Below are 72,089 nucleotides of genomic sequence, written 5' to 3' on the forward strand. Positions count from 1 at the left end.
AATAACAGTAGTAGTTAAATTTTACATTTCTATTTGTTTAGTCACGAAGTCCTATCTGACTCTTTGAGACCCGGTGTGCTATAACCCACCAGGCTCCTCTGTCCTTGGAATTTTCCAGGCAAGAATCCTGGAATGGGTTGCCATTTCCTTCTCTTACATTTCTACGGTGCTTTACAATTTTTAATCACTTTCACACATATAATCTTAGTTTTTCTTCTCAGTAAACACTGTAGTAGGGTTTCTAACAGGAATTTTACAGTTAGTTGTCCTACAGATGGAAAGACTTGACTTTCAGCCTTTTTACCCCTAACTTAATGTCTAGTTAGAAACTGAATAATTTTTCAGATCCAGATTTTCAGCATAAATTTGAAAATCACCATGTTCTCTTTTCAAGTAATTAAATTGGGATAGGTCTCACATATTCAACTTATGTTTGCGATACAACTTTAAGAAGGCTCATAATTGTTGAAGCCTGTTAACATCAATCGGGTCCTTTGATTATAGGCGTAAGGAGTCAAGCTAAAGGCACATAGTCTGTTAGTTTTAAATAAAGATTACAATCAAATATGATCAACAAAATTATTTTTAGGCCTCTGGGGCTAAAACTCAAGAATTGCCTATGGCATTGACAATGAGAAATAATTTTTGAGAAAAGTCAGCATATCTTTGGGAAATTTTCTACATGTCTGATCTAATTTAATAAATATCTCTATGTCATTGTGCATCCAAAAGAAGCTACTGGGTTGACCAAAGTTCTGCTTGGATTTTTCCATAAAATGTTATGCAAAAACCTGAGTGAACTTTTTGGCCAACCCAATATTTAACACATTGTGAATGTAGGCAGAAAAACATATTACTGACATTTCGATCTGAAATAGATATCAAGAAAAATGTCTAAAAATTATACCTTTAGCTTGATCTCTCATGTTTTATTTTTTTTTTTCTATCATCAGGCAACCCTGCCCAGCCCACTTCTCTCCACTACATGAATCCTTATCAACTGAATGCCTATGGTATGGCACTGAAAGCAGTGGGAGAAATCGTTCAAGATTATGACAGTGATCAAATGTTCCCAGCTTTAGGTTTTGGTGCAAAACTGCCTCCGGATGGAAGGATATCTCATGAGTTTGCTTTGGTAAGAATACATGGAAATAATTGATATTTTGAAAAAAAAAATAGTATTTTGGATCTTTTCATAGGTTCACTGCTTATGCTTTAATTGCTCATGTAGCAACTTCTTATGACGATAAAATCAGCTCAGTTTTAGTAAATGATTGATTTAGAAGTGTGATATTAATGGAAAAAAGATGAATAGATTAGCAACAAATCTACCTAAAGTGCGTATGATTTAAAACCTATTCTGGTTTTCAGTTGCTACATAACACCTTCCATTATATTCATGATTTGTGGATCAAGAATTTGAGCATGATACAAGGAGAATGGTACGTTTGTTCAAGATACCTGGGCCACACCTGGGATGCTTTGATTGGCTAGAGATGGCTGGAATTGTTCTACTGGAGCCATATATCTGTTCCTTTCTGACTGTCGGTTGGATTCCTCAGTTTTCTTCATGTCATGTCTCCTGGAGCTAGTACCTCCACTAAGATGTCTCATTTGCTCGTGACTAATACCTGCAGCTAGGATGGCTGAAATACCTGGATTCTCTAGGCATCTTTCCTTCTTTCTACATACAGTTTGTCCATGTGGTTTTGTGGGCTTCATCACAGTGTAGTGGTCTCAAGGTAGTCGTATTTCTTACACAGCAATCAGCTTTCTCAGAGTGGATATTCTAAAAGGCTGGGGAAGAATCTTCAAGGACTTAGAAGTCTCAGAAAGTTATTTCTCCTACATTCCTTTTTGTCAAGCAAGTCACTAAGTTCACCCCAGTTTTGAGGTAGTAGAAGTAACCTTCACCTCTCAAGGGGAAGGGTATCAAAGAATGAGTAGCTATCCTTATTCTTCCATCTTCCAAAATGTCATTTCTTTTCAAATATAAAGGATCAGTTATTGGTAGAATTATTATTTTTCAAATGTAAAGCAATAATTATAGGTATAATTAATTATAATTTCAATATAATGCAGTAAATGTGACTCAAATATTTATCTAATTAATGTTTAATTTACATAAATCCACTCCTGTTGTATGATTACAAATAAGCAATGTACTGTATTCTACCTTTAAAATAAACTTCACACAGATAGTGCTTATAGGCCCAATCAGCCTTATTCTCACTTACATTTTTTGATAAAAATAATGGGAAAAACTATGTGGGAATGGTTAGATATCATTTTGGAAAATTTTTAAATTTTCCTAATAGAAATGCCTCCCTGCTATACTCTATATATTGTGAAATTAAAGTCTTCTGTGCCCAACAATTTTTGTAGGTATCTTCTGTTGTTTTTATTCTTGTTACAAAAACAATGTGTGGGATTTTTTTTTTTTAGTTCTGCAAGAAAAATAGACAAATAAACAATTCAATTATTTACTAATTACTGAGTATCAAGCCAGGTACTTTATGCTCATTTCTTGTACAATCTTCATAAAATTCTTGTCTGATAGGTCATGAGATGAGTGACACATCACACTACTATCAAGAGCCACTCATATTAAATACAGTGAAAAGAGTACCCCCAGGAGTTGTATAATTTAGCCCAGAGTCACAGAATTTAATCAGGTTTCCAGAAGACAGGACTTGAACCCAGGTCAGTCGTATTATAGAATCTTTGTTCTTAACCACTACTAAACCACATTTTATAAAAGCATCTATAATAATACCACCTCTTAGATATGTCCTTTATGAGCCTCATTATGTATGCACACACACACATGCACACACACACACACACACACACACACATACACTTACAGAACCTTCTATATGATGAGACTTTATCTTCTTTAATATATTTTAAGAGTTGTATTTTAATTTTTTCCCCATATGTATTCTTGATTTTTCTGTTCCATCACCCCCATTTCGGGAAAGGTTGCTGGAGGTTTTAATTTTCTCCTGTGAAATAGCCCATATGCTACCACCCCCAATGTCATATAAAAAATGAATATCTGTTGTGATTTTGTTGTGTGCTGGAGAATTCAAATTTCCCAGAAATTTATAAGACCACGAAAATCACTCATGTGATCCTATATCTTGTGTGCCTCAGGAAAAAGGTCCTGACTATTTTAAAGCTTAAGAAAGGAATAATAAAAAATAATAACTATGCTAAACTAAATGATATTAATTTTCCTTCCACAAGTTTTTCCTCACCTTTGTGTATGATTTTTCTTCCATTTGTTCTCTAATTCTCTCCTTTTCTGCTTTTCCTGCCTCTATATTCATTCTTTACAACCAAACCTATGCAAAGGAGAAACTTTTTATTATTTGCATCTTAAATGATTCTTTGAACCAAACTCAGATATTTATAGAAGGTCACACTCTAAATTTATGAAAAATAGTTTCTAAAATTGGTGAAAGTGATGATGAAAATGCTTCATCTTTAATTTTACTTAATAATTATATGACTTTAACTTTTTTCAAAGCACTTTTTTCTTGAATAAGACAGACAAAGGTTAAGTAGATCTTCAGAGAGATAGTACTCCATTTAATTTTTGTGTTAACTTCATCCTAAATAACTACAATATATAACTGTAGATGCTGAAAACGGCAAATAGAAAAACTTCAGTCTATGTCAATCTGGCAATTAGTGTACTACCTAGTGTTACCAAACCCTCATATTTCCATGGTAAGAATTTGTGATATATATATATATATATATATATATATATATATATATATATATATATATATTAACAATCATTAATGTTTATCAAACTGAATTCAAATAATCTTTCAGATAGCAAGGGAGGTGTCTCACTATTCACACTGCTCACTGAACCTGGGATAGGTAAGGTGCAAACAAGGAAGCTGGAAGAAGATTCAAGGAGCCATAGGAACTGTAGACATGTTTATTCTCTAATGGCTGGTGCGGCAGCCATGATGCAGCCGTGCTGTATTCTCTGATGACTGACTCAGCAGACACAGCCATAACACAGCTGCAAGGGCTTTTCAGGTGGAGCTTATACAGTTTTACAGAAAAAAAGGGGCCCATGACCAAATGAGAACATCATGACATGCAGGCACAGTGCTATAAATGATCTCAGATGTTACATAACCATGGAAAGTCATTATTTATGGAACATGAGGCAAAAGCAAGAGGTCCTGGGGCAAGAGAACCTGACTACTGCCATCATGGCCAATTGCTCTTTCCCTGCAAGAGCTCTTTAACAAAAATTTTAAATCCCTAATTGGTGAGTTTGAGGCTGGCACCAATGTTGAAGTTGAGCTTTAATCAATCAAAAGGGTCTAAGGTAAACCCCAGCTTTTTATTTGAAATATGTGTAGGAATAGATATTGTGGAAAAAGAAAGGGCAAATATCCCCATATTATCACTTTAGCACTTTTGATTGTGGAATGCCATGGCTCACAATGATACTTGATGATTCATTACACTGTACCTGAAGATATAATTACTCATTACACTGTACCTGAAGATACTGAAGTTTTCAACAGTATGTGAACCAGGAACTTCCAGATGTTCAAGCTAGATTTAGAAAAGGCAGAGGAAACTGGAGATCAAATTGCCAACATCCTTTGGATCATCGAAAAAGCAAGAGAGTTCCAGAAAAAAACATCTACTTCTGCTTTATTGACTACGTCAAAGCCTTTGGCTGTGTGGGTCACCACAAACTGTGGAAAATTCTTAAAGAGATGGGAGTATCAGACCACCTGACCTGCCTCCTGAGAAACCTGTATGCAGGTCAAGAAGCAACAGTTAGAACTGGACATGGAACAACAGACTGTTTCCAAATCAGGAAAGGAGTATGTGAATGCTGTATATTGTCACCCTGCTTATTTAACTTATGTGCAGAGTACATCATGAGAAATGCTGGGCTGGATGAAGCACAAGCTGGAATCAAGATTGCTGGGAGAAATATCAATAACCTCAGATATGCAGATGACACCACCCTTAAGGCAGAAAGCGAAGAACTAAAGAGCCTCTTGATGAAAGTGAAAGAGGAGAGTAAAAAAAATTGGCTTAAAGCTCAACATTCAGGAAACTAAGATCATGGCATCTGATCCCATCACTTAATGGCAAATAGATGGGGAAACAATGGAAACAGTGATCATTGAGACTTTATTTTTGGGGGCTCCAAAATCACTGCAGATGGTGACTGCAACCACAAAATTAAAAGATACTTGCTCCTTGGAAGAAAAGCTATGAGCAACCTAGACAGCATAGTAAAAAGCAGGGACATTACTTTGCTAGCAAAGGTCCATCTAGTCAAATCTATGGTTTTTCCAGTAGTCATGTATGGATGTATGAGTTGGACTATAAAGAAAGCTGAGTGCTGAAGAAATGATGCTTTTGGACTGTGGTGCTGGAGAAGACTCCTGAGTCCCTTGGACTGCAAGATCCAAGCAGTCAATTCTCAAGGAAATCAGGCCTGAATATTCATTGGAAGGTCTGATGCCGAAGCTGAAACTCCAATTCTTTGGCCACCTGATGGGAAGAACTGACTCATTGCAAAAGACCCTGATGCTGGGAAAGGCTGAAGGTGAGAGGAGAAGGGGACGACAGAGGATGAGATGGTTGGATGGCATCACCAACTCAATGGACATGAGTTTGAGTAAGTTCCTGGTTTGGTGATGGACAGGGAAGCCTGCCGTGCTGCAGTCTGTGGGGTCGCAAAGAGACGGACACAACTGAGTGACTGAACTGAACTGAACTGAAGATACAGTAGTGTAAAGGAAATATTAGGAGGAAATATTTCTAATAATCACATGGCCAGAGACCTTAAAAGAAAATCTTCTGCCCTCTTCCTTAATAAACAACAAAATTAAATGTATTTATTTTCAAAAACATTCTGCATTTTACTTTTGTGTTAGAGCCTCACATAAGCTTATTTTTATTTGTCTTAACAAGCAAAAAACAATTCCCCTTGTTATTGTTTTAAGAAATAAATTTTTTAAAGACTTAGAAAATCATTCTATCAACATACATAAAAAGGGGGGGTGGAGAATGGTACCTTGTTATTTCCAGAGGAATAAAGGAAATACATAGTTTTATAGGAATATAAATCCCGTCCCAGGCAAAATGTTCAAATGCTGATCAAAAAGTAACTCAGAACTATCCTGGTTTGTAATTGTTCCCTTAAGGCAGATATATAATATATTTTATGCCCAAAATCAGTAATGAGTTTTTATTTTAACTAGCTTTATACCTTATCAAGCAAAAGAACAACCTAAACTTATATTTAAAGGAAGGTTAATTAAAGGTCAGCTCAGATTAGCATCAAAAAAATCAAAACATCAAAAAAATTAACGTCAAAAAAAATTAAAAATTTGCTATTTTGTGCTAAATATTATACTTTCATGTTTTAATTTGAATTTGTATAGTCAATTCTATAATATAAATAGTTATTTTATTACTTTTATGATTTAGAAGTTACATGAGGGTTAATTAATAAATTTTGAAGGAGAAGACAAAATTTAAAGAACAAGGTGGATATAAATTATTCTTTCACAGGTGACAAAATTGAAGTCATTGGTAACATTTGCCTTAGTTCACTAAGATCCTCAGTCTTTCAAATGCTTAGGATTTTGTAATATTGTTACATAGTGGTGGTTTCCTGGTGGCTCAGATGGTAAAAAACGTGCTTGCAATGCCAGAAACCTGTGTTCAGCCCCACAGGTTTGGAAAGATGCTCTTGAGAAGGAAATGGCACCAGCATTCTTGCCTGGAGAATTCCATGGACAGAAGCTACAGTCCATGGGGTTGCAAAGCGTCAGACATGACTGAGCAGCTAACACTTTCACACTTTGATTGTTCAGATAAAACATATACATGCTCATTATGTTTAAGCATAGTGACTATGTTTAGTTGGGCTTCCCTGATAGCTCAGTTGGTAAAGAATCCGCCTGCAATGTGGGAGACCTGGGTTCAATACCTGGGTTGAAAAGATCCCCTAGAGAAGGGAAAGGTTACCCACTCCAGTATTCTGGCCTAGAGAATGCCATGGGCTGTATATTTCATAGGGTACCAAAGAGTCAGACATGAAAGCAGCGACTTTCACTTACATGCTTAAGCATGGTTACTGTGTCTAGTGTTTTAAAAACATAACTACAATTTTATATATATATACATATTACCCACTTCCAGAGGTGGAGCCTAATTCCTCCTCCCTTGAATGTAGGCTACACTTAGTGACTCATTTCTAAAAAGTAGATGAAAGTAAAAGCAATGCTCTGCAACGTATAAGATTAGTTTCTGAGCTTATTGGAGCTTCCTCCTTGCTCTCATTTTGGAGAAGTTAGCCACTTTTGTTGCATAATGTTGGAATACACAAGCAGCCCTGTGCAAAGTTCCTTTAGCTTATCACCAGCAAACCATACAGGTGAGCCTTCTTAGAAGCAGATTGTCCAACTCTGGTCTTGCTTTCAGATGACTGCAGCCCAGGTCAGCTTCTTGACCGTAAGCTCTTGAGAGATCCAGAGCAAAAATCACCTGGCTAAAATATGGGATAATAAATACCTACTGTTTTAAGCCACTACCTTTTGGAATGGTTTGCTAAATAGCAATAGATAACAATGCCTTATTGTGTTATTTGTGGAATCTGGACTCAGAATTAAACCTAATAACAGAGCATTCAGAGAATGAGAAAGCTGAACCAAGTCTCCAGTCTTATCTGCCGAATAAGAACTCCAGTGCTGTGCTAAGTCACTTCAGTCATGTCCGACTCTTTGCAACCCCATGGACTGTAGCCTGCTAGTCTCCTATGTCTATGGGATTCTTCAGGCAAGAATACTGTAGTGGGTTTCCATGCCCTCCTCCAGGGGATCTTCCGAACCCAGAGATCAGCCCACGTCTCTTACATCTCCTGCATTGCAGAAGGATTCTTTACCACTGACCACCTAGGAAGCCCAAGAACTCCTGTGGCAAGCTCCAATTCCATTGAACAATATGAACACGTCTCTCTGATTTTTTTCACTTTATCTTGTCGTGATGTTATTCACACCAAATTATATTCCCTTTGATCCCTTCTTTTTGGGGGGTTATCAATTTTGGCCTGAAAATGTGCAAGTGGCAGATATTTTACGTTTTTACTTCCATTAAAAAAGAAACTATTTGAATTGATAGTATTTTTCCTGATTTTTGTACACATCACTGCAGAAAGCTTGGAAAATACAGAATAATCTAAACAATCAAATAAAAATTGACAATTATATAACCACTCAGAGGTAGCCACTATTAATATTTGTTTCCTTCTTTTCAGATTTTTATATGTTCATCTCTGCATGTTCCGAGATCTGTGTATAAGTATTAATCATAAAATGTGATATTCAACTTCTCAAGATTATTTAGAATTTTCTTCTGCCTGTTAGCTGAAAAGTATCCATTTTTAATGATTGCACATTACTGCATATCACAATCTATTTAATATTGATATGTTATAATCTAGTGTTGATTACTCAATTTATTATTATTATTTGCTATTATAAATATATAACTGAGTTTTCTTTGCAAAAAGCTTTCTGGATATCAACATGTGTTGTTCTCTTTTTTAGTTTATTTTTATAGACATTATTCATTCTTTTCCTGTTTTTGCTATAACTTTCTACAGAATGGGAACCCCCAAAACCCCTACTGTAATGGCATTGATGGTGTCATGGAAGCTTATTATAGGAGTCTGAAATCTGTGCAACTGTATGGGCCAACAAATTTTGCTCCTGTAATTAATCATGTAGCAAGGTAAGTAAATAATTTGTTTATTTTAGTGTGCTAGACCAGAATGAAATCATAATTTTATTGTTGGCATGGCTCCACAAATGAAAGTTGTTTTCTAATAATTTACCTCCGAGAAAGTGAAGGAAAAGATATACAGTAAAAAGAATCTCCATTGAGCTATCATGATACTTCAATAAGAACTTTATATCAAAATATCAAATGAAAACTATACACTGGTTTATGTTAGGACCTATATTTGTTCAACCAAGGAAAAAAAATTGTATTATTTGAATAAGCATCCATGAGAGCAATATCGATCACAATCTCAGTTGTGAAATCACTCATATCTAAGATTATATTCCATAGCAACATAGAAGTAATAAGAGATTGAATTCTATGAAGACAACTAAAGCCTTTCAGTGATATATAGGACACATTATCTTAACCTCCCTGATATTAACATATAGTATATGATATTGAGATTAGAATATAATTACTTATTCTAAATACATGTTCTAGAAAAATTGTTAATGTAAAATTTTGTATACATTTGCTTAGCATAACCTGGGTCTCCCACATTGTAGGCAGACGCTTTACCATCTGAGACACAAGGGAAGTTGCCCTAGTAAATTAGACACTACTTTTAAATCCCTAAAATATTTTTACTGACACAGTTTTAAATCCTATGAAACCCTGCCTAATTTTTAGGTAATTGAAAAGGAACAACTCTCATAGCTTTCCCAATATGTAACCAAAACTAAAAAAGTACTGCATTTGAATTACTGAAGTTCTGTATTTGAAGGTTCTGGTACTTTACCATCTCCCTGTTAGATATGGTCAGGCTTCCCTGGTGGTTCAGTGGTAAAAGAATCTGCCTTCCAGTACAGGAGATGCAGTTTCAACCCCTGCATCAGCATAATCCCCTAGAGGAGGAAATGGCAACCCACTCCAGTATTCTTGCCTGAGAATCCCTTGGGCAGAGGAATCTTGGTGAGGTACAGTCTATAGGATTGCAGAGTCAGACATGACTGAGCATACACAAGTGCATTAGACATGATCAGCAACTTAAATATGTTCTACTTTTCATTACCTGGGACATAGACATGATAATAAAATATCCCTGCACCCAGGACAGTGGACTCTCCTGTGGAATTCCATCTCAGGTTTACACTGATACATTGACAATGTTTTTTCTGAGTGTGACCCTTTAGATCAGGTTTTTCAAGCATTTTCAGCTACAATTTGTATTCTTATCAATTTTATGGGTTTTCTTGGTCGCTCAGTGGTAAAGAATCTGCCTGCCAATGTAGGAGATGTGGGCTTGATCCCTTGGTCAGGAAGATCCCCTGGAGAAGGAAATAGCAACCCACTACAGTATTCTTGCCTGGGAAATCCCATGGACAGAGCAGCAAGGCAGGCTTACAGTCCATGGAGTCACAAAAAGTCAGACATGACTTAGCAACTGAACAACAACAATGAACCTTACATCTCAACCCTGGACACACATAATTAAAATAAAATAATATGAAATAATATTTATTCTTAACTCATATTTTCTTTTTTTATTACTATGGTTTCCTTTTCTTTTCTGTTACTTTTTTAATGCAAATCTTGACCCGTGAAATTGATTTCAAAATTCACTGAGTCATTACTTGTAATTTGAAAAATACTTCCTAGCTTATTGTGTTACATAGATGAGTAATATTATCTATACTTTCTTTTCCTAAGTCTTTGATAGCCATCAAATAAAGCAGAATGAAAAATTATATTAATGCAAGATAAATTATACTTGATTCTTACTCTCTTACACACTGTCATACCCATCACTGTTTTATGAAAAGATAAAAATGATAGAACCTGTTTTGTGTGAATTCATTATTATAAATAAATAACTTATTACCAGTGTTTACCAATTAATTTCATAGATTTTGTGCTGGTATATCTTTGCTGTAAAAGTTAAACTTTTAGCTATAAAGTTTGCCCTGATATATTAGGCCATTGGTTTGTCCACAATGTATTCAAACTTTATTATTATAGAGTCCATCAGGTACTGATTTTCATTGATAATCAATAGATATTTCATTGAAATAATTTTTCTGTGATTTACTTGATGATTTTTTATAAACTGTCCTCTATGAGCACCATAATTCTTCCTCATTACTAGATATGACCAATATACTAGTTATGTACTAAAAGTCATAAAACATATTCTATTGAGAATATCATCAAGATACTCAGAATGGTAGAACAAAATGGAAAAAGAGAGGAAATATAGTAATAAAATTCTCCCATATATTTCTAGTATTATTTGGTGAGAATTATGCAGTAGAGTACAGAAAATAAGTACTAGAATATGTTCTCATTACATGCCTAATTTTTGTCTTTGATTTTTATATTTTCCTTCTCATCTTTCACCAATTTAACATGTATTAAAGACCTAAAACTATAGCTTTGTCAAAAAAGTATTTCTTCAGTTGCATTTTGATAAGTAAGATAAAACTCACATGACATAAAACCAACCATTTTAAAGTTTACAGTTCAATGACATTCAGCATTTTCACAGTGTTATGCAATCATCACTGCTATCTAGTTCCAAAACAAGAATAACAATCATTTATATAATTTAACATGTGTAAAAATCTACCAGTGTATAACAATATAAATATTTACTACCATACATGAAATTTCCTTATTAACAATAGAAAGTTGCATTATCTTGATTTTAAAGATAAGAAAGTAAAGTTCAGATAGCTTATGTAATTTATGCAGAAGGCCATACACATTATGTGTTGCTTAGACAAGATATCTATTTCCAAAAGCCATAGCCATTCCTCTGTGGTAACATGCCTTCCAGCTCACCTTTTATTTGTGAATGAATTTCTAAGGCTGCCCAACATTTCTGTGTGCCAGCATCCAGTATGCTGTTATTCTAGTGTGCTATTTCAGAGAAAAAAAAAAATTGTATATTTGAGAATTTGCCTAATATAGGCTCATAACAAATGTTGAAATATTTTCTTGAGATTAACAGATGTGTTGACTATTCCTAATTATATTTAGCAGCTATCATGTGAGAGAAACTGTTTTATTTTGGGTATTGTTTACCTTTTATTTGCCTTTCAGATATGCTGCTTCCGTAAAGGATGGCTCCCAGTATCTTGTGCTCCTAATTGTGACAGATGGTGTTATCTCAGATATGGCTCAAACTAAGGAGTCCATAGTTAACGTAAGTAGGAATCATTCTGTCTTGGGCTGGCTAAACGAAAGCATTGTGCTACTTAGGTTAATTAACTGAAGTCTTAGTTGACTTAACAGTGAAACAAAATGTCCATGCCTTTGCAGCCAGTGCATTATCTAGACAACTCTTTTATAAATGAAAATAAATCATATCATCAACTTCATGTGCATGAGTGTGTTTATTAGTTTCATGTGTATAGTCTTACAATTTGTACAGAATATTTCTAAATATTTGCATTTCAGTTACAGGAGAACTGTGATAATTTCTATGTTTATAGAACTGGATGGGGACTAGTTTCTAATTATGTGCTACATTTATGATTAATTGATTATCTTCTTTAGTAGACTATAATCTATAAAATCTATATTTACTAGATTGCAATCTATAAAATTATATCTGGTTTTACTTACCTTTCTATATTCAAGTTGAGCAGTATTTGACACAAAGTAGACATTAGTAAAAATGGTTGTATGAAAGATTATCATATTTCATAATTATTAATGGCTTATTAATGACATAATTATTAATAGCATACAATTAGCTGTTTGTGTGAGAAAAATTAGTTACATGTGGGAAAAAATAAAATTTTTATAGACATATACTTAGCAAAACCAAACACAAAATGAAAGAGAGGTAAAAGCTTGCACATTATGTGGCACACTGTCTTGCATAATATGTGGAGCCTGGATGGAAAGAAAGTTTGGGAAAGAATGGATATATGTATATGTATGACTGAGTCCCTTCACTGTTCACCTGAAACCATTGTTGATTGGCTATATTGGGCTTCCCTGGTGGCTCAGATGGTAAAGAATCTACCCGTAATGCAAGAGATCTTGGTTTGATCCCTGGGTCAAGAAGATCCTCTGGAGAAGAGAATGGCAATCTACTCCAGGATTCTTGCTTGGAGAATTCCATGGACAGAAGAGCCTGGCGGTCTACAGTCCATGGGGTCGCAAAGAGTCAGACATGACTGAGCAACTAACACTTTCACTTTCACTCCTATACAAAATAAAAAGTTAAAAAAAAAAAAAACTTGAAAGGTGTTTCTCCAAAGAAGATACACAAATAATCAACAAGCTATAAGAGCCTCAACATCACTAATATTTGGAAAATGCAAACCTAAACCACAGTTAGATATCACTTCACACCTGTTATGGTGGCCAACATTAAAATTTTTTAAAAAACTTAAAAAATAAACTAATAGGACATGTACTGAAGAACAGTTATTCATATTTCAATGACCTGGTGATGTGGTTGCTATATTGCTCCACCTTTCTGTTGGTGAATCTCATAGTCTTAGCATAAAATTATTTAATCATACTAATAATAACTTTCTATAATTATCATTTGTAGTCACACATTTACTATAAAAATTGCTTTTCCTAGCCATAACTATTAATGAGATAGAGTACTGCTTTTTCTTTGCAGGTGACCCTATTGGTAAAGAACCTGCGTGCCAATGCAAGAGTGGCATGGGTTCGATCCCTAAGTTGGGAAGATCTCCTAGAAGAGGGCACTGGCAACCCACTCCAGTAGTCTTGCCTGGAGAATCCCTTGGACAGAGGAGGCCGGCAGGCTACTGTCCATAGGGTTGCACAGAGTCAAACACAACTGAAGTGACTTAGCATGCATGCATGCACTACTTTTTCACAAATATGGTATCTTTTTTCACCTTTCAGTAACAAAAAGATCTTCAAATAGAGAAAGAACAAGAAAAAAGAGACTAAAGATACCCAGAGTCAGCTTAGGAAAATGTTGTCTGAGAATACCAAGTATAAGCAAATGCTCAGTTTAAAAAATATATATATATATTATCCAAGACTGGTTATTCCTGAAGAAAATCCACATGAATTAGCATATGTACAGAGTTCAGAAAGGATGAAAGTGGAGTCAAGTATATTATTCTGTGTTAATATTAAATACATCCAAAAGTATTTGAATGAAATTATGTGAAAAAGTGTCAATACTTAGGATATTATTTTCTTCCTAATTCTTAGTTGTTTTCCTAATTCAGTTTCTTAACTGTGAACAAATTTTATATTCTCTTTGAAGGCTTCAAAACTTCCAATGTCAATAATTATAGTAGGTGTTGGACCAGCAGAATTTGATGGTGAGTAATAAAATTTCAATAGCATTAATTGGGAATTTATTAACTGTAACTCATCATGTACTTACATATCTATCACTCCTTTTTTTGCATATAGGGATCTGAGTGTGTATGTGGGTTTGTATACTATGTCCATGTACGTACAGACATAGATATCACATGATGGAGTCTATTGAAGCGAGCAAATTAAAAGAATGTCTTCTGAGTAGTTCATTATCTCTCTAGTATAGGTTAATTCAACCATGTAGCTTTCTGTTTTATTAGAGATGAATTGTACCTCAAAATATTTCTTAATATTGAATGATAAATTGAGTTTTTGTTCCTAAGGCAAAACACACTCTGGGTTCCCTAAAAACTTTTAAGGGTGAGCACTAAATAAATAAACCACTATGTTGAGAAGCATAATAATGGATTTTCAGACCTTGGCTTGTTGGTAGACATTATCTTTATAAATATTTATGTTCTGTCCTATGAAAGACCAAAGTACAATGAAAATGGATATGACTATCTGAAACTTAATAAGACTATATAATCATGCTAAATTCACTTATTGGGCAGTTTTCTGTTTCTGTTGGCTAAAGCCATCTTCAAATGCCAATTAGTGATGGGTGTTCATGTAACTAGTAATCTGGGTAAACTCTAAAGTTAGTCCATTTCTTGTCACCTGATGGATTCCTTTAAGAGAACTCTATGCTAGGTAGCAACTGTATAACCACATAATATTCACCTGATTCATGTGTTTTTACATTGATAATGAGAGTATTTAGCTTGGAACTTTAGAAATTAGAATAATTTTAAAATATTTGAAGCAACTTTTGGTATGTGACAGGTTAATTTAGGCACATAGGTGGCTAATCATAATATGATCATCACTAAGATGATTCTTGCCTAACCACCAGGGCCTCCCCAGTACGGACAGTACAGGTCTGTCAGTTTCAGGAAAAACAACACAGCAGTTATATTGCTGATCTTGGAGGTTCTTTCCTTTGATTCCATACTTGGCTGGTCACACTTTGCATCATTATAATCTTCCAGTTTCTAAAGCAAAGTCAGTTTAGCCCTGCCTGCTGTTGCTCCTGCTAATATTTTCTCTGTCTCTGAATATTTACATCTGTTTTCATTGTCCATCAAGCATGACTCTGAGCTACCTCTCTGGAGTCAGGAAAACTAAGACACATCCTTCTTGTTAATACTTTGTGTACTTGATCATCTGCACTGAGCAGTGACAGGCTACAATTCACACACTTTACCAGTTGCTAGGTTAAAGTAATTCATGATTTCCTTTTCAGTTACTAATTTGCTTTTGCCTCTCAAGTATGCACTTTTTACTGGGTACATCCCAGCTCTCCAGGAGTCCTGTGGAAGACCATTGTTAGGTGGAAGACCTCAATCACTTATTCCTCAACCTCCCACACATAATGTATGGATACAGAGCAACTGATATTTCCTGGTGAATATTTCTGGTCATGTATTTCTATTCAAAGCAGCAGGCACAGCTATTTAGGTACTACCCTCATACAATAGCCACACTTATTTAGTTTCTTCAATTCTTTTGTTCCCAATGAATTCTTGATCAGAGTTTTGAGGTATGAAAATTCATTATTTCCCCCTCTGATTTCTTGAACTAACTAAAAAAAAAATGCAAGAGTCACTCAAATAGAAATCAAAATGTAAGTTTTATTAATAGTAGTTCAGAATTAGAGAATCTGAGTTACCCTGTGCACAAACGCAGACTTCTTATTTCTTTTCTGCCCCCAAATTAAATGACCTCCCTTTTATGTCAAGGCCTCCTCTGGACAGGAGCAGAGCCTTGCCTATTTATCATACCACAGGGAGAAATTGCCTTCAACCTGAGGATAGAGTACTCCAAAAAGAGATTCAAGGTCAGTTCCATCTCCCAATCTTAGTTATCCTATGAATCACTCTTCTCATGAGGAAGAGTGATTGAAGATTATAGACATAAGGAATTTGCCTTCCCATAGAATTCTGTCTTGGGAATTAAAGTGAACTTTTCCTCTGGCAAGCCTATAAACAGGCAATTAGGGTCCTGAAACACCTGATTTTTGTTTTCACCCTGATGGAAGAAAATTTCTGAGTTACATTCAAGTTGTTATTATCTTATCAGAGGAGCCTTTTTCTAGGCACTTCCAAATCTACCATAAGTAAGTTTATATAGTATGCATATAAATTAGTAGGAAAAGACTGACGTAAAACTTGCATATTTTCTCAGTTAGCTACGTAAATCCAACATCTACATGTATTTCAACCAAGAGGTTTACATAGGCAAGAAATAAAACATATTGCCATCTATTCTTTGAAAGTAGAGGAAATATAAATTAACTATTAGATTAACAAGTATTTAAATGTCTTATTTCTGAATTTCAGTGAAAATAATTTAAAACTTTCTGTATAATTTTTCAGGGCAGAATTTCTTTGTCCTTAAAATGCAACAAGTCAGTGTAGTATCCATGTAATTGCCTTGATCCAAGTTTAGGAGAGGGGGGGAAATATAAGGGGTTCTAACGTCATTTTGTCTCCCAAGGCTAGAAAGAAATACAGGTCTGTTTCTTATACATCTTTTTTCCAGAGAGGGGATCAGGTGGGTAACCGGGGCTTATGATTTCAGGTTCCTTGAGGACCAGATGATCTGAAAAATTGAAGGATGAACATTTCCCTTCCACCACTTACATGCCATTTCTTTTCTTCTTGCTCTCAAATGTGTAGTTTCCAATTCTGCTACCTGCAGCCTTTTAACCCAAAGGACATACTGAAAAGTGGGTGATATTTTTATAGCATCTCATTCTAATACGTTGTTGCCTGAGTAACTGCCATTTTCTTTAACTGAAATGAAACACAAAGACCAATGGAGATTGTAGAGGACAGTGGAAGGTGAGGCCCAGAACATCATCTAATTTTTGTTGTCTATTTTTTGAGTGAGTATAGGGTAATCATTATGAGTTATTAGCAAATTAGATAATATAGGAGAAAATTCTCTGATTGCTGACATGTCACCATCAGTGTTCATTTATGTCTCAAAGTAATATGAAAATTTTGAAAACAAACCTAGAAGAAAAAAGAAATTAATTATTGAAAATATTTGAGTATATTGAATTTTCCTATTGAGATCCCTAATAAATAGGAGAGAAAAATAGTTCTTTTGTATTTTGAATAATTTAATTGCCTTGTTAATGGATATTTATACAATTTACTAAATATTGACATATATTATATATCTAAACAGATTACTGGATGATGGTTCACTATCAAATTATGTGTACCGGCAATGTTTCACCCCAGATATTTATTCCTGAAAATATGTAGAAAAGTAAAACTTAAAAGACATGTTGTTAAAAAAAAAAAGGCATAACGATATAAAGAACAGTTTGATGGTTGCCAGAGGCTTGCCAGGGCTGGAGGTGGGTGAAATGGGTGAAGGAAGTCAAAAGGCACAAACTTCTAATTATAAAATAAATAAGTCATGGGGAAGTAATGTACAGTGTGGTGAGTATAATTAATACCATGTTGCATATATGAAGGCTGCCAAGAGAATAGACCTTAAAGTTTTTGTCAAAAGAAAAAGAATTTATAATCATGTATGGTCAGTTAGACTCATTATGGTGATCATTTCACAGTATACACAAATAGTGAATCATTACATTTTACTGCTAAAAATAATATAATGTTATTTTGCAGTTATAGCTCAATCAAAATAAAAATAGGAAAAACAGTAAAATATCTTTAGCTGAAATGCATTATCCAAGCACTGAAGAAAACAGTGAAAAGGTGAGGACTGTATTCTAGTGATTTTTAGAGGGCAAAAAGCAAACAGTTGGTTTGTGAAAGCAAAATGGCTCTCTGGAGTCTGGTGAATATCATGTGTATACAAAATGAGTTTCTAGTAACAGAATTATACTTTAAGTACAAATTAGCATTCCTTATGTAATTACTTATTTACAGAATTCTCACCAAAAAACATTAAACTCTGGAAAATGTTCTCAATTGCAGCATAACACTACTGTATACCAGCAATTCTGTTATATCACAGCATTCCCAAAAAGCAGTTGACCTATGTAATGTCAAAATTATTTTTAACCAATGAAAAAAATCATATCTCAGAGAGAGATGGTTTATCCAGTCACTAAAAACTTCTTGTTTTAAAATCTATTCACAAAAAGATTACAGACAATACGATTGCATAGTTTGTTGTAATTTCAAAGAGAATAAAGTTCAAATTGTTATTGGAAATTCCATAATGATTAGTACCAAGTTTCTTAAGTTAGAAAAAAAAAAAAAAACATTAAAACTGAATGAATTAGCCTCATTTGATGAATCCATCATGTAAGCATGTAACCCAGAGTTGAGAATTTGTAGGATGGGAGATGTACCTAAAGACTTTTACACTGTATAGGCTCTCCTCACTTTTCAAAGCGTCACATGAGGTCTTCACTTGCTTTCTTCATTTGTAAAATTGACATTCAGTTAAGTTTTGGGGAAGAAATCACTGTGGAGATGAAAGGATCAGAAAGCTTTCTGCCTTTACATAGGACATTTTGTTATTTTATACACCTTGGTTTCCTTATTGCCTACATTGTTAGAGTATAATGGCTAAAATGCTTTGGATAAATTATACTATTTTATTTTCAAGCAATGGTTGAATTGGATGGAGATGATGTAAGAGTTTCCTCCAGAGGAAAATATGCTGAAAGAGACATTGTGCAGGTAAGAAATTTGATGAAAATTATTTATTTTGTTCATTGTGAAGAGTCCATGTCAGTTCTAATTTGTAAATGAACACCTTAAATTGAAATCAAACCTCAGGTTCTGTTTAATTTAGGCAGATGATTATGAGATGCATGTTAAGTAAACGGGCCTAAAATAAGCACCCAGTTACTTTCCCCTGTACGTCATGTTCACCACATATAAAACAGAATTGTTAATAAGTATATTTTCTTACTTTATTATTACCAGAAAATATCATTGAGGTCTTTAGTAAAATTAAAATTCAGAAACACAACAGACTTTTAATGGTGTTTATTTATTTATTTTTTAGTACTCAATAAAGATTAAAAATATTTTTAAATAGCTGATACATATTCAACTAAACAGTAGAAACAAATAAAAATGTAAAATGTTTTATTTTTCTCATAGATTATTGCTAGAAAAGTATAAAAATACATCTTAGAATTATATATAAATACAAAAATTATATAAAGGGTATGTGTTAATATAGCAATATATAATAACATAATTTGTATAATAGTATAATAAAATATAGCATAATAGTAGATTATATGTTTCTATATATAAATATATATATATATACACATGATTCATAATTCTGTTGGAATCAAGAAAAATACTTAACTGAAGTCTACTATTCTGGGAGGGAGTAGAAAGAAAAGAATCAGTTTAACCAAATTGTAACCAATACAGTAAGTCTATGATTGAAGCAACAGAGTTAAATCAATTAAACTTCTGCATACTTTAAAGTGTTTATATCTTTTAGAATGTCAGAAACAAAAACGACTATGAAATACACCTTTTAAATAGGAAATGGAAGTCTTGTTACAATTTGAGCACATGATTTAAAAGTTTTGAAAGTGCAAATAATAGAATTCAATATTATCTCCTAAATAATAACTTATATATTCACCCATAATATAGTCATTAAGAGAATCTGTTTGAAATCTAACAGAATTTGGTTCAAATTCTGGATTGTCCTCTGTGATAACTTGGACAAGCTTTCTAAATTTCAGTGTTCTGGCATTGTTGTAAAGATTTAATCATTAATGTATATAAAATACATTACTTAAATAACACTCAATAAAATGAAACAAAAATAATTTTTAAAATTAGAGAGGGAAAATAATATAAAATAATCCATAAATATAATAAAAAGATTAATCTTAACAAGTACAAATGCATTGTTCTTTATCAGTCAGCAAAGTTGTTTTAAGATAGAAACATCTGTATAACAATTTTTTAAGGAGATAATTAAATATGATTTAAACTTTTAACCTGGGGCTTCCCCGGTGGCTCAGAGGTTAAAGCGTCTGCCTGGAATGTGGAAGACCTGGGTTCGATCCCTGGGTCGGGAAAATCCCCTGGAGAAGGAAATGGCAACCCACTCCAGTACTCTTGCCTGGAGAATCCCATGGAAGGAGGAGCCTGGTAGGCTACTAGTCCATGGGGTCGCAAAGAGTCAGAAACGACTGAGCGACTTCACTCACTCACTCAAACTTTTAACCTAATGTTTACAAAGCACACACACATGAATAATTTGGTTAAAAGCATCTGACAAAGGCAACATGGTGATGTGGTCATCTACGAATCCCACAATGTTTTGTTTTTGTAATTAGCCAGTTTATTCACCTTAACCTGGTTAGCATAATTATAGATCCAGGTAATTGCACTTTTTTCCTAAAAGTCTCTCCACAATATTTGGTTCACAATTTCCTTAAAATCAAATTACTGCAAGGAAGTATAAATTTGAAGCCCCTTAAAATGTGTTATGTTTCTGTTTTGATGCATTTTTACAAAGTTAAAAGAGGCAACTTCATCTTTCATGGTATCATCTCAATGATGCTTAAAGGAAATTGACATTACTCTCTCCCTTAGAAAGTAGCTGCTTCCCAGGTGGCGCTAGTGGTAAAATATCTGCATGCCACACAGGAGACACGAGCGATGTAGGTTCGATCCCTGGGTAGGGACAATCCCCTGGAGGAGGAAATGGCAACCCACTCCAGTATTCTTGCCTGAAAACTCCATGGACAGAGGAGCCCACAGGCTACAGTCCATGGGGTTGCAAAGAGCCAGACACAGCTGAGCACACACACACGTTAGAGGGTGGTTAAGATTGCTCGTAACATTAAGATTTCCTTTAAGATGACTAATATATTACATTAGTGACAACCAAGTTTTTTAGTTATTTTATTAATAAAACAAAAGTTCCCTTGATCATGAAAGTCTTTTGTCTCTAATTGGATTTGCTACATTAGACAGAATATTGAGATAGGACTCAGGTCTACAAAATTATAATGTTATCATTCTGATCTTGAACAAGTCAATAAATTTCCCTTGAGCCTTTCTTTCATTATCTCCAGACTCCATCTCCATATATATATATAATGCAAAAATGCATTACAACAGCAACACAACACATTTTTAAGGACTTTAAATATATATATATATATATTCTCATTAAAAGTCAGAATCTTGAGACTAATATATCATCATAAAGTGACACTGAGGTCACCGAAGATTTCGAAGGCACCTGATTTTGAAGGCACCAAAGATTTTGAAGGCTAAAGACTCAAGGAATTGACTCAAGCTATTCTACCATATAAAGCTGAACTGAAAAAGTCATGAGATGTTACAGATACTGAACAGGATCTTCCCAGAGAATTAGTAGCCTCCTGAATGACAGTGGCGTCTTGACTTACATGTCTATATTTATTTAAAGATATTTGATGAATCCTTTTCTAATCTTATGGAAAAGTTCCTAAATGCTGATTATCTTTTAAAAATAGTTTGCAGAGTAATCATTTACATATCACATTGTATTCAAGAAGAATTAGCATTTTTCTCTCACCTTAATTAAAATCTCATAACATTGCACAATTACAGGTTTCCTGGTTCTTCCATTTACTAAAACATTTTTAAATGAATTATTTTTAAGAATAGAAATATTCTTGAATATTTATAACATTGAGGTTGCAAAGACACACCAAGAATATTGTCAATCTTCCTACCATCAGAAAATATCTAAGTCATCATAATCAGTGCTGTAAATACTGGTGGTTAAAATAATGTCAGAAAATAAGATCTATTTAGGCTGTCTTAACTTTTTGCTACTTTCAATTTCTTACACATTGCTAATCAAGTTAACACACTCCAAATGATATCCCAAATTTCTTAAGTGGACAAACAAAAGCCTAACTGTAAATGGAAGAAGGTAGCTGAGTTCCACAGAAGGTTGGAAGTGGTAGATGGGATTTTTATTATGTCAAATATTAACTGGCACCCAACTTCTCCATTGCTGGTGCTTTTCAGTCAGTAATGTCAGACTTTTTGCGACCCCATGGACTGCAGTACACCAGGCTTCCCTGTTCTTCACTATCTCCCAGAGACTGCTCAAACTCATGTCCATTAAGTGGATGATGCCATCCAACATCTCATCCTCTGTCATCACCTTCTCCTTCTGCCTCCTATCTTTCCCAGCATCAGGGTCTTTGCCAATGGTTGGCTCTTCAATTCAGGTGGCCAACGCATTGGAGCTTCAGCAAAAGTCCTTCCAATGAATATTCAGGGTGGATTTCCTTTAGGATTGACTGGTTTGATCTCCTTGCTATCCAAGGGACTCTCAAGAGTCTTCTCTAGCACAACAGTTTGAAAGCATCAGTTCTGCGGCACTCAGCCTTCTTTATGGTCCAACTCGCACATCCATACATGACTACTGGAAAAACCATAGCTTTGACTATACAGAACTTTGTTGGCAAAGCATGTCTCTGTTTTTTTAATGTGCAGTCTTGGTTTGTCATAACTTTTCTTCCAAGGACCAAGCGTCTTTAAATTTCATGGTTATAGTCACCATCCACACTGATTTTGGAGCCCAAGAAAATAAAATCAGTCACTGTCGCCACTTATTCCCCATCTATTTGCCATGAAGTGATGGGACCAGATGCCATGGTCTTAGTTTTCTGAATGTTGAGTTTTAAGCCAGGTTTTTCACTCTCTTTCATCTTCATCAAGAGGCTCTTTTCATTCCTCTTCACTTTCTGCCATAAGGGTGGTGTCATCTGCATTTCTGAGGTTATTGCTATTTCTCCCAGCAACCTTGATTCCAGCTTGTGATTTATCCAACCTGGCATTCTGTATGATGTACTCTGCATATAAGTTACATAAGCCAGATGACATTATACAACCTTGATGTATTCTTTTCCCAATTTGGAACCAGGCCATTGTTCCATATCCAGGTCTAACTGTTGCTTCTTGACCTGCATACAGGTTTCTCAGGAGGCAGATAAGGTGGTCTAGTATTTCCAAATTTAAAAATTTTCCACAGTTTTTTGTGATCCGCACAGTCAGAGGCTTTAGCATAGTCAGTGAAGCAGGAGTAGATGTTGTTTCTGGAATTCCCTTACTTTTTCTATGATCCAACAGATGTTTTCAATCTCTGGTTCCTCTGTCTTTTTTAAATCCAGCTTGTACATCTGGAAATTCTCGGTTCACATACTGTTTGAAGCCTAGTTTAAAGGATTTTGACCATTACCTTCCCACTATGTGAAATGAATGCAATTGTGTGGTAGTTGGAACATTTTTTTGCATTGCCCTTCTTTGCAATCAGAACGAAAATTGACCCTTTCCTTTATGTCAAATCTTAAGTGGCATCCATCTTCTTTATATAATAATAATATTTAATCATTTATTAAGTCCTTCATATGCTAGGCAGGCTAACAGCTATAATATTACTTCCCCTTGACCTTATGAGACAAGTACTTTGGTTATCATATTTTATTTTTTAAAAAAATGAAGTTTTATCTTTCTTGTCCATACTCACATAGCTAGTAAGAAGTAGTGAAATGAAAGTGGTAGTCGCTCAGTTGTGTCCAACTATTTGCGATGCCATTGACTCCAGTCCCCCAGGCTCCTCTGTGCATGGAACTCTCCACGCAGGGATACTGGAGTATCTTTTGTCAGCGGATCTTCCCAACCCAGAGATCAAACCCAGTTCTCCTGCATCGTAGGCAAATTTGTTACCATCTGAGCTACCTGGAAAGCCCAGTAAGAAGTAGAGTCACATCGTAATCTTGAAATTTCTTATTATAAAATATTTAACAAGTGCTTTATATATCTTTTATTCTAAAACCTAAACATAGCATTTAAGATAATACATGGCTTGACTCTAATCTTCCTTTTTAGCTATACACAAACACAAGCAAACACACATGCCCACTTTGCCCAGGCCAATAGGACAATTAACTGTCTTTGCATCACCCATTTCTGTAGTTCTGCTCTTATTTTCTTTTGTCATTTTACCTGGAATACTCTTCCCCCTCATTGGGCTGATTAAAACCCGGCATTTTGAAATTTCCCAGTGTACACAGCCTTTTACAAAGCTCTCCCTCTTAACACTTGAATAAATTTCCCCATTCTTTCACTTTATTAACATATTATTTTATATCTTCCTCAAAATACTGGCCACTTTGCCTTTTAATGTTTATAAATTAGGACGCTGAAGCCCAAGATGGAACGTTAACCAACTTGTGAAAAATTATTTAGGTCACAAGTCCGTAGATCCAAAAAGTCGGCAGAGTTCTGATTCCAAAATCTTTTCTGTTACAATGCATCCACTCTCCTAAAAGGCCAAATTATAATTAAGATTAGAAAGATCTATTCCCCTTTTCATATCACTGTAGTAGTTAATGTATAAGAGATCAATTTGAATTTAATCAATATCTCTGATACATACAACTATCTGATCTTGGGGTAAGTTAATTAAACTTAAGGTTTTTATTTTCTTCTTTGTAAGTTCATAATATGCTTATAAGAACTAAATAGATATTGTACTAAATCACTCAGCAGAAAGCCTCCCAACTGCCAGTTGCTCAAAAAATTAATATCAGTATCAGTTATTATTGACAGTATATTAGCATAGTCCAGTGGGAAGGCATTTTTATATCATTGTGTCCTAGCAGCTGTACCTTGACATATGACATTGTTGTCAGTCTTATGTGTGATTATATTCATTGTCTCAAGATTCACTCTCATATGGCTATAATATAAACAGCATGCAGGATGAGATTCTATTGTTATTATAAAACTTAAGTGAGTTATTTTCTAAAGCAATATATGTAAAGGTTTTCCATGTATTTGTTTGCTTGCTTATGCTATGAATTGGCCATTGAATATAATGCAGTATCATTTATCCTGGCTTCATTCAGCTGCTATCCAGCCTATCATTCCCTTAAAAAATATATTTAAATCATATCTTCCATTAAAAGGTAAATAATAACCTTGAAGGCTTAGACATGAAATGCTCTAATGGAGCTCTGCAAAATAGGAGCAAATAAATTGAACAGAACTGCAATTAAAAGCTCATTTGCCCAAACTGATTCAAACTTTTTTCACAAATAGGCAAAGTTAGCTGTTAGAGCAACTCTGTAGAACATTTTCCTTATTCTGGATCTAAGTATAAAATAAAGATGCAGAGTGTCAAGGATATGGTATATTTCCACTGAATAGAATGCATTTATTGGTATTCTTCATATGAATGTGATACATTAGTTCAAAGTAAAAATTGATTTGTTCCTCTAACCTAAACAGTTTAAGGGTCCAAGTTAATTTATGGTACTAGTCAGTGACCAACATACATTCATAAGTGTGTAGGTGTTATTTTGAACAGGAGGTCCCTAGGTATAGTGATCAGAAATAAGTGATTAAAAGGGACAATAAACAGAAGGATCTGATAAATTGAGTGGGAAATTGTTACTGTAGAAGTATATGAACAATAGTCCAGGAAGAAAGAGAGTATAATTTTGTCATGAATAGTGTGAGGTTCAACATTGATAGGAGGTAACGGAAACAGAGTCACTTGTCATTTTCATGTCTAACTTAGGGAAGTGCTTCTTGACTTACTGAAGAGTTGAATGTTCCTTTGGAAAGGATGAAATAATTTAGGTTAGTGAGTAGAACATTCTCAGCCATCTTTTTCTCCACTCCCAACACACATATGGGATGAGGCATACTCCTGTTGATAATATCACAGGGACTCTTAACTCAGGGGCAAGGTCCATACTCAAGGGACATATCAGAATCTGTGCCCACATTTAGTAAACATAAATTAAATGAGATATATACCTCCCTGCTTTGTTGAAAACTAAGATTTCTTTCTTACCCGTTATTTATAAACATGTTTTAAGGATAAGTAGAACTGTATGTATTGTGCAAACAATGATTTTGAATCTTAGTTTTGACATTCCAGAGTGTCATAACATTTTTAAAAATAAACTTATATTTACTTCAATAAAAATGTGACACATCTTACCACATTTGCTGAAAAAGTGGAAAAAACAGGATGTTTTAATAACAAATAGATCAGTAATTACATTTTTTAGATTATGGTACTCTAGTACCTAAATTTGAAAGAGAGAAAAACTTGATAAGAAAATATTTCTTATAAAGTTTGATATGAGTGTAAACAAAAGACTAGAAAGAAAATAGTGCAATATTTATATTGCATATATAAATGTATAAATTAATGAATAGTAATAATAATGGCTATCACACATACATATTATGAGCTTAAAACTGTTTTAAGCACTTATTTGTTGATTTTTTTAATATAACAACCAGATGAAGAAGGTATTATTATTATTATTATTATTATTATTATCTTCATTTTATAGAAGAGGAAACTGAATGACATTAGAAAATCACTTGCCCAAGATCACGCAGCTAATAAGCAGCAGGACCAGCCTCTGCACTTGGGGAGTCTAATTCCAGAGTTTGTGAATTGAGGGAATAAAAAGATTACTAAATTTAGCTTCCATGGTCTAGGAAGAGCTTCCCTGGTGGCTCAGATGGTAAAGCGTCTGCCTACAATGTGGGAGACCCGGCTTCAATCCCTGGGTCGGGAAGATCTCCTGGAGAAGGAAATGGCAACCCACTCCAGTATTCTTGTCTGGAAAATCCCATGGATGGAGGAACATGATAGGCTACAGTCCATGGGGTCGCAAAGAGTAAGAAAAGACTAAACGACTTCACACATGGTCTAGGAAAAAAGTCAAAACCAAAATAAAAGTAAATATAAGAGCAAAGTTGAGATAAAGGAAAGACACAAGCAAGTAAGTTCTCCCTCAGCCCTAGAGAAGAATAAACTATTTTCCAGAGTGTTGCCATTTCCCTGAAATATAGTTATTAGCTATAGATTGTTAAAAAACTGATCCCCCATAAAATAGATATAGATATATGCTTCCCAGGTATTGCTACTGGTAAAGAACCTGCCTGCCAGCGCAGGAAACATAAGAGACACAGGTTACATCCCTAAGTCAAAAAGATGTCCTAGAGGAGGTCATAGAAATCCACTCCAGTATTCTTGCCTGGAAAATCCCATGGGCAGAGAAGCCTGGTGGGCTACAATCCATAAGGTTGCAAAAAGTCAGACACAACTGAAGTGACTTACATGCACACAGGCAACCAAACCATTACTAAATGTTTATTTTTTAAATAATATGCCTTTTAAAATAAGAATGAAATAAACAATAGCAGAATTTAGATATTTTTTCTCATCAGTCCTTCACTGTATTCACCTTATAGTGTCAGAGAGAAAATAAACCTAACTTTGTTTGCACCTCTTTGCTTTTTTGTTAAAAATGTCATCCTGTCCAAATTAGATAATGACTTTACAAACATTCATATGTGCCTCTTTCTTTTCTCAACTGAAGATTATATTTACTGTGTCAGTGTCTTTCTTATCCTTACTTAGATACCTTTAAAATAAGAGAAACATTTGTCACCTTCTATCACATTTCTAAAAGTTGTGCTGTTTTCCTCTTGGTTCATAACAGGGTAAAATTATGATCACATAAGTATGCTTCTGTCTGTATTATGCCTTATATTAAAAAGAAAGAAGTAGTTTTCTGATCTTCCTTAAAAGATATTGCTTTCACTATATAAATGGTATTACATTTGCTATTCAATTTAACATTTTAACTTGCTTTATCTATCACAAGTATCTGACTGATTTAAAGTCTGCTCCCTAATAACAGTTGTTTTCTGAAAGCACATCTTGAGTAACTGTTTAAGTCAAAAGTAAATTTCTCCAAATAAACTTAAAGTAGTTATGTATGAAATGAGAGTGTGCTCACTCCCTGATTCTCTGGGGAAAAAATGATTTAATTTAAACTTCAAAACATTATATTTAAAAGTTGTTCAACCTCCTGAAATGTCTTCACTGTGCCTTTTCTCCAAAACCTAAAATTACTGCATGCCCAAACTATCACAACATTACCAGTTCTCAAGTTGCTTTCAAGAATCATCATGTCTCTAAGGCAAAACTGAATTACTGCTCTCAAACAGCACAGTATTTTTTTTAAGTAACCTTTATAACAGAGAACAGAATCAAGCAATCTATTGTCAGAGTATTCACTGATACAAATTCTCACATGATTGTTTATATAAAGAGAGAGCAATCATTTTTTTGTACTGTAAAAATAATTTTGATATTTGGTATATATCAATAAGAAGTATACCAAAATCTATGCTGAAGTTTTCCAATTGTTTATTGTTTGCCTTTTCAAATAATATAAAAATCAAGCATATTGCAGGTTCATACTAATGTGAACTGTATAAATTTTTCATTCATTTCCATGTGATTTGATGGTCTGCTAATATAATTTAAAATACTTAACATGTGTTCAGGAATCTTTAGCAATTTGCACTATTTTTTAACCCTGAATTGAGTAATATTTCGACACCGAAAGCTGAGTTAAGCATGCATTAACTTCATTTGAGAAGAAACTGAACCTGAGGAGAATAGTGCTCTTTTCAATTGGAGTCAGGTTAGGTGTAGAACTCAGAACTGTATAATGCATGTAGCAACATGATGGGTGTATCAGGACCAGGAGCCAAGAGTTATTGTGGGGAAAAAACATAAATAACAATTACATCTCATTTTAGAAAAATTACAAGAAAGGTGTGGTCACTGTTAGAGCTATTTATAATGAATCAAATCTCTTTAAATTCATAGTAATTATTATGCCTCTTGCCATTACTCCAGCTTCTCTGATTCTCCTACAACCAAAAGTTTATATATGTTGGTTTTGTGTCTATTTTTTTATTTATTCAAATAGCATGGTAAGCTCTGTTAAATAACATACTTTCAACTCTGTTTTAGTTTGTGCCATTCAGCGATTATATTGACAGAAGTGGAAACCACATTCTGAGCATGGCTAGATTAGCTAAAGATGTCCTAGCGGAGATCCCTGAGCAGTTTCTCTCCTACATGAGGGCCAGAGGAATCAAGCCATCACCTGCACTTCCTCCATACACCCCATCTACACATGTGTTACAGACTCAAATATAACTCTGTTCCAAAATGCTAATGTAACTACACTTTGGTTAGAACTGCTGAGTCCATGCTTTTCTCCTGGTGCTCTATAATGAACCAGGGAATAATATATTCATCTAAGTTTGGTTTCAGCAGAATTGGTTAGTATGCCATTTTTTATCCAAAATTTATTATCTTCCTAAACCAAAACTGTAAATATGGTTGTTGCATGAGCAACAGAAAAATTGTTTATATGCTTGATGCAAAATATGATGTCTTGTATGAATCTTAAAGTTTTTGGACAGAAACAGCTAATTTCCAGTGAATTGTTGGGAAAAAGCACAACCTATGTTTTTAACTCAGATATTGTCTTAGACTGCAATGTGTATAGGAAAGCAGTCTCTCTGTATCAATGTTTACATGTTACTATTTTTTAAATTAAAATACTTTTATAACTATTCTTAAGAATACAAATTTTGAACATTGAATCCTTTGTCTTCTAAATTGCAATAGCTATAGTCACAAGAGCAATATCTTTGAATGACTGTCTGATCAAATGCAATTGCAAAGAAGGGAAAGTAAAAATAAGTTCACATTTCCCAGTGAGTTGTCTTATGAAGCTACATCTGTTTAGTAAACAGTTTCTCTATGCTATTTGTCAAGTATGGGAATTTACACTTAGCAGATGTCTATCCTGAAAGAACATGCACTTTTTCATCAAGTTTGGGTTCTAAATTTAAACTGCAGTTTGTTTATGTTTCGTAATGATAAGTAGAAATAATAAAAAGTCAAACATTGTATACTGTAAATGCACAGAAAATACTTTGTGTAAAAAGTAATGTCTTTATATTGCAATACTGTATAGAAAGACTAAAATTCAGAATATTTAACTGTGCAGCAGATGTTTTAAACACTTTTTTCCATTATACCTTGCTTAGATATTATTTTAATTCAAAGAGATACTGGCTCTTTTGATTTGTATTCCTTTCCAAGTTGCCACAAAGCATGTACAGGCGAGCAGTTTTTTGTGAAATTCCCGATTAAATATATACAACTGCGTGACTTAATACTCAACACATTTGTAGGAAAAAAACCTGCTCCTATGTTCTAATCTGATAGTACACAATTTAAAATTGTAAAGAGCTTTTGCAAGTACAATTTTTAAGAGGATTACAGTTTTGTGACAAGAATGACAGTTGTATCTAAATTAAAGCATTTCTCTAGAACAAATGGCCTTAAATTCTTAAAGAATTCCTGAAAATGATTGTGAATTTCCTTTAAGTAATAAAAAAGTATGTTTATTTTCTCTTTTGTGTCAACAGTGTACCTGCTTTATAATATTTTCCTTACTTATATCCTATTTATTACTCAGTTTATTTCTACTATGTGTTGTTCTCTTTGTCCCAAGTTGACTAAGGGTGACTTTTATAAGCATGAAATTATTTTATAGAAAAGAAATATATATATATATATATATATTCACATATCTATCAATAGCAATGTTATATAATTATGCAATCTTTAATTGTTCATTTTGGTGTATAAATTAAAATCTTTGAAAGGATAACTGTTTGTTCTGCAAATTTTATGTATAAATGACATAGAATCTGATGATTTCCTTTACTGGTCTTAAATGTTTATGCCAGCATAGATTATTACCCTGAAATTTTATTATTATTTGCCTTCATTCTTCAGTTAAAAAATAAAAATAAATAAAATCAATATTCTTTCCCTCTTGTAAAACATCAGTGCTTTCTTTTTGAATTGATCAGAAAAAAAATGAAAGATGTGTGCTCCTCTGTCTAAATATTAGTGTGCCCAAATCTTGAGGGGGCACAGGGTTAAGAAACAGGCTCAGTTACAAGCTTTATCCTTTGTGTGGTTGAGATTAATAATCAGAAATGTATGTGATATTAGTAACAAATGTAAGATTAGAAAATACCTAGACTTGTCTCTTTGTTGCATAAATGAAGAAACCAGGACTGAAAGGGTTAGGTGATTTATCTAAAACTGTAAAAATAGAATAAGAAAGACTAGACATCTCTTCAAGAAAATTAGAGATACCAAGGAAATATTTCATGCAAAGATGGGGAAAATGAAAAATAGAAACAGTATGGACCTAACAGAAGCAAAAGATAGTAAGAAAATATGGCAGGAATAACTGAAGAATCACACAAAAATATCTTAATGATCTGGATAACCACTATAGTGTGGTCACTAACCTAGAGCCAGACATCTTGGAGTGCAAAGTCAATTGGGCCTTAGCATCACTACAAACAAAGCTACTGGAGGTGATGGAATTCCAGCTGAGCTATTTCAAATCCTAAAAGATGATGCTGTGAAAGTGCTGCAGCCAGCAAATATGGAAAACTCAGCAATGGCTACAGGACTGGAAAGGTCTGTTTTCATTCCAATCCAAAAGAAAGGCAATGCCAAAGAATGTTCAAACTATTGCACAATCGCATTCATTTCACATGCTAGCAAAGTAGTGCTCAAAATTCTCCAAACTAGACTTCTATAGTACATGAAATAACAATATTCAAGATGTTCCTGATGTTCAAGCTGGATATAGAAAAGGCAGAGGAACCAGAGATCAAATTGTCAACATCCATTGGACCATAGAAAAAGCAAGAAAATTCAAGAAATACATCTACATCTGCTTCATTGACTACACAAAAACCTTTGACTGTGTGGATCACAGCAAATTGTGGAAAATTCTTAAAGAGATGGGAATACCAGACCACTTTACCTGACTCCTGAGAAACCTGTATGCAGTTCAAGAAGCAACAATTAGAACCAAACATGGAAAAACGGACTAGTTCCAAATTGCAAAAGGAGTATGTCAGGCTATATATTGTCACCCTGCTTATTTAACTTATATGCAGAGTACATCATGTGGAATGTTGGGCTGGATGAAGCACACGCTTGAATCAAGATTGCCAGGAGAAATGGAAATAACCTCAGATATGCAGATGACACCACTGTTATGGCAGAAAGCGAAAAGGAACTAAAGAGCCTCTTGATGAAGGTGAAAGAGGAGAGTGAAAAAACTGGCTTAAAACTCAACAGTCAAAAATGAAGATCATGGCATCCAGTCCCATCACTTCACAGCAAATAGATGGGGAGACAGTGGAAACAGTGACTATTTTCTTGTGCTCCAAAATCACTGTAGATGGTGACTGCAGTCATGAAATTAAAAGATGCTTGCTCCTTGAAAGAAAAACTATGACCAACCTAGACAGTGTATTAAAAAGCAGAGACATTACTTTGCTGACAAAGGTCCATGTAATCAAATCTATGGTTTTCCCAGTAGTCATGTATGGTTGTGAGAGTTGGACAATAAAGAAGGCTGAGTACCAAAGAACAGATGCTTTTGGTCTGTGGTGTTGGAGAAAACTCTAGAGAGTCTCTTGGACCGCAAGAAATCAAAAATAACCAATCCTGAATGTCATTGGAAGGACTGATACTGAAGCTGAAGCTCCAATACTTTGGTTACCTGATGCATAGAGCTGATTGATTAGAAAAGACCCTGATGAAGGGCGACCCCATAATGGTGAAGGAATAGGACAGGGAGATACTTTCTCCCCTACAAATTCATCAAAAGATCATTTGAATACAGAGCAACTTCCATAAAACAACTTCTGAACACTGTCAGAGGACACCAGGCACCCAGAAAGACAGCCCAGTTGCCTCGAAAGGAGGTAGGACAAAATATAAAAGATGAAAATAGAGACAAAGGATTTAGGGATAGAGGGTTTATCCTGGGGAGGGAGTCATGAAGGAGACGTTTCCATGCAATAGGAAACCCTCTCACAGGCATGTCAGTGGGGAGACTGGGAATCTCAGAGGGCTACATAAGTGGAAAAATAAAATAAAATAACCACATAGTATGTGGCTAACTGCTACTACCAGTGGAGAAGCAGCTCAGACACTTGCATCCACCAGCAGTGAGTGAGGGCTGGGCAGAGAGGCATGGGCTGCATCATTGGTCTTTAGGGTAAGGACCAGGCTTGAATGCCCTGAGGACAATCTGGTGGGGCTAATGTGAGATAACAACCCAAACCATAGGGTCACCAGAGAGACAAAAAAAGAAAAAGGACCTTTCTGGCAAAAGGCTCTAACACCACATGCTCACAGAACAAAGACTGTGCCCTAGCAAATGCCAAAGGAGAGTGAGCCAGCTACCATTTAGGGTCCTCTCTCCCTAGAGGCAGAGAGGCAGAAGTGCAGTAGCTAGAGCCAGAAGGCAAGAGGCTGCTCCAGTCTCAGCCCCAGAGACTGCATTTTCCACCAAACTGTGAGCAGGCTGCCAGTTGCTAAGCACGTCTTCCTGGGATCCTGGAAGGTTCACATCTGCCAGGAATATCACAGCCTTAGCAGCTCCTCAGAGGAGATACACACCACATCTGGGGCTGTGCCCTCATGACACACCTGGGAAACTGAGGAGCCAAGAATGGGAAGGTGCATAAGACTCCACAGCCCACCTGGGACAGTGTGCTCATCAAGCACCCAGTTGCCTGAGCAGCTTGGACCTGGGAAGGGCGAAAATTGCCCAGCCCATCTGGATCTGTGCCCTTGTGGAGCACCTAAGAACCTGAATGGCTTAAACCTGGGAAATGCACAAAACTGAGGGCTCACTTGGGATGGTACCCTTGCAGAGCACCCTGGAGCCTGAGCAGGGTGGACCTGGGAAGTACACACCGCCTTGGGCTGTGGCAAACCCACTGTAGTCCATCCAGTGTGACCACTCCCCACACATGCCAGCGGTGTTTGTTTGCAGAGTCCATCTTCACAGCACAACTGAACAAGTGAGCCTAAATAAGTGGCCACATGTGCCTTCTCTTGTCAGGGCAGAAATTAGACACTGAAGATACTTCCAAACAGAGGAATCCAAAATAAACAAAGAAGAGTGAACCCCCCTGGAAGTGACAGGTGCAACAGATTAAAACCCTGCAGTTAATGCTGGGATTATGCATTTAAGGGGCAACTATAGAACTTTAGAACAAGTACAAGCCAGAACAAGGGACTATCTGCCACTGAACTGACCCCACACTTCCCACAACAGCTCCAGAGAAATTCCTAGGTATATTTTTACTATTATCACTTTTTAATTTTTTTAAAATTTTAATGCTTTATTATGCCTTTAACTTTCATGTTTATAACCTACTATTGCAAGGAGATCCAACCAGTCTATCCTATAGGAAATCAGTCCTGAATATTCATTAGAAGGACTGATGCTCAAGCTGAAATTCCAATTCTTTGGCCACCTGATGCAAAGAACTGACTCATTGGAAAAGACCCTGATGCTGGGAAATATTGAAAGCGGGAGCAGAAGAGGAAAACAGAGGATGAGATGGTTGGAGGGCATCACTGACTTCATGGACCTAAATTTGAGTAAGCTCCAGGAGTTGGTGACAGACAAGAAAGCCTAGCATGCTGCAGTCCATGAGGTCACAAAGAGTCAGACACAACTGAGCGACTGAATAGAACTGATTACCTTTCTTAAAAAATAACCTTATTTTTTTAAAAAAATTCCATATATTTTTATTAATCTTTGTGACCAATTTTGTCTTGTATTTTTATATTGTATTTTTGAGAGTCTAACCTCTATTCTAGGTGTTTAATCTTTGCTTTTTGATATTGGTTATCAATTTTGTACGTTTAAGAATCTAATCTTCAGTATCCCTTTTCACATAGGGATTTGATTACTGACTTGATTGTTCTCTTCCCTTTTGACACTCCGTTTTCTTTTCCTGGTCACCTCTGTCTCCCCCTCCCTCTTCTCTTCTCTATGAATCTCTCTGGGTGTTCCTTGTTGTGCAGAGTTCTTTCACCGTTAACCTAGGGGTTTTATCTTCAGTGCTGTATGGATGGAGAAGTCTCAAGGCTACTGTAAGAGGAGGACCAAAGCCCAGAGGCAAGAGGCTCAACTCCAGAACTTAAGAACATCAGACAACTCCTGTCTCTAGGGAGCATTAATAGACAAGAGCCCACCCAAAAGTCCCCATACCTACACTGAAACCAAGCTCCTCCCAAGAGACAGCAAGTTCCAATGAAAGACACACCATGCTAATTCTCCAGTAAAACAGGAACACAACCCTGAATATTAAAAGATGGGCTGCCTAAAGCCATACCAAACCCGTATACAACTGAAAGTCACTACTGGATACTTCACTGCACTCCAGGGAGAAGACATCTAGCTCCACCCACAAGAACACAGACACAAGTTCCCCCAAGGAAACCTTGAGAAGCCACTGGTTCAACCCCAACCATAAGAGGCAGAGTCCACAATTAAGAGAAACCACAACCTTCTAGCCTGTAGAAAGGACACCCCAAACACAGCAATCTAATCAAAATGAAAAGGCAGAGAAATATCCAGCAGCTGAAGGAACATGATAGTTCAGTTCAGTTCTGTTCAGTCACTCAGTCGTGTCCAACTCTTTGCAACCCCATGAACCACAGCACACTGGGCCTCCCTGTCCATCACTAAGTCCTGGAGTTTACCCAAACTCATGTCCATTGAGTAGGTGATGCCATCTAACCATCTCAACCTCTGTCATCCCCTTCTCCTCCTGCCTTCAATCTTTCCCAACATCAGAGTCTTTTCAAATGAGTCAGCTCTTCACATCAGGTGGCCAAAATATTGGAGTTTCAGCTTCAACATCAATCCTTCCAATGAACACCCAGGACTGATTTCCCTTTAAGATAGACTGGTTGGATCTCCTTGCAATCCAAGGGACTCTCAAGAGTCTTCTCCAACACCACAGTTCAAAAGCATCAATTCTTCGGTGCTCAGCTTTCTTTATAGTCAAATTCTCATATCCATATATGACTACTGGAAAAACCATAGCCTTGACTAGACAGACCTTTGTTGACAAAGTAACGTCTCTGCTTTTTAATATGCTGTCCAGGTTGGTCATAACTTTCCTTCCAAGGAGTAAGCGTCTTTTAATTTCATGGCTGCAATCACCGTCTACAGTGATTTTGGAACCCCCCAAAATAAAGTCAGCCACTGTTTCCCCATCTATTTGCCATGAAGTGATGGGACCAGATGCCATGATCTTAGTTTTCTGAATGTTGAGCTTTAAGCCTACTCTTTCACTCTCCTCTTACTTTCATCAATAGGCTCTTTAGTTCTGCACTTTGTGCCATAAGGATGGTGTCATCTGCATATCTGAAGTTATTGATATTTCTCCCAGAAGACTTGATTCCAGCTTGTGCTTCATCCAGCCCAGCATTTCTCATCATGTACTCTGCTGCTAAGTTGCTTCAGTTGTGTCCAACTCTGTGCGATGCTATAGACGGCAGCCCACCAGGCTCCACCATCCCTGGGATTCTCCAGGCAAGAACACTGGAGTGAGTTGCCATTTCCTTTTCCAATGCAGGAAAGTGAAAAGTGAAAGTGAAGTCGCTCAGTCGTGTCCGACTCTTAGCAATCCCATGGACTGCAGTCTACCAGGCTCCTCTGTCCACAGGATTTTCCAGGCAAGAGTACTGGAGTGGGTTGCCATGATGTACTCTGCATGTAAGTTAAATAAACAGAGTGACAATATACAGCCTTGATGTACTCCTTTTCCTATTTGGAACCAGTCTATTGTTCCATGTCCAGTTCTAACTGTTGCGTCCTGACCTGCATACAGGTTTCTCAAGAGGCAGGTCAGGTGGCCTGGTATTCCCGTCTCTTTCAGAATTTTCCACAGTTTATTGTGATCCACACAGCCAAAGGTTTTGGCATAGTCAATAAAGCAGAAATAGATGTTTTTCTGGAACTCTCTTGCTTTTTCCATGATCCAGCGAATGTTAGCAGTTTGATCTCTGGTTCCTCTGTCTTTTCTAAAACCAGCTTGAACATCTGGAAGTTCATGGTTCAAACCCACCAAACCAAACAAAATAGGAGGAGATAGGGAGTCCACTTGAAAAATAATTCAGAATAATGATAGTAAAGATGACCCAAAGTCCTGAAAATAAAATGGAGTTACAGATAAATAGACTAGAGACCATGATTGAGAAGATGCAAGAAATGGACCTAAAAGAAGGATTGAGAAGATTCAAGGACCTAGAAGAAGTAAAGAAGAGTCAATCAATAATGAACAATGAAATAACTGAGATTAAAAACACTCTGGAGAGAGCCAACAGTAGAATAACTGAGGCAAAAGAGAGGATAAGTGAGGTGGAAGATAGAATGGTGGAAATGAAGCAGAGAAGAAAAAAATAGTAAAAAAAAAAATGAAGACAATCTCACATACCTCTGGGACAATTTTAAACTCCCCAACATTTGAAACATAGGTGTCCCAGAAAAAGAAGACAAAAAGAAAGGGCATAAGAAAATACTGGAGGAGATAATTATCAAAAACTTCCCTAAAATGGGGAAGGAAATAGCCACCCAAGTCCAATAAACCGAGAGAGTCCCAAACAGGATAAACCCAAGGTGACACACCCCAAGACACATATTAATCTATCTAACAAAAATTAAACACAAAGGGCAATTATTAAAAGCAACAAGGGGAAAGCAACAAACAATACACAAGGGGATCCTCATAAGGATAACAGCTGATCTTTCAATAGAAATTCTTCAAGCCAGAAGGGAATAGCAAGACATACATGAAGTGATGAAAGAGAAAAACCTAAAACCAAGATTACTATAACTAGCAAGGATCTCATCCAGATATGAAGGAGAAATCAAAGGCTTTACAGACAAGCAAAAGCTGAGAGAATTCAGCACTACCAAACCAGCTCTTCAACAAATGCTAAAGGATCTTCTCTAGACAGGAAACACAGAAAAGGGTTATAAAAATGAATCCAAAGCAACAGAGTAAATGGTAATGGGTTCATTCAGTTCAGTTCAGTTCAGTTGCTCATTCGTGTCCAATTCTTTGAGACCCCATGAATTGCAGCACGCCAGGCCTCCCTGTCCATCACCAACTCCTGGAGTTCACTCAAACTCACGTCCATCGAGTCAGTGATGCCATCCAGCCATCTCATCCTCTGTCGTCCCCTTTTCCTCCTGTCCCAAATCCCTCCCAGCATCAGAGTCTTTTCCAGTGAGTCAACTCTTCACATGAGATGGCCAAAGTACTGGAGTTTCAGCTTTCACATCATTCCTTCCAAAGAACACCCAGGACTGATCTCCTTTAGAATGGACTGGTTGGATCTCCTTGCAGTCCAAGGGACTCTCATATTTATCAATAATTACCTTAAGTGTAAATGGGTTAAATGCTCCAACCAAAAGACAAATTCTGACCAAATGGATACAAAAAAAGACCCCTCTATATGCTCTCTACAAGTGACCCACCTTAAACCTAGGGACACATACAAACTGAAAGGGAGGGGCAAAGAAAGGATATTTCATGTAAATAGAGACAAAAAGAAAGCAGGAATACAATATTCATATCAGATAAAATAGACTTTGAAATGACCATGACAAGAGCCAAAGTAGGACACCACATAATAATCAAGGAAACAATCAAAGAAGATGCAACAATTAACAACATATATGCACCCAACATAGGAGCGCCTCAATATGTAGTGAAATGAAAGTGGCTCAGTCATGCCTGACTCTTTGTGACCCCATGGACTATATAGTCAATGTAATTCTCTAGGCCAGAGCACTGAAATGGGTAGCCTTTCCCTTCTCCAGGGGATCTTCCCAACCCAAGGACTGAACCCACGTCTCCTTCATTGCAGGCAGATTCTTTACCAGCTGAGCTACAAGGGAAGCCCAATATGTAATGCAAATGCTAACAAGTACGAAAGGGGAAATTAACAGTAACAATAATAGTGGGGGACTTCAATACCACACTCACACCAATGGATAGATCAACCGAACAGAAAATTAGCAAAGAAACACAAGCTTTAATTAGTACAGTGGACCAGTTAGACCTAATTAATATCTATAGGGCATTTCAGCCAAAAACAATGGGCTGCACCTTTTTCTCAAATGCACACAGAACATTAAATCTAGCCCTAGTAAATTAAAAAAAAAAAAAATTAAATCATTTCAAGCATCTTTTCTAATCACAATGCAGTAAGATTAGATATCAACTACAGGGGGAAAACTGTAAAAAACACATACATTTGGAGACTAAGCAACATGCTTCTGAACAACCAACAGATCACAGAAGAAATCAAAATATGCATAGAAACAAGTGAAAATGAAAACAAAATAACCCAAAACCAATGGGATTCAGTAAGAGCAATGCTAAGAGAGAGCTTTATAGCAATACAAGCCTACCTCAAGAAATAAGAGAAACATTAAATGACCAACCTAACTTTACACTTAAAGCCACTAGAGAAGGAAGAACAGAAAAACCTCAAAGTTAGTAGAAGGAAAGAAATCATAAAAATCAGTGCAGAAATAAGTGAAAAAGAAACAAAGGAGACTATAGCAAAGATCTACAAAACTAAAAGCTGCTTCTTTGAGAATAGAAATAAAATAGACAAACCATTAGCCTGACTCATCAAGGAAAAAAAGGAGAAGAATCAGATCAATAAAATTAGAAATGAAAATGGAAGAATCACAACAGACAACACAGAAATACAAAAGATCATAAGAGACAACTATGAGCAACTATATGCCAGTAAAATGGACAACTTGGAAGAAATGGACAAATTCTTGGAAAAGTATAACATTCCAAAAATGAACCAGGAATAAATACATAATCTGAACAGACCAATCACAAGCAAGGAAATCAAAATTGTAATCAAAAATATTCCAACAAGAGAACAAGATGGCAGAGGAGTAGGTGGACATGGAGTACATCTCTCTCCACGGATACATCAGGAATGCGCGTTCAGACACAAAAGTGCATGCAGGAAGAACACCAGCTGAGAGTGAACAGGAGTACCTGATCAGCGGGAAAGAATATACAGAACCAAGCAAAACTCGGTAGGATGAAGGGACTAGGGGGAAAAACAGGAGCGTTGCTAGAACTGGACCTGCCCTCAGAGGATTGGGGGACTGAAGGAGGGGGTCAGATCCCTACATTGGGGCAATTGTCTGAGTCAGAGGAGAAACATTTAAGGCTAAAACAGCTAATCTGTGGCAGCCTAAATGGAATGAGAATTAGACAGACCTTGCCACAATTATACATAGCCTGGACAGGGATGCAGGTCCCCTAGAAGGTGCAGTGGCTGGGAGCTGGAGCTTAGGGATTGTGGAACAATCCCAGGGTGAGGGATGCTATTGACTGCAGAGAGCCAGACCAACGGGACATGAGGAAAGAGATTGTGGTGGGAAATGCCTGTGGAGGAAAGCCAGGCAGCCATGGAAGCAAGGTGATACTGCTGAATCACGTGTATGGGGTGGAGCCATCACCATAACCTCTCTCTTCCCACATGCCAGCACCCGGTGGCTGAACGATAGAGATTGGCCCATCAAACACCTGACACACTGAACTACAGAGTAGGACCCCACCCAGGGAGCCCCTTTAGGTACCTGAGGCACTGATCTACAGAGTAGGAAGTCAGCCAGAGGGGCCCCTCTATGTGCCTGACATGATGAACAGCAGAGAAGGACCCCAGGCAAGAGAGCCCTCGAAGTGCCTGCACAGGCGGAGCTGTGGAGAAAGACTAGCCAAAGAGGCCTTCTGATCGCCAGTGACCAGAGGCTCAGAAAAAAAGACTGTGATAGGGCCATAACTCCTGTGGCTGAGGCGGTCTGTGTCCCTGCATGCTTGGTACTGAGAGGGTAACAGGCAGGAAGGTCAGGGGTCTCCAAACGGAGGAAATAGCCTGCAAGTGTCAGACATTTTTATCTCTCTTAAGCGGCAGCCGGAAACATACTAGCGATATTTTTTCCTTCTCTATACAAATTTAAAAGGAGGTTTCTCGTAAAATACTGTGTTGGCATAATGACACCTGGTTTCACCTGAAGTTAACTATTCTCAAACCTAAAGATAACCAATGCCCTTTTCTTATGGAAATGTTTGTCTTAAGCTATGCTAATGTACTATGCTGCTGCTGCTAAGTCACTTCAGTCGTGTCCAACTCTGTGTGACCCCATAGACAGCAGCCCACCAGGCTCCCCCGTCCCTGGGATTCTCCAGGCAAGAACACTGGAGTGGGTTGCCATTTCCTTCTCCAATGCGTGAAAGTGAAAAGTGAAAGTGAAGTTGCTCAGTCGTGTCCGACCCTCAGCGACCCCATGGACTGCAGCCTTCCAGGCTTCTCCGTCCATGGGATTTTCCAGGCAGGAGTATTGGAGTGGGGTGCCATTGCCTTCTCTGAATGTACTATGCATTTACCCCAAACTGTTTTCAAGTTGGTTCCGCCTCTTGGCTCAGAACCTACTTGACAAACCAGTATGTTATACTCAGATACTGTTCCTCTAATCTACGTAAATGGAACTATTTGTATGGTGATCTGCCCTTCTTCAAGATTCGAGTTAATCATTTTATGGCCCAGGATGAACCATTTGGTGCCAAGATTATCCCAAAATGCATCTTATGGGTGAGGGGCCTGGTGTCATTCTGAGTTTTAAGACCTTCTTTTCTTTCATTAACAGACTGCTAGTGACTATATAACATCCAGCTGAAGACTAGCAGGGGGGTACTCTTTCTGCCCCCTTCTGATGCCTATGTCAGAAGCTTTCTCTATCTCCTTTATGCTTTAATAAAACTTTATTACACAAAATCTCTGAGTGATCAAGCCTCGTCTCTGGCCCCGGATTGAATTCTTCTCCTCCGGGGGCCAAGAATCCTGGTGTCTTTGAGTGATTCAACAACAACCTTTCAGTACCTCCAGGGTCCTCATGACCCAAGCAGCTACACCATCTTCACACTCAACCCTCACAGGGGCAGAGCTGCCACAGGCAAAAAAATGTTGCTGTGGGGTTGCTTTGGTCATGTCCAACTCTTTGTGACTCTGTGGACTGCGGCCTGCCAGGCATCTCTATCAGGGAGGTTCTCCAGGCAAGAATACTGGCGTATGTTGGCAAATACTGGCTGCCATACCCTTCTAGAGCACTATATTTCCTACTCCCTTCATGGCCCATTCCCTTGAGTACCTGGTGCTGCCAGAACCTCTGTGACCCAAGGAGCTGCACCACCTCTGAACCTGGCCCTCACTGGGGCAGGCCCAAGTGCTCCACGACAGCCTCAGGAGCAAACCCCAGTGGACAGCCCACATGCAGAGGTAGAAATAAAACCACAATCGAAACTCAGGGGTAGTGCAGCAAAGGAAGAAAACCCAAAACCTTGCCACCAGCTGTACAAGCTGCAGATTAAGCCTGCACAATCAACTAGGCAGACTCTGTGTCTACAGAATATATAAAAGGACATTGAGCGCTCCCACAAGAGCACATGCACTAGTTCTGATAGCTATGGACACTGGAGGCAAGAATATACAGGAGTAGGACCAGATTAGAATCCAAGCCGACCCAACAGTAGGTCCAAATATCAGTATGGTGTTGGAGGGCATCCTAGGGAGATGACGTGGACTGTGACTCCCAGCGAGAGAAGGATCCTGACAACAGTGACTCAAGAAAAACATTTATTTTATTCTTGTTTTGACTTGTTCTGTAGTTTCTTGGATTCTTATTTTCTTTTCTCTTTTTTTACTCCCTCTGTTGCAGTTGTTGGTTTTATTGCCACTATGAAGTCTAATTAAGCTTTTGAGTTTTTTTTTTTTTTCCTCAATCACACTTTTTATTGTCGCTATAAAACTTTCCTCTATGTGGGGCTTTTGCAGTTCTGTGGAGTTCTCCTTTTTTTTTTTTTTTTTTCATTCCCCTTCCCTTTTTTCTTTTCTTTTTTTCTTTTTAATTATAATTTTTATAGACCTATTATTATTTTTCTACATTTATTCCTTTCTTTGTTTTTCCTACTGTTCTCCCCTTGCAGTTAATCTTTAATGTATATAAATCTTCTTTATCTACCTCTCTTTAGCTTTGCATATCTATTCTTTCTTTCCTTTCTCTCCTTTCTTCTCAACATATTTGCTAGTTTTGTTTTCATTGGCACTTGGTACCCACTTGAAACTACCTGAAAAAGGTGCCACTTGGCACCTTGCTTTAGTTTTGCTTTCCAGCTTGTGCTTCAGTTAGTTTTGTTCATAACTGGTAGATATAATTTTTGGCTTCCTTTGTTCTCTGGGTCAATTGCTTGTACTTTATTGGACAGTTTTGATTTTGCTTATGGATATTTATGTATATGTGTATATTCCATTATTTTAATTATAAGTTGCCTGATTTTATAACTGTCATTCGTCTGGGGTTCATCTTTGGTTTCTCGTTTATGGGTATTTGTTTTAATCTCACTTAATATCATAACAGACCACTTGTGGAATCCTCATTCCTGACCAGAGATCAAGTCCTGAGCGTTTGAAGTGGGATCACTGACTCCAAGACCCTAGACTACCAGAGATCTAACCGTAGGGGGAAGTATCAAATAGTGAGAACTCCCACAAAGGAAACCACTTGAATACAAGACCTGGCATTCCCCAACCACCAGGAGCACCCTATGCAGGACACCTCATCCAAACAACAACAAACAAAACAGCAATGTAACTGAATCATCGACAGACAGGATTACCACCATATTCAGCCTTGCCCATCAGAGGATAAACAAGCAAACAAACAAAACTCAGCATAAATCTCACCCCATACTAAGCTTACACAAACAACTGCACCAACCTTAGCAGGGCAGAAATCAAAAGGAACAAAGAATTCAACCTTGAGGCCTGGATAAAGGAGACCTCAAACACAATAAGTTTACAAATATAATGAAAAGGTAGAGAAATACTGCACAAATAAAGGAACAAACTAGAAACATAGAAGTCCAAATAAATGAAGAGGAAATAGGAAAACTACCTGAAAAAGAATTCAGAATAATGATAATAAAGATGATCAAAACATTGAAAGCAGAATGGAGAAAATGCAAGAATCAATTAAGAAACACCTAGGGCAATTAAAGAACAAATACAATACAATTACTGAAATTAAGGATACTCTACAAAGAATCAATAGCAGAATACCTGAAGTAGAAGAATGAATCGGTGACCTGGAACATAAAAGAAGGAGTCAGTGGAAATAACTTCTGAAGAGGAGAATAAAGTAAAAAGAATGAAAAGAACTGAAGACAATCTCAGAGACCTTGGGGACAACATCAAATGCACCAACATTCGAATTATAGGAGTCCCAGAAGAGAAAAAAACAAGGGTATGAGAAAAATTTTGAAGAGATTATAGCTGAAAATTTCCCCAACATGGAAAAGGAAATAGTCGATCAAGTCCAAGAGGTGCAAAGAGTCCCATACAGGATAAACCCAAGGAGAAACACACCAAGACTCCTACTAATCAAGTTAACAAAAACTAAACACAAAGAAAGAATATTAAAAGAAGCAAGGGAAAAGCAACACGTAGCATACAAGGGAAAGGCCTTGCGTTTAAAAGCTGATCTTTCAGCAGAAACTCTGCAGGCCAGAAGGGAATAGCAGGATATATTTAAAGTACTGAAAGGTAAAAATCTACAACCAAGATTACTCTACCTGACTAAGGACCTCATTCAAAATTGATGGAGAAATCAAAAGCTTTTCAAATAAGCAAAAGTTAAGGATTTACTACCACCAAACCAGCATTACAACAAATGTTAAATTGACTTATATAGTCATGATATACAAGAGAAGAAAAATATCTACAAAATCAAACTACAAACAATTTGGAAAATGCCAGTAGGAACATCAGTTCAGTTCATTTCAGTCCAGTAGCTCAGTTGTGTCCAACTCTTTGCAACCCCATGGACTGCAGCATACCAGGCTTCCCTGTCCATCACCAACTCCCAGAGCCTACTCAAATTCATGTCCATTGAGTGGGTGATGCCATCCAATGATCTCATCCTCTGCCATCCCCTTCTTTTCCCACCCTCAATCTTTTCCAGCATCAGGGTCTTTTCAAATGAGTCAGTTCTTCACATTAATAACCCCTATCAAATTACCAATGGCATTTTTCAGAGAGCAAGAAGAAAAATTTTCACATTGTGTATGGAAACACAAAAGACCCTGAATAGCCAAAGCAATCTTGAGAAAGAAAAATGGAGCTGAAAGAATAAATCTTTCTGACTTCAGAATATACTACAAAGCTAAAGTTATCAAGGCAGTATGGATGCTGGTAAAAGAAAAAAAAGCAGGAATATAGACCAATGGAATAAGGCAGAAAGTCCAGAGATAAACTCACTCACCTATGGGTACCTTATCTTTGACAACGGAGGCAAGAGTATACAATGGAGGGAGATGGCTTCAGAATGGTGGAGGAATAAGATGACACCACCTTCTCCCCCACAAATATACCAAAAATCATCTGTATGTGGAACAATTCCCACATGATATCTTCTGAACACTGTCAGAGGACCCCAGAAGTCCAGAAGGGCAAACCAATCTCCTCGGAATGAAGTAGAACAAAAGATAAAGACAAAAGGGGAGACAAAGGATTTCAGAATGGGGACCCTTGTCCCAGCGAGGAAGTCACAAAGTAGAAGAATTTCTAAACAATAAGAAACCCCCTCACAGGTGGGATCAGCAGGGAACTTTGGATCCTCAGAGGAAAGCACGAGGCAAAGCAGAGAAAATTCACTACAGAGATTGTGCCAAACAGCAATTTCCAGCTAAGAAATTGGCTCACATACTCACATTCACCTGCAGCGAGTGGGGGCTGGGTGTGGAGGCTTAGGCTTCAGGGGCTGGTCCTCAGGGAGAGGACTGGGGCTAACTGCTATGAAGATAATATGGAAAAAAAAAAAAAAACAGGAAAATCCATTGGGCCACCAGAGAAACAAAAGAACATTCCATGGGAAGGCCCTAGCACAGTACTCTAAGTCTGCTTATGCCCACAGAACGAAGGACCATACTCTAGTGACTACCAAAACGGGGCAAGCTGGCTATGGTCTGTGGCCCCAGAGACAGTCTGGGAAGCAGGCACATGATTGTCAGCAGCAGAAGGCAAGGTGCCAGTACAGTCAGCTCAAGAGATGGTGACTACTGCCAAGCTATGAAAATCCATGGATTGCTACCTACGTCTTCCTGGGATTTTTAGCGGCTTAGCACTGTCAAAAGTGTCACAGTCTGGGTCCAACTCCTCTTTGGAAACACATAACTCACCTCAGGCTGAGGTGAACCTCCATGTGGCCCAGCCACAGCAAGCACTCCCCACACACTCCAGGGTATTTTCAGTATTCCTCCCTCTCTACATGGCAACTGAGCAAGTGAGCCCGAAGAAGAAGCCACTTTTATCTCCTATGTCAGGGCAGAGATCAGACACTGGAAAGAGACTTTCAAGGAGAGTTGGGGCAAAAATCAAAGCAAAAGCATGAGCAAAAGAAAGAACAGTGACAAGTGCAGCAGTTTAAATTCCCACAATTAATCTGAGGCTATGCACTTTAGAGTCAAATGTAGACTTTAAGAGAAATTACAAGCTGGAGCAAGGGAAGAACTGAGTCTGAACTGACTCCACACTGCCCATAACAGGTCCAGAGATCTTCCTAGATATATTGGAAGACTTTCTGAATAGGCAATAATACTGGAGCAGGAAAACAGAGGAATCACTCAGACGTCCCTCTCACTACCACTCTATATATACTCCCCACCCATATTTTTTTATTTTTAAAATACTGTCCTCCCTTTTTTTCTCATATTATCTAATAGGGTTCTTTATTATTTCTTTAATTTTATTTTTATAACTTACTTTTATCTTTAAAATACATTATTTTAAAAATAAATTCTATATATTTTCTATTCAATGTTTTTTTTTTTAATTTGTATTTTTGAGAGTCTGTTTTTTCTAGGTTTCTTATTTTTTATTTTCAATCTTTTGTATTCAATTTTGTACCTTTGAGAGTCAAATTTTTCACTTAAGGGTTTGATTATTGCCTTGATTGCTCTCTTCTCTTTTCACTCTTCCTAGTCACCTTCTCATCCCTTCTTCTCTTTTTCTTCTTCTGTTCTCTATATAAGCCTGTGAATCTCTCTAGGTGTTCTTGGCTGTTGAGTTGTTTCACCATTAATATGGGAGTTTTCTCTTCTGTGCTGTATTGCCTGAGAAGTCTTGATATTACTCTAAGAGGTTGGGCCTGAATCCCAGAGGTAGGAGACTCAACTCCAGGACCATGTAATAGATGAGACCAAGCTCCAGCCAAGAGCCAGTAAGCTCCAGTGCAGGACACCCCATGCCAATCCTTCAGCAAAGCAGGAGCACAAACCTCCACGTTGGTAGGCAGACTGCCAAAAGTCATACCAAACCCACAGATACCCCAAAACACATTACACGACACAGCACTGCCCTACACAGTGACTAGATTCAGCTCCATCCACCAAAACACAGGCACAAGCCCACTCCCTTCCCCAACCAGGAAACCTTTAAAAGGCGCTAGTTCAACTGCACGACAGACTTCACAATTAAGAGGAGCTAGGACCTTCAATGGGCTTCCCTGGTGGCTCAGAGGTTAAAGCGTCTGCCTGGAATGCGGGAGACCCAGGTTCAATCCCTGGGTTGGGAAGATTCCCTGGAGAAGGAAATGGCAACCCACTCCAGTACTCTTGCCTCGAGAATCCCATGGATGGAGGAGCCTGGTAGGCTACAGTCCATGGGGTCACAAAGAGTCAGACAAGACTGAGCAACTTTACCTTACTTACTTAGGACCTTCAATAGCTACATAGTTCTGATAGGACTATCGTATCCTAGTTCCATAGGACTGGTGCTGAAGCTGAAGCTCCAATACTTTGGCCACTTGATGTGAAGAACTGACTCATTGGAAAAGACCCTGATGCTGGGGAAGACTGAATGCAGGAGGAGAAGGGGATGACAGAGGATGAGATGGTTGGATGGCATCACTGACTCGACGGGCATTAGTTCGAGCAAGCTCTGGGAGTTGGTGATGGACAGGGAAGCCTGGCATGCTGCAGTCCAAGGGATCACAAAGAGTCGGACACAGTTGACTAAGTGACTGAACTGAACTGAACTGATGACCTTCCAGCCTGCAGAAAGGAGGTTCCAAATATAGTAAATTAAACAAAATGAAAAGACAAGAAATATGCAGCAAATAAAGGAATATGGTAAAAAAAAAAAACAAAACACAAGACCAAACAATGAGGAGGAAATAGGTAGTCTACCTGAAAGAGAATTCAGAGTAATGATAGTAAAGATCATTCAAAATCTTCAAAACAAAATGGAGGCACAGATAAATAGGCCAGAGGCACAGATCAAGATGATGCAAGAAATGTTTAATAAGGACACAGAAGAATTAAAGACTAAACAATCAGCAAAGAACAACACACTAAATGAGATTAAAAATACACTAGAGGGAACCAGCAGTAGAATAACTGAATCAGAAGAATGGATAAATAAGCTGGAAGATACAATGGTATCTTCTATACAATGGTAGAAACTGAAGCAGAGCAGAATAAAGGGAAAAAAACATAAGCAGAAATGAGGACAGACTCAGAGACCTCTGGGACAACAGTAAATGGTGTAACATTTGAATCATAGGTGTCCCAGAAGAAGACAAAAGCAAATGTCATAAGAAAATATTTGAGGAGATTATAATAGAACATGTCCCTAAAATGGGAGGGAAATAGTGGCTCAGGTCCAGGAAACACAGAGAGTCCCATACAGGATAAACCCAAGGAGAAACACACTATACACATATTAATTAAATTAACAAAAACTAAACACAGAGAACAAATATTAAAAGCATCAAGGGAAAAGCATAAAAAAAAAAAAATGCAAGGGGATACCAATAAGGCTATCAGCTGGTATTTCAAAAGAAACTCTGCAACCAGAAGGGAATATCAGGATATACTTAAAGTGATGAAAGGGAAAATTCTACAAACAAGATTATTCTATCCAGCAAGGACCTCATTCAGATTCAAAAGAGAAATCAAAAGCTTTACAGGTAAGCAAAAGTTAAGAGAATTCAGCACCGCCAAACCAGCTCTTCAACAAATGCTAAAGGAACTTTTATAGACAGGAAACACAAAAAGGAAAGGCTTATTAAAGCAAACCTAAAACAATGAAGTGAATGGTAGTAAATTCATACTTATCAATAATTACCTTAAATGTAAATGGGCTAAATGCTCCAACCAAAAGATACAAATTGGCTGAACGAATACAAAAACAAGACCCTTATATATGTTGTCTACAAGAAACCCACCTCAAGCTTAGGGACACGTACAGACTGACAGTGAGGGGCTGGAAAGTGGTATTCCTTGCAAATGAAAATCATAATAAAGCAGGAGTAGCAATACTCATATCAGATAAAATAAATACCATTACAGAGACAAAGGACAATACATAATGATCAAGGGATCAAGCCAACAAGAAGATATAATAATTAGAAATATATATATACATATGTATACCCAACATAGGAGGAGGAATTCCCTTGATAACTCAGTTGGTAAAGGATCTACCTGCAATGCAGGAGACCCCTGGTTTGATTCCTGGGTTGGAAAGATCCCCTGGAGAAGGGAAAGGCTACCCACTGCAGTATTCTGGCCTGGAGAATTCCATGGACTCTATAGTCCTGGGGTCACAAACAGTTGGACATGACTGAGCAACTTTCACAACATAGGAACACCTCAGTACATAAGGCAACTGCTAACAAATATTAAAGGGGAAATCAACAGTAGCACAATAAGAGTGGGAGATTTTAATATAGCACTCATACCAATGGACAAATCAACCAGACAGAAAATTAGTTCAGAAACATAAGCTTTAAATGCTACATTGGACCATTTGGACCTAATTAACAACTACAGGGCATTTCATCCAAAAACAATAGATTTCACTTTTTTTTCAAGTGCACATGAAATATACTCCAGGATAGATTATATCTTGGACCATAAATCAAGCCTTGGTAAATACTAAAAATTGAAATCTTTTCAAGCACCTTTTTGGACCACAATGCTATAAGATTAGATATCAACTACAAGGAAAAAGAAAACTAAAAAACACAAGCATGTGGAGGCTATGTAATGCACTAGTGAATAGCCAATAGAATCTGAGGAAATTAAAAAGGAAATCAAAATATGTCTAGAAACAAATGACAATGAAAACATGACAGCTCAAAACCTATGGGATGCAGTAAAAACAGTGCCAAGAAGAAAGTTTATAGCAATACAAACCTACCTCAAGAAACAAGACAGACACCAAGTGAACAACCTAAATTTACACTTACAGCAACAATAAAAAGGAACTAAAAGCCCAAAATTTAGTAGAGGGAAAGAAATCATAAAGATCAGAACAGAAATAAATGAAAAAGAAGTGAAGGGGACTACAGCAAAGATCAATAAAACTAAAAACTGGTTCTTTCAGTAAATAAAACTGACAAACTGTCAGCCAGATTTATGAAGAAAAAGAGAGATGTTTCAAATCAATAAAATTAGAAATAAAAAAAAAAGTTACAACAGACAACACAGAAATACAAAGGATCATAAGAGACTACTATGAGCAATGACATGTAAACAAAATGACAACCTGGAAGAAATGAACAAATTTTTAGAAAAATGTAGCCTTCCAAAACTGAGCCAAGAAGAAATAGAAAATATCAAGAGACCAATTACAAACACAGAAATCAAAACTAATGAAAAATCTTCCAGCAAACAAAAGCCTAGCGTTAGATGGCTTCACAGGCGAATTCCACCAAAAGTTTAGAGAAAAGCTAACACAATCCCTACTCAAATTTTTCAGAAAATTGCAGAGGAAAGCAAACTCCCAAACTCATTCTATAAGGCCAGGATCACCTTAATATCAAAACCAGACAAAGATGCCACAAAAAAGGAAAATTACATACCAATATTACGATGAACGTAGATGCAAAAATACTCAACAAAATCCTAGCAAACAGAATCCAACAACACATTAAAAAGATCATACATCATGATTTAGCGGGTTTTATTCCAGAGATGCAAGGATTCTTCAATATACTCAAATTAATCAATGTGATAATCATATTAATAAACTGAAAGATAAAAACCATATGATCATCTCTCTAGATATAGATAAAGCTTTTGAAAAAATTCAAAAACTCTCCAGAAAGTAGGCATAGAAGGAACATATCTCAACATAATAAAGGCCATATATGACAAACCCAAATCAAACATTATCCTCAATGGCGAAAAACTGAAAGCATTTCCTCTAAAATCAGGAACAAGACAAGGGTGCCCACTCTCACCACTATTATTCAACATCATTTTGGTTTTTGTCCAAGGCACAACAACTGGAGAAGAAAAAGAAATAAAAGGAATCCAGATTGGAAAAGAAGAAGAAAAACTCTATTTCCAGATGACATGAGTCTTTATACAGAAAATCTTAAAAATGTCACCAGAAAATTACTAGCCCTTTGTTGTTGTTGTTCAGTCACTCAGTCATGTATGACTCTTTGCAACCCCATGGGCTACAGCACACAAGGCTTCCTTGTCCTTCACATTGTCCATCTCCTGGAGCTTGCTCAAACTCATGTCCATTGAGTCAGTGATGTCATCCAACTGTCTTATCCTCTGTCATCCCTTGCTCCTCCTACCTTTATTATATTCATTGATTACTAGCACTGATTAATGAATGTAGTAAAGTCTCAGGGGACAAAATTTATACACAGAATCAATTATACACTAACAATGGAATATCAGAAGCTAATTAAGGATCAGTTTCCATTCACCATTGAAGGAGGAGCTCCCACGCACTACCACTGACCTTCACTTGAGGATCCCATCTGGAAACAATTCACAGACCTCAGCAAGAGGAAAAAAGATTTTCCCCTTGCCCCAAAACAGTCATTCAGTGAGAAACTGCCATTCAGCCAATGAGAGTCACCACCATCCTGAACTCCCACACTTCTCCAGTGAACTTCGTTCAAAACAGTCCCCCTCAACTTCCTCCTCTTTCCTCTGTGAAAGAAAGCTCCTCTCCTTTGCCTATGGTTCACTGTAAGTTCCTTGTCCTAAAGGGTAATTCATCTGCTATCCCCAAATACATTCATTTTGCTTTCTCTTAAGAAAAAAACAACTGGCTATTTTAAGTTTGACACTTTATATTTAGCACATCAAATATCCTAGTGTGTAAGATATTGGTGTATACTTCATATAACACTTTATTGAACTATAATATACTTAAAGGTACAAAATCAGAAGCACATTCCTTGATGAATTTTCACAAGAGAAACATTTATTCAGCCACTATGCAGACAAAAAACATATTACCAGCAGCCCTCTCTTTGCCCCATTATAAATCACAAACTTCTCCTCAAATTACTATCTTGACTTTGTGAGATGGAATATCTCCTGCTATATCAACAAGCAAGGATGTAAGAGCCATCAGTGATTTCAGCTTCCAAATGTAAATGAGGGCTCCCAAAAGGGAATAAAATGCCTGCAATCCAGCAGATGTTGCCCCTACCCATGGTGATTGCTGAGAGGCTTGGGGATGGGGGAAGAATATAAGAAATCAGAAAGACAAGATTCTGGCCCCAGAAAACTGAGATGCATATGAAAGAAATGAATAATTCCAGACCCTTGCACATTCCAATACATAAAAGAGTGCTAAATTCCTTAACGTGATATCTGGTTTTCCTTAGTTAGCATAAATCTTTGGTGTTCAGACTGCCTGCTCACTTTGTTGCAAACTTGTATATAGCCTGACTGCCTCTCCCACCTCCTCATTGCAATCTCTCAGGGCTACCTGAGATACCTCCCGGGCTTGAAGTCCTAACATTCTCACCGGTAAAATAAACGTCTACTTTTAGGTTGTGATTATTTTACTTCTACATGTTATTTCTGTCTTTTTGTCAGATTTTATATAAACAGAATTACACAATGTGTATTCATTTATCTTATTACTCATCCAAAATCTTGTTTGTAATATTTATCCAAGTACTTGTGCAAGGCAATATTTTTTCTCACTTCTGTATAATATTCCATTGTATTATTTTTGCTCTTTGTTTTAGTTGCTAAGTCATGTTCAGCACTTCTGTGATCCCATGGACTATAGCCCATCAGGCTCCTCTGTCCTTGGGATTTCCCAGGCAAGAATGCTGGAGTGGGTTGTCATTTCCTTCTCTAGGGGATCTTTCAGACCCAGGGATTGAACCCAGATCTCCTGAATTGTAGGCAGATTCTTTACCACTAAGGGACCCAGGAAGTGCATTCCATTGTATAACATATCACAATTTACGGGATTTTTTTAACCAAAGATTATTGGAGTTATTTTAAGCTTTAGAATATAATGAAGAAAACTTTAAGATTAATATTGTGTATGACTTTTGATAGAAATATGCATCTATTTCTTTACTTGGGGTTTCCCTGCTGGCTCGAAAAATTCACAAGCTAATGCAGGAGACCCGAGTTCAATCCCTGGGTTGGGAAGATCCCCTAGAGGAGGAAATGGCATTCCATTCCAGTATTCTTGCCTGGGAAATCCCATGGTGGGCTACAGTCCATGGAGTCACAGAGTTGGACATGACTTAGTTGACTAGACAGCAACAGTTTTTATACTTGGCCTAAAATTATAATAAAACAGCTAAGCTATGCTTCTTTTGCTAAGTGTTCTCATAGTTTACATCGTTTTGCATTTTATTATTCAATCTTTTGTATCTTTCATTATATTTAAATTTTCTCTTTTAATATCAATATCTACTGCTACTGCTAAGTCCCTTCAGTTGTGTCCGACTCTGTGTGACCCCATAGACGGCAGCCCACCAAGCTTCCCCATCCCTGGGATTCTCCAGCCAAGAACACTGGAGTGGGTTGCCATTTCCTTCTCCAATGCATGGAAGTTAAAAGTGAAAAAGTGAAGTCACTCAGTCGTGTCCAACTCAGCGACCCAGTGGACTGCAGCATACCAGTCTCCTCCACCCCATGGGATCCTCCAGGTAAAAATACTGGAGTGGGGTGCCATTGCCTTCTCTGATATCAGTATCTACTTGGGTTTAAATTTGTGCTTTTCTCAATACAGGCTTTGAATTTGCAGTGGGGAGGCCTGCCTGGATTAGTGCTGTGGATAGGTAATTCTTTCTAATTCTGAGGTTAGGGAGTCCTTCTGCCAGAAGTCACTTTCTCCAGCGGGACTGATAATGTTATCAGTTATAAGGGTGCACCTTGGGTTTCCAGATAAATACATTATGCTCAGTGAAGTTAAATTTCAGATATAAAACAAATGATGTTTTAATATAAAGATGTTCCAAATATTGCATGGGACATACTATACTAAAGCATTATTTATTATTTACCTGAAATGCAAATTTACATGAATGCCCTGTACTTTCACTTGATAAATCTGGCAACCTTAGGTATTTAACCTGACAAACATATGTCTGTGTTTTGCCCATAATAATTACTGTAATTACTGATATATTTAGATCGATATCTACCATCTTACTACTTTTTAACATTTGTTCCACTCATATATATATATATATATATATATAATTTTCTGTTTTTCTCCTTACTTGACTTGCTTTCAAGTGAAAGTGGCTCAGATGTATCTGAGTAGTGACCCCATGGATTGTAGTCCACTGGGCTTCTCTGTCCATGGAATTCTCCAGCCAAGAATACTAGAGTAGGTTGTCATGCCCTCCTCCAGGGAATTTTCCTGACCTAAGGATTGAACCCAGGTCTCCTGAATTGTAGGCAGATTCTTTACTATCTGTCACCAGGATTTGCTTTAGATTAATCAAATATTTTTATTATTTCATAATAAAATTACCAATCTAATAGTCTCTTAGTTATATATTTTTTTTTACTATTCATTTAGTGTTCCTAGAGATTAATATGTTTCCTGATTTATTAGATGCTAGAGAAATTAGTATATATAGGATATCCCAGCTAATGTCAGAACATAGACTCTTTTAACTTTGAACTTTTGTGATTTACTTGAAATGTACTGTAAGCCTACATATATGCTAAACTCCACAATAAACTGTTTTTATTTTGTAAAATTAACATTATATTTACCCACAAATCTTTTCCATTTTTCTCTATGATTTTATGAATTTCTGTGTTTCCATCTGGGACAATTTTCCTTTTGCCTTAAGAATTCTCTTTATTTTTTCCTTTATTGAGTCTACTGATAAGCGTTTTTGTTAGTTTTTTCTCAATTTTTGTTTTTCTGGAAAGGTCTTTTTATAATCACTTGTGGAGGGAGTTTTCTCTGTGCAAAAATGTTTAGGTTAACATTTTGTTGTTATTCTCCTTAACAACATTTTATTGTCTTCTTACTTCCATTATTAAGAAAATAATTATCTAGAACTTATAGTTTATTTTTAAAAGTGATATGCCTCCTTTACCACATAGGAACATATTCTTTCCTTTGGTATTCAGCAATTTTACTGTGATGTTCTTAGGTGTGGTTTTCTTTGTATTTATTTTGTATGGGTCCATAGTGTTTCTTGAAATTGTGGATCAATATTTTTGATAAATTTGGGAAAATTATTATTTATTATCCATTTAAATATTGCTTCTGCATCATCCTTTCTCCCATTCTGGGATTTTTATTTACATGCCCTATATTGTGGGTCAGCTAGTAAAAATCTGCCTGCAATGCAGGAGACCTGGGTTCGATCCCTGGGTTAGGAAGACCCCCTGGAGAAGGGAAAGGTTACCCACTCCAGTATTCTGGCCTGGAGAATTCCATGGACTGTATAGTTCTTGGAGTCACAAACAGTTGGACACAACTGAGTGACTTTCACTTCATTTCATACATTATTGTGCAATTTTTAAGTATACTCCATCCATTTTTCTCTATGTACTTCTGCTGAATATTTTCTATTAATCTATTTTCAGTTTTATTCATCTTCTCTTGAGTCTAATTTCCTGTTAAGTTTATCCATTACATTCAAATTTTTGATTATTGTGCTTTGTCTTTCCATTCAATTAGATTTTATAAATTTCAGTTCTTCAGTGAAAGCTTCCAGAATCTTCTCTATTGTTTGAGCATATTAACCACAGTTATTTTAAAGTTATCTGATTACTTTAAAACCCGGCATGTTGTATTTTTTGCTTCGTATCTTGACCTTTCTTTTTATTTAATTGAAGTTATAGTTAATTTACAACGTTATGTTAGTTTCACAACATTGATCTAGTTATACATGTATGTATATCTTTTTCATATTTTTTTCTATTATAGGCTTTCCCAATGGCTCAGTAGAAAGAATTTGCTTACAGTGCAAGAGATACAGGAGATGTGAGTTCGATCCCTGGGTCAGGAAGATTCCTCTGAAGGAGGAAATGGCAACCCATTCCAGTATTCTTGCCTGAAAAATCCTGTGGACAGAGGAGCATGCTGGCTTACAGTCCATAGGGTCACAAAGAGTCAGACATGACTGAGCACACACACATAAGATATTGATGCTCTACAGAAGGACTTTGTTGGGGTTTTTGACCTGGGGTTTTTTCTTGGTTTGCTTATTAATTTTTATAGAATGTTTGAAAAATTATAGAATTTCTAGAAAATGTTGGTTTCTCTATAAGTATTTTTCCTACTTTCCTGTAAGTACTGGGTAGATTACCTCAATCTAATCAGGGGCCTAGCAGTTTCAAGGCAGGAGTGCACACTGTTAGGCTGATTCTACCTCTTCCTCCTTGCTCCAACAGTGTACTTCTGCAGGGGTTCCAAATAAGTTTCTAGAGTATTGACCAGGTTTTCTTCATCATGTTGACTCTGTGCTCTAAGTTCTGTTTCCCTGGCTCCATAAAGCTGCTTAAATATTGACTGGATTCTCTTTCTTACCAGCACTCTCAGCATTGTGTCTTATGTCTACTTCCTCCTTTCAAGCCAAGAATCGGCAAATGCCACAAATGAAAAAAAATTAACACAACTGTTGAGCTTGACTAAATGAGCATCACTTCTCCCCAAGACCCTGTGCCCACTTTAGTCTTGAGCTTTGGCATCATTTCCTCAGGATTTTTTCCTTGTTCTTCCAAGGTGAAATTCCATTGTATGCTCTTCTGGTATCCTGGGCTGAGGGTTCCTATCAAAGTTACATACCTGTCTTCCAGCAAGTTTGTTTCTCCTTCATCTCTTCTCTTCTTTCTTTCTCCTACTCATTCTTCTTCCTGTTTATCTGATTGTTCTAGTGATTTTGTTTGTTTGGTTGGTTTGTGGATTCCTAGTTAGAATGGAAGCTGCTAGAATTATCAGCATGTCTGTATTCCCTACTGAAATGCAGGCTTTCTAAGGACAAATAATATGCTTTTTTAATGATTACCTAACTGTTTTGATGGCATCACCGACTTAATGGACATGGGTTTGGGTGGACTCCGGGAGTTGGTGATGGACAGGGAGGCGTGGCGTGTTGCGGCTCATGGGGTTGCAAAGAGTCGGACATGACTGAGCGACTGAACTGAACTGAACTGAACTGAACTATTTTTAAGATGAGAAAGTATTGATCTTTACCTGAGCACTATTTGAGAAGAGGAAATAAGACCAGTGGTAAGAAAAAGAATTGACTAGGGAAACAATAGAGTCAATGTTCAACAGCTATTCATCCATTCAAACACTTATTGAATTTTATAGTGTCATGTGGTGACCAAACATAGGACAGGAATGTAATCTGAAATCAAAGAATATGAATGAGAATCGTTTGCATTTTATACTTCATTGGTTTTAACCCAACATGAATATTTTATGATATGGCTTCTGTTCATGTTTCCAGCCTAATAATTTTATCTCACCCTGCTTTGATACTTTTATACATGTGCTTCAGCCGCACTGAATGCCTCTGTTTTATTTGTAGACCCATCCACATCCTCTACCTCACTTACTTTTAGTTACCTTTTTTCCTTATTCAGGTCTCATTCAGACAGCATTTCCTTGAGGCTCTTTCTCTGATCTTCCAAGACTGGGAGAGATGCCCTTTGTTCATATTCTTGCAGAGTTCAGGGCTCAGTACTCCTATTCACAACTGTGTCTGTGACATTCATATTTTTTTTTTTTTCAGTTACCGGTCTGTTTCTCTCACCTTACTGTGAGCTTCCTGAGGACAAGGACTGCAATTACATAATGATTATTCACAGCCAACAAAGGGCCTCGTATACATTCAGTACCCAATAAATATATGTTAACCAAATTGAATGTCCAGTGGGTTGAAAATATAGACATAGTCCAGAACCATGTACAAAAAATTTAACACAAAGGAAAAATGTTTATATTTGACCCATTCTGCAAACTTTGCCAGGGAAAGCATAAATTTCAATGGAGTTTTCATACTGTTCAGGTCCCTTTTAGATCATCAGTTTTGCAAATAGCTTAACACTGCTTTTTTCCCTGTCATAAAGTGAAAATCATTCCTCTAGTCTCAATGTAAAACAGCAAGCCAGTAGAAAGATATTATTTTGGGCACAAAATATCATTATAGGTTAAAGAAAAATAGCTCTGAAAGCCTCAAGCCATTTTCAGTGTTTGCTTCTTCACCCTCTGGTTAAAATAAACTACAAGATGAAGATTTTATCCTACCAGCCACCCATCAATCCCACGTTCTTGAGCTTGCAACTGCCTGCCTTATGCCGAAGTCCTTCCCGCCCTCCCCCCATGCCCATGGCAGTAATGTAGAAGGCCAACTAAACATTAAGTGACTTCAGCGAATTCAGGAAACTCTTTGTCTGATAATGTCATTGCTTCAATTATTGTTTCCTATATATTTCAATAAACTATGAGCACACTATCTCTCCAGAACATTACAATGTATTTATTCCTGTTTAGAGATTGAATGTTTAATAACTTTATTTGATCAAATATTGGGAAAAATCTGCAAATATGGTTTGTAGCTATATCTTATGTAGCTCCATAGGGGAAAAGTCAGGATTAGTTGTAAAGTTACAGGAAAGTGTAATTTCTATCAGTACAAGTATCCCTGCCTGTCACACAGGAGACCACAGATGGATTCCCCAGTTGAGAACCAGGACTTCCCATGTGGCCCAGTGGTAAAGAATCTGTCTGTAATGCAGGAGACTCAGGTTTAAACTCTGGGTCAGTAAGATCCCCTGGAGGAGTAAATGGAAAACCAATGTTGGAATATTGGAAATTGGAATATTCCAACATTCTTGCCTGGAAAATTCCATGGACAGAGAAGCCTGATGGGATACAGTCCATGGGGTCCCAAAGAGCCAGATACAACTGGGCAACTAACATGGGAATTTTTCAAAACATTAAAATGACTTGACCCAGGAGATAGAAAAATCTTTCCTTCCTGGACCTGTGTAACAGCAGTTCAAAAATGTGGTAAACAAAAAGTATATCAAGATAACAAGTTGGCTGGTTCACTGACAATGAACACCCCTGAGAGCTGTTTTCCTTGTATTGGTATATTAGCTACTCCTCCAGAGAAGGCAATGGCACCCCACTCCAGTACTTTTGCCTGGAAAATCCCATGGACGGAGGAGCCTGGTAGGCTGTAGTCCATGGGGTCGCTAAGAGTCGGACACGACTGAGCGACTTCACTTTCACTTTTCACCTTCATGCATTGGAGAAGTAAATGGGAACCCAATCCAGTGTTCTTGCCTGGAGAATCCCAAGGACGGCAGAGCCTGGTGGGCTACCGTCTATAGGGTCGCACGGAGTCGGACACGACTGAAGCGACTTAGCAGCAGCAGCAGCTACTCCTCAGAATTTCACATTTCTTTGTAATACTTTATTGCTTTTCATTGGTTTCCTAAACAACTTAGGTGTATCCCTTTACTTTTAAACATAAAGCAATGAAATAAAGAACAATAAAAGAAAAAAGACGTAGGTTTTATGGTTTTTTTCATATATTACCTTATTCTAATTCACTTTCAAGCAATTTTTCTTGTCATATTTACTTACTTTAGGACTTCCCTGGTGGCTCAGATGGTAAAGCATCTGTCTACAATGTAGGAGACCCAGGTTCAATCCCTGGGTCGGGAAGATCCCCTGGAGAAGGAAATGGCAATCCACTCCAGTACTATTGCCTGGAAAATCCCATGGACAGAGGAGACTGATAGGCTACAGTTCATGGGGTCACAAAGAGTTGGACACAACTGAGCAACTTCATTTTTCACTTTTACTTACTTTGGAATATTATCATAAATTTTTAAATTTCATAACAAGCAAATAACATGTAGTTACTAGAAAACATCATTTAAATAAACATATGGCTTATAATGAAGGAGATTAGTATAATTTCAATACACAGTTCCTCCATGATCATTAAAGAGTCTCATTATCTCTTAGCTAGACATTATATGATACTAGAGGAGGGCACAGCAACCCACTCCAGTATTCCTGCTTGAAGAATCCCATGGACAGAGGAGCCTGGTGGGCTATAGTCCATTGGGTCACAAAGAGTCAGACATGACTGAAGCAACTTAGCATGTATGCATGCACATAAGATACTAACACCTTACTACTTAAGGTATTTGTGTTGCAAGATAGATATAATAAAAAATGATCATGTCTGGAAGTGTTGCACAATGACAATTAAATTTGAGTGACCTACTGAAACCCCAATAACACCTTTAGTTATTTTTTTTATCAACATTTGAGATCAAAAATCCACGGGGCATTCACCAGGGTATTAGAGCAATACTTTGGCCACCTGATAAGAAGAACCTGATATCAAGAGATACCTGGAGTGACAGGCAAGTTTGGCCTTGGAGTACAAAATGAAACAGGGCAGAGGTTAACAGAGTTTTGCCAAGAGAACGCACTGGTCATAGCAAACACCCTCTTCCAACAACACAAGGGGTGACTCTACACATGGACATCACCAGGTGGCCAATACCAAAACCAGATTGTTTATATTCTTTGCAGCTGAAGACAGAGACCCTCTATATAGTCAGGAAAATCAAGACCAGGATCTGACTGTGGCTCAGATCACAAACTCCTCCTTATTGCAAAATTCAGATTTAAATTGGAAAAAGTAGGGAAAACCACTAGGCCATTCAGGTATGACCTAAATCAAATCCCTTATGATTATACACTAGAAATGATAAATACCTTCAAGGGATCAGATCTGATAGACAGAGTGTCTGAACAACTATGGATGGAGATTCGTGACATTATACAGTAGGTGGTGATCAAGACCATTCCCAAGAAAAAAGAAATGTAAAAATATTGTCTGAGGAGGCCTTACAAAAAGCTATGAAAAGAAGAGAAGCGAAAGGCAAAGAAGAAAAGGAAAGATATACCCGTTTGAATGCAGAGTTCCAAAGAAAAAGAGGTGCAAAAAGGCAAAATGATTGCCTGAGGAGGCTTTACAGATAGCCCGGAAAAGAAGAGAAGTGAAAGTCAAAGAAGAAAAGGGAAGATACACTTAAGCGAACCCAAAGAATAGCAAGGAGAGAAAAGAAAGCCTTCTTAAGTGATCAATGCAAAAAAATAGAAGAAAAATAGAATAGGAAAGACTAGAGACCTCCTCAAGAAAATTAGAGATATCGAGCAAACATTTCATGCAAAGACAGGCACAATTAAGGACAGAAATGGTATGGAGCTAACAGAAGCAGAATACATTAAAAAGAGGTGGCAAGAATACAGAGAAGAACTATACAAAAAAGATCTTAATGACCCAGATAACCACGATGGTGTGATCGCTCACCTAGAGCCAGACATCCTGAGGAGTAAACTCAAGTGGATCTTAGGAAGCATCACTACGAACAAAGTTAGTGGAGGTGATGGAATTCCAGCTGAGCTATTTCAAATCCTAAAAAGATGATACTGTGAAAGTGCTGCACTCAAAATGCCATCAAATTTTATCAGGGCCACACCCTTTTGACTTCATTTAGCCTTGACGGTGTTCTCTGAAGCTGTCTGCAGAAGCAGCTGCACTGGGGGTTGCAGTGCCAATACTCAAACATGTTTCAGGGAGACATACTGACACGTACTTTCAATCCACAGCAGCTTTATACATTTTATCACATGGAGTGGCGTGTGCTACAGGCTTTTCTGCACCAGCCTTTTTTACCTACTGCATATTTCCTGGAGGCCAGGGCACTTCAGAAAGAACACAGCTTCATCATCACAAAGGCTACAGATAACAACTGCTGGAGAGCTGTGGAGATAAGACAACCCTCCCACTCTGATGGTGGGAATGTGAGCTGGTGCAACCATGGTGGAGAACAGCATGGAGGTTCCTTTAAAAACTGAAAGTGAAACTACCATAGAATCCTGAAGTCCCACTCCTGGGCATATATCTGGAAAAGATGAAAACACTCATTTGAAAAGATACATGGATCCCAATGTTTGTACCAGTACTATTCACAATAGGCAAGACATGGAAGCAACCTACATTCCATCAACAGAGTGTAATGTGTAATGAATGGATAATGTATATATATATATATATATATATAGTGGAATATTACTCATCTGTAAAAAGGATGAAGTATTTGCATCAACATGGATGGGCCTAGAGATTTTCATACTAAGTAAAATAAATCAGACAGAGAAATACAAGTATCCTTTGTGTGGAGTCTTTAAGAGATGATACAAATGAACTTTTACAGAAATAGGCTAACAGACATGGAGAACAAATTTTGTGGTTACCAAAAGGGAAAGGGGGGAGGGAAGAACAAATTAAGAGTTTAGGATTGACATACACACACTACTACATAGCACAGGGAACTCTATTCAATACCTTATAATAAACCATAATGAGAAAGCATGAAAAAGAAAAAAAAAAAAAAAAGCCAAAGGGACATAATTAACCTTAGCAGCATTTTCACATCAAAGGAAACCCTAAATGAAAGAAAAAAAAAAAAACACTCAGAAAAGGGAAAAAAATATTTCAAAACAAATTTCCCCACAAAGAATTCATCTCCTAACTTACAAACAGCTCAAGCAGCTCAATATCAAAAATAAAACAAAAATAGCCACTAGGAAATGGGCCAAAGATCTCAATGGACATATCATGAATAAGGTATACACATGGCCATTTAGCACTGTAAAAGATGCTTAACATCACTAATTATTAGAGGAAGGTGAATCAGAAGTACAATGAGCTGTCACCTCACACCAGTCATAATGGCCATCTCAGAGAATCTCCAACAATACATGTTGCAGAGGATGTGGAAAGAAGGGATGTCCCTTGCACTCTTGGTAGGAATGTAAATTGGTACATCCACCAGGCAAAGAGTATGAAGTTTCTTTTAAAAAACTAAACACAGAAGTACCATAGGATCCAACAATCCCACACTTGGGTGTAGATACAGAGAAAACCAAAATTTTAAGACGCCTGCAGCCCTATGATCACAGTTGCATTAGGTACCACAAGCAAGACACAGACGCAATCTAAGCGCAGAACACAGATGAACAGATAAAGAAGATGGGGTTGCTAGACATAATACAGTATTACTCAGCCATTAAAAAGGATCAAATAATGACATTTCCAACCACAGGGAATAAAGCAGAGCTGATCATTCTAACTGAAGTAGGGGAGACAGAGCAAGACAAGGATCACATGGTATCACTTCTAGGTGGAATCTAAAAATGGAGACAGATGAACTTCTTTACAAAAGAGAAATGGCCTCACAGACTTATGGTTCCCAAGGAGGAAAAGAGGAGGGCAGGGAGAAATGAGCTGGTTCAGATTAACATACACACACTACTTTTTATAAAATTATCCACAAGGACCCACTGCATAGAACAAGGAACCCCCCTCAACACTCCATAATAATGTATATGGGAAGAGAACCTGAAAAAGAACACATATATGTCTATCTATACATGAATCAAGCACCTGGAAGGACACCCTCCCTCACTCATTACTGTGCTCACTTGCTCAGTCATGTCTGACTCTGCAACCCCATGGTCTATAGCCTGCCAGTCTCCTCTGTCCATGGAATTTTCCAGGAAAGAATACTGGAGTGGGTTGCAATTTCCTTCTCCAGGGGATCTTCTCAACTCAGGGGTCGAATATACATCTCACATCTCCTGCACTGCAGGGAGATGCTTTACTGCTGAGCCACACCAGGAAAGACCCACTCATTGTTAAATCAATGTAAATCAAATCTACACTGAGGAATCCCCTCCACCTGTCAGAATGGCCAATCTCAGAAAGACCTCCAAAGAATAAATGCTGCAGAGGATGTAGGGAAAATAGAACCCCCCTACACTCTGAGTGGGGATGCCCAAGAGTGCAGCCAAGATGGAAAACAGCATGGAGGCTCCTGAAAAAAGCAAACACAGAGGAGCCGTGAGATCTGGCAGCCCCACTTCGGGGCTCAGATTTGGAGAACACCACAGTGTGAAATAACACAGGCACCCATTTTCAGGGAAGCACTATTTACAAAAGTCAAGACGTAGAGTCCACCAAAACATCAAGCAACAGGAACATGAAGTCTGAGTGGTCCATCTATATACTGGACGACTCCTCAGGGGTGGAATCAGTATTGGAGAATGTGGGCCTCTGACCAGCAGCTGGCTGGAAGAAGGGAGATAAATCCTGAGCACAGGGCTTCCCTGAAGTCTGTGGGCCCCGCTACCCTGATGGGCTTCATCCCCAGTGGGGATGTGGGCAGGACCTGAGCCCCTTTGATGAAGCCACAACAGCACTGGGCTCAGAAGTCTCCTGATGGTGTCTCAAACCCTGACACAGTGTTTCACAAAAGAACAAGAGAATGAAGCTGTGCTCCTGAGGGCTAGTCCTTCCAGCTCTGAGTAGCTTCCAACAGGACCACCATCACCTGCATGGGGTTGGCCGTAACCCACCTGCCCACCCGCCCACCCCCACCCTCCGGCCTTTCGTCTTCCTCCCAGTGATGATTCCAGTGACATTTCCAGCCTGGATCCCTTTCCTAGGCCAGAAACATCTGTCCATCCACTGCCTCCCCATCTCACCTTGGGGGCTAACAGGACCCTCAGAAGACTGTAATCCTGTTGTTCCCCACACCCAGAAGGCAGCCCCACCTTCCCTGGTTGCTGAGCTCAGACACCTGGTGTAACCAAGCAAGAGCCTAGGGGGTCTTCCCAGGATAGACCCCATTCTGAATCCTCTGCTATAGCTCCTCTCTGAAGTACAGAGGTAACTGTATATGAGGCACATTCCTTGAGTTGCTTCACAGATGCTAAAACCCACACCAAATGGAGGAATTAACTACTTGATGAGCATGAACACATAGCCCTCAGATGAGCATCTCTGGCAGGTATGGGATTTGATTCTAAATACAATTTCACCCCTCCGACCATCTTGTGGGGCTTCTCCTTTGCCCTTGGATGTGGGGTATCTTTTTTTTTGGTGGGATCCAACATTCTCCTGTTGATAGTTGTTCAACAGTGCATTGCAATTTTAGAGTTCTTGAAGGAAAAGATGAGTGCACTCTACTATCTTGTTGTTGTTTGGCCTATTGTTTGCAAAGAGACTTGTTCTATTCTTCCAAGATAATAAATTCTTTTTTTTTTTTTTTTTTTTTTAGTATTTTGTTTGAAAAAAAAATCAGTGTTTCTGGTATGGTGAAGGACAGGGAAAGCTGGCATGCTGTAGTCCATGGGGTCACAAAGGGTCAGATGCGACTGAGTGACTAACAGCAACAACAAAGGATTATTTGCTTCCTTCATTTCTTCCTGCCTGCCTGCTTGCTATATGTACATAGATAATCCACAGTGTTTATCTCCTTCCTTCCTCATATACTGAGACTCCAATAGTTTGGCCATCTGATGAGAAAAACCGATTCATTGGAAAAGACTCTGATGCTGAGAAAGACTGAAGGCAGGAGGAGAAGGGGACGACAGAGGATGAGATGGTTGGATAGCATCAGTTGGTGATGGACATGAAATCGAGCATGCTCTGGGAGTTGGTAATGGACAGGGAGCCCTGGAATGCTGCAGTCCATGGGGTTGCAAAAAATCAAACATGACTGAGGGACTGAACTGAACTGAACTTCCTAATATACACAGAAAGTAGATGCTCAGCTCTTTGATCGAAAATGTACGGCAAAAAAAAAAAAAAGAATAGAGATACCCCATAGATATGTAACACCCCAATTAGGTGGCTGTACACAGACAACAATCATTACATTGTGTTTCAACTATACTGCATGATGTTAAAGGAAAGAAAAGCAGTGCCTACTTTATTATTGCTGAAATTTCTGACTTCAGACTCTATCCCACGCCTGGAAGCTGAGTGGGTTCCCAGTACTGCTGGACTGGGGTGTGGTTGACACAGCCTGGCACAGTGCCTTTCATTGACCCTTTCTAAAGGTCCACTGTCTGTTATGTTCTGGTTGCAACCAGAGTCCCATGTGGCATCAAAGCCTGGAGGAATTTGGAGGCAAGATTCTCTAGCTTCCACCTCTACTGGTGCTGGGGTCCCCAGCTCAAGCCTCTTCCCTGAGAGTGCAGCCTCCTAGCACCTAAGCACACTCATCAGGGTGCAGTGGATCTGGAAGGGATTAATCTGGACAGGGTGTCTGCGTGACACTTTAGGGGGAAAAACTAGTGAGACTGAAGCCATTAAATGTTTGCTAAAGCACATTCCACTCTATTTCACAGCAATGGGAAGCATATTTGCCTTAAGGCTCTGGTTGCCTTAGGGCAACCTAAGTGACAGACTTTATTTGGGGGGCTCCAAAATCACAAAGCCATGAAATTAAAAGACGCTTGCCCCTTGGAAGAAAAGTTATGACCAACCTGCTGCTGCTAAGTCGCTTCAGTCGTGTCTGACTCTGTGCAACCCCGTAGACGGCAGCCCACCAGGCTCCCCCATCCCTGGGATTCTCCAGGCAAGAATACTGGAGTGGGTTGCCATTTCCTTCTCCAATGCATGAAAGTGAAAAGTGAAAGTGAAGTCGCTCAGTCCTGTCCGACTCCTAGCAACCCCAGGGACTGTAGCCTACCAGGCTCCTCCGTCCATGGGATTCTTCAGGCAAGAGTACTGGACTGGGCTGCCATTGCCTTCTCCATGTGACCAACCTAGACAGTATATTAAAAAGCAGAGATATTACTTTGCCAACAAACGTTCATCTAGTCAAAGCTATGATCTTTCCAGTAGTCATGTATGGATATGAGGGTTGGACCATAAAGAAAGCTGAGTGCTGAAGAATTGATGCTTTTGAACTGTGGTGTTGGAGAAGATGCTTGAGAGTCCCTTGGACTGCAAGGAGATCCAACCAGTCCATCCTAAAGGAATCAGTCCTGAATATTCATTGGAAGGACTGATGCCGAAGCTGAAACTCCAATCCTTTGGCCACCTGATGAGAAGAACTGACTCACTGGAAAAGACCCTGATGCTGGGAAAGATTGAAGGCGGGAGGAGAAGGGGATGACAGAGGATGAGATGGTTGGATGGCATCACCTACTCAATGGACATGAGTTTGAGTAAACCCCGGGAGTTGGTGATGGACAGGAGGCCTGGCGTCCTGCAGTCCATGGGATTGCAAAGAGTCAGACAGGACTAAGCGACTGAACTGGTTGCCTGAGAAAAGAGGTGGGCATAAAGATGTTGCCCCTCATGGACATTCTCTGTAACAACAACATGACCACCAAGGCTCATGCCACCTCTGCTGCGGCTGCTGCTGCTGCTAAGTCGCTTCAGTCGTGTCCGACGCTGTGCGACCCCATAGACGGCAGCCCACCAGGCTCCTCTGTCTCTGGGATTCTCCAGGCAAGAACGCTGGAGTGGGTTGCCATTTCCTTCTCCAATGCATGAAAGTGAAAAGTGAAAGTGAAGTCTCTCAGTCCTGTCTGACTCTTCGCAACCCAGTGGACTGTAGCCTACAAGGCCCCTCTGGCCATGGGATTTTCAGAGTACTGGAGTGGGTTGCCATTTCCTTCTCCTATTGTCGCCTAAAGAATTCTGTTAATGACAGCTATTCTCAGGTAATGTCCTGGGGTGGGAACTGCAGAAATATATTCCAAATACAACTGACTTTCAGGAAGCCAATTGCCAAAGGTAAGTTTTCTTCAAACCCTTTAAGGAAAACAAAACAAAACAAAACTCTAACATTCACCACAGGACAGGATGCTCAGCATTCCTAATTGCTGTAGGAATGTCAACAAAATGACAATGAGATATCAAAACCCACCAGTCACAATGGACATACTCACAAGTCTACAAACAATATAGGTGAGAGAAGGCCTGGAGGAAAAGAATCTCTACAGTGTCTATGGCAACAGCCAGTGTGATGGACAGTCTCTGAATGCCTGGGGGGTGGGGAAAAAAAAATACTATCAAGGGGAACAAAGCCTAGGATTTGCATTCCCACACTGGGGCCTATATAAAACCATCAATGAAAAGGCACATGAACCCAAGCAACACACTACTACAGCACTATATCCAATATAAGACACACAACCAGCAAAATCTCCAGCGAGAGATTAAAGCTCAAATTAGATGTGGTACATGTATACAGTGAGGTACTTCTCACTCATAAAAAGCTGCCACTGAAATTAGGGAATTATGACACTGGTAGCCACAGGGATGAACCTTGAAGGATCATACACTAAGCATAGTCAGTCAGGCAGATGACGACTATAGTATGTGAGGTACCTTCCAGACAAAGTAAAAATAGACATACAAGGCAACAAATTTACAATCCAAAAAGCGATTCTGAAAATTCAAAGTCAAACAAAGGGTTCCCCCCAAAAAAGTGAAGGGCTTAGAATGAATTAGGATCTCCAGACTAACATAAACATAGAAACCTGTATCTGTAACAGATAACCCGTAAGAATTATCCTCTTCCTTTCTTCCTTCCTTCTACATATACACAAAAATCTGTATTGCTATCTATACACAGAAATCTGTATCTCTGAGAGATAATCTACAATAATTATTTTGTTCCTTTCTCCACTGTATACACAGAAAAGTGCATCTGAGATAAATAATTCACAAAGACCTGATGCTTAGCACTCTGTTCAACATTCTATGGCAAAAAGTCCAAAAAAAGGCTGTCCCATGGATAAATTGAAGAAGGAATTCATAGGGCCTGGACTCCATCTTAGGCCTGTTCATGCTGATCATGCTCGGCCACCTTTCCAATGGACTCTGAACTCTGTGTTTAGTGCCTATGAAAACAACAACAGAAGGATAAGACCCCCTCCAGACAGGCAATCTTGAAGACCATATCTAGGTTACTCATCGCCTAAGATAAAACATACACTAATCACTCCTTCCTCCAGAAAGGCCATAAACTTTTCTGTATCTATCGGAGTGTAACCTCAGGTTTTTTGATTATTGGCTAATTGTTTGACTGTATGGGCACATGAGCACACAGCACGTGAATGATGGGGTTGTTGGGATTGTATTTTCCTTGGTTTTTGTAAGTCTCAAGGAATTTGGAGTGGTGAGTTCAGACACATACACATGGGGTATAAAAGATTTTCACAAATGCTGGTCAGGGTCCTTGGCTAAGAGGAGACTCTGCCTTGGGCCTGCCGGTATAATAAACTGTACTCCACTATCTGCATTGTCCTTTTGAATGAGTTTGTTTCCCGGAACAGGTGGCTACAACAACATGGTACCTGAATTGGGTGGCTAGCACAATACTGCAGATCAGTCATACTCCAACATAACATCGGCATAATGTTAAGGACAGAAAAGCAGTCCCTACTCTATTTTATCTCCAACCTCCTTGACTTGGACTGCTCTCCCATTCCTGGAGTCTGGGCAGGCTTAGGTCCCATGGCTGCACATGGGTGGTGTCACGCGAGCGTATGTTCCTCGGTTCTTTGTCTCGTCACAACAAAGATTTGGAGTGACGGACATTAAAGCCCCCTCAGCGTGTCACAGCTCTTAGGTCTTGGATAGACCACGTTATAGCTCTCAGGTCTCGAATGGACCATGTTATAGCTCTTAGACAAATCAGTGTTACAGCTCTATTTTATTTAGAAGATAGCAGGAAAATCCATCTTCGAGGCATAAGGGCGCGTCGATCCAAAGATACAAGGAGAAGAGTGCCCCAGCGCACGGGAGAGAGAGAGAGAGAGCTGGCTCTGGCTCCTCTGTTTATATGTTTATCTCTCACTGGGCCTATCCTATGTAAATCGGGCCAGCCAGGAGTGTTGTTTGTTTTACCTGAGGTCCTCACTCCGGTCCTCGGACCTTCTTTTGTTCTATTTTCATGGGCTTTTTCCTTCCTTGTCTTTTAGCCACCTCCATTTTGGACTCCTTTTCCCTGTTCCACCTACCTAACATTCCCCCCTCAAGAGATGAGAGGCCCAATTCTTTGGGAATAGGGGCATCAAGGTCTTTCTGGCTACTTCCTGCTGAACTGGGATGGTGAGGGGTATTGGGCCTCCCCCTCTTGTTAGTCTCAATCTTCAGAGTCCTTATAGCGGTGTCCATCTAAGGGTGTGTGATATTTTCCGTGGCCGGCTGTAGTTTTACATCTTTGTTGAACTGGCACTGCATGTTGTAGCTGGTTGACCTGGGCAGAGACAAAACAGGTTAGACAATTGACAGTGGATGGAATAATCATAAGCGTCATCAATATAGCATAACAAGGACTAGTAGGGGCATTAGTCAATTTTAAATTCACATCACCAGGATGGCTCAAGTCCCTCCTTGCTCAGGGATCAGAAGATCTATCTCCTGTCTGTTTTGGAGTACAATCTCTGCCAAGCTGTGTTGGCTCTTTAGAGTTATCCTGAGAAATCTTATCTCCAGAAACCAGATTTGGGGGGTGTTCATTAGAATGATACTCATTGGTAGTCCTGAATAGGTATCTGAGATCTCCCAGGGGCTCACAGGTTTATTGAGTGTCCTCTTCTGTTTTCTCCCACAGCTTGACTCATGAGTAGTGAATCCAGGAGTCATGTCCTGGTACCTTGACTGCTGTGGGGGTAGAAAGTATTACAGGGTAGGGGCCCTTCCATGCAGACTGGAGTTGAGCCTTTGGGGACCCATTTTTCCAGACTTTTATTAGGACTTGAGTCCCTGGAGCATAAAGTGGTGACTCCTTAGAATCTTTTGGGTCCTGGTTTATACCCCACAAGTGTATATCCTGTTGGAATTGCCCAATGGTCATGGTATAAGACCGGAGGGTCTGAACCTCTGGATCTAGGAAGAGGTCATTGACATAAACAAAAGGTCTCCCATATAGCATCTCATAAGGACTAAGACCAAGCTGTTCCTTAGGGGCCATGCGGGTGCGGAGAGCTATCGGTAAAGCCTCCTTCCATCCCAGGGAGGTCTCCTGGATTATCTTTTTTATCGCTGATTTTAAGAATTGATTGGCTCCTAGGGCTAGGGCTAGGGCTAGGGCTACTTTTCCTGAAGATTGAGGCCTCCAGGCACAATGAAGTAATGCCCAATGCTTTCGAGACCCCTTGGATGATCTTAGAAGTAAATGATGTCCTATTGTCACTTTGTTAATGACCTGAGCAGACCAAATCTTGGAATGATTTCATGGAGCAGTTTTTTCTTTGCCACCTCCTCAGCCTTCTCAGTCCGGGTGGGAAAGCCTTCAATCCATCCTATGAATGTATCTATCATGACTAATAGGTATTTATACACTTGAGAAACTGGCATCTGGGTGAAGTCCATCTGCCAGTCCTCTCCTGGGTAGGTCCCACGTCATTGGATGGGCTGGGCCAGCTGGGGTCTTCGAGCTCCTTGGGGGTTGTTTAATTGGCAAGTGGGACAAGAGGAGACCACCTGTCTTATAGTTGTTTGGAAGCCTGTTCCTCTGAAGGACCTTTCTAGTAATCTTTGGAGGGCCTTTTACTCTAAATGAGTGGTGGCATGTAAGGAATTACCCAACTTCCATTGGAGGTTCCCAGGCAGAAAAAGAAGTTCCTTCTTTTGGAACCACCCCATATGATCTTGAAAGCCCTCGCTCTTAGTTTTAAGAGTTTCACCTTCAGTATATGTAGGAGTTTCTGGCAAATTAGTCTGTGGAACTAAGGTGGCAATCCCTATTAGGTCATGGTTCTGTAATGCTGCTCTCCTAGCTGCCTGATCAGCTGCTTGGTTCCCTCTTGCCACTTCTGTGTTCCCTTTTTGGTGTCCTTTACAGTGGGAGACTGAAACCTTGGTGGACTGCCTCCAAGAGTCAAAG

At 38.1% G+C, this 72,089-nt stretch overlaps 1 protein-coding gene and 1 non-coding gene across 2 annotated transcripts; both read left to right on the forward strand.

The window, feature by feature from the left end:
• The first annotated feature begins 952 nt into the window (after window positions 1-952).
• On the forward strand, window positions 953-29,208 carry LOC138072400 (copine-8-like). Its single transcript, XM_068963504.1, has 6 exons — window positions 953-1,135; window positions 8,678-8,805; window positions 11,902-12,004; window positions 14,069-14,126; window positions 18,769-18,842; window positions 29,020-29,208. Exons 1-6 carry the CDS (start codon window positions 986-988, stop codon window positions 29,206-29,208), a joined length of 702 nt encoding a protein of 233 aa, XP_068819605.1. The 5' UTR covers window positions 953-985.
• Window positions 29,209-47,581: 18,373 nt separating this feature from the next.
• TRNAS-GGA (transfer RNA serine (anticodon GGA)) lies at window positions 47,582-47,653 on the forward strand. Its single transcript has one exon. It is a non-coding gene; the product is annotated as a tRNA-Ser (tRNA).
• Window positions 47,654-72,089: the final 24,436 nt, after the last annotated feature.

This window comes from Capricornis sumatraensis, unplaced genomic scaffold, assembly GCF_032405125.1.
Source record: "Capricornis sumatraensis isolate serow.1 unplaced genomic scaffold, serow.2 scaffold22, whole genome shotgun sequence".
Taxonomy (NCBI): Eukaryota; Metazoa; Chordata; class Mammalia; order Artiodactyla; family Bovidae; genus Capricornis; species Capricornis sumatraensis.

What these genes read in the sequence shown, in the direction of transcription:
- LOC138072400 (XM_068963504.1), top strand. Translation starts at nt 986, where the DNA reads ATGAATCCTTATCAACTGAATGCCTATGGTATGGCACTGAAAGCAGTG. An exon ending in TATCTCATGAGTTTGCTTTG is followed by an intron (nt 1,136 to 8,677) that starts GTAAGAATACAT and finishes AACTTTCTACAG; the next exon opens with AATGGGAACCCCCAAAACCC. An exon ending in CTGAAAGAGACATTGTGCAG is followed by an intron (nt 18,843 to 29,019) that starts GTAAGAAATTTG and finishes ACTCTGTTTTAG; the next exon opens with TTTGTGCCATTCAGCGATTA.